The following is a 72,089-nucleotide window of genomic DNA, read 5'->3' on the forward strand; positions in this document are numbered from 1 at the left end:
TGGTTTCCTTTGTATGGATTTTATGCACTTTTCTGAGAAGAGGATGCATAGAGTTTATCATATTGTCATATGATACTGAAAAATTTAAGAACTCCTATTCTAAATATTATCTTGCTTGAAATGAGCATTTCTCTCTATTGGATTAAGCTTGACCCTCAGCAGGCTCCTTTATTTATAAATCAAACACTCCTGGGGAGAAACTTGCCCATCCCAACACACCAACACAAATACAGTGATCAGAAAATCCCTTTCAACTTGTCAAATGAATCCCTTTTATTTTATAGGTGAGAAAACAGAAGCCCAAAGTCTTAAAGTTATTTTGCCAAATATTGCAGATTTCAAATTTGGACCCCTCTCCTCTGATTTGAAATCCAATGGGTTTTTAAAATTATTATTAATTTATAATTGATAATTATTTTAATTTTTATGAGAACATTTCCTGATTGTTTCACTTGTGGGATCCATATAGATATTAATTTTCCTTCATAGTGCTTTGGCTGTAGATCTTGTGCCGTCCCTTCAGGTTACAAAATCAGAGGTGAGGACAGAGCAATGATAGGAAGATGGCCAAAGTCATCCTATGTTAAGGAGGTGCTCTGGAAGTTGCAGGATTAGTGCATCAGCGGGAACTAAGGGACTTTTCTACTTTTTCCTCATATCCAAAATACCTAGCGCACAGGGGAAAGTTAATAAAGAATTTTTTCTTGAATCAACTTATATCCCTGATCCGATGATGTTGTTGCCTATTATCTTAGAAGGTAGACGAAAATTTCATAGATTTGAGGGCCTGGGTGGGCTGGCTCCTACCTTTATAAGGGAAGGATAGTTTCTCCAGTCTTCCATGGCTTGACAGAAACAGTCATCAGTCACTTTCATCCAATCTCTCACAGAGGAACAGATCTCATCCAGGGTCTTTAGAGTACTGAACAAGGAATGCCCCGTGCCTTCTTCTCAGTTACTTATATTTCTAGGATAGGACTGTCCATACTTATCAAGAACATAACAGTTTCTGGTCCCACACCTCAGTATCTTTATCAGAGAATACCTCTATGGGGACTTTGTTGTCAAACGCTTGCTGCAGAACAGATGCCAATAATAGGTGCTCTTCCCTGTTGCTCACAGCTACCACTAACACGCATGCTGCCATGTGGATGACAGCAAAACCACTCTGGGCATCTGGAGGTCATTTCAAAATATTTTATACTGGCTACTTCTCTGCATGTTCCAGGTGCCAATTTGTGTGGCTGAGGCACTAAGAAAGAAGAAAGATGCTGGAGATCACAGAGAATGACTCCTCCAAATGACTGTTCATTTTGTGTAAGTCTATTTTCCTTCTTCCCAATCCTTCCAGCTGCTAGATTTTGCCTGTAGCCAGAGCTTATTAAATTTCAGACTACCTAGTGCTGTGTCTTTTCTATATTTAATGCCTCCAGCATATCCTAACTGCATAATCTAATGTGCCCTCTGTTCCGTAGCTGTCTTCTAACAATTGTGTTAATTTTGGGGGAGATAAATAAAGAGCAGACAGAAGCTGGAGAGGTCAGTTTCAGCAAATGAACTTTCAGTTTTTGGCATATGTCTGGAAGAGTCCACAAACTTCTAGAGATATCAACAAATGTGGGCTTCTAAATATTGAACCTTTCAAAAGCAATGTGGTCTTAGGATGTTTAATTCTGAGGAAAAGTCAATCAGGACAAGAATCCTCTGATGCAGATATTGGGATAAGTAAATTCTTCTTTGGCTTACTTCCAAACTCTGTCCATATCTTGGTCAAATGGACCAAGACTCTACAATATAATATGTCTTTGAGAAATCAAATGAATACATTATAATTTCCATTAATGATTAGACAGTTCCTTCAACATCTGTATTTCAAAAAGACACTGCAAACAGGAAATGAGTTCCATACAGAACTAAATAAAAGAGGGAAAGTAGTATGAATTGTTTTGGGAAAACTCCAAAATTCATTTAAATTCTCCCCTCCTACTATTCCTCCCAAACCCACCCCAATTGTTTAAAACAACATTATTATTTAATCCCTCTTTGATAACCTAGAGCGGAGGATCATCTCAATAAAACAGGTTTTTAACCTTTTTAAAACAAGTTATAGAATGTTACAAAACATGAGTGTGTTACAGTGAGGAGGTATAAATAATGGCATAAAAGCCATCTGACAACCAATTTCCTATATGATTTTGGGTAAAAGTCATTTGGTTTTTCAGTGCTCTGAAAGTGATGAATGTAAGTTGGAATGAAGTTTCTGGCATGAATTGTTAGAGGGATTTTCCTTGCCTGAGATTCTGTATACATAGCAAATAAAGATAGGAGCAAAGTAGTAGATGGGCAGGTCACATGATAAAAGTGTGGGCTAACCAACTGGTCCACTGTTTCATTGTTTTTGGGTTTTTTTTTTTTTTAAATATAAAAGAGAAAATGAGGCATACCTCCAGCAGACTGGGTAGAACTTTTGTGACAGACTTATGAAAGAGGTTGGAGAAGAGTTGGAAAAGGTTAGCATATGTAAATTGTTTATGACATTCTTGGAGACAATTCCCAAAAGGATGAAATCACGGATTCATTAAGATATTTGAATATAAACTATGTCTGGACAGGTAAGTCAACATTGCTTCTCCTTTTTTTTCCCTCTTCACTCCTGAACTCATCTTCTCTCCTTTCTCTGAAAATTCCCCTTACAATTTATTTCCTCAGGATTCAAGGCATATACACGTTTGGGCTAAAATCTCTCTATTCTGGATTTTAGGTAATAGGAAAGAAGGGATTTTTGGCTTTTTTCATTCCTTAGATTATGAAAAGAAAAATAATATGAGCAATATTTAAATTGGGAGAGTTCCCATCAGATAACTAGGACAACCTTACAAAGATGGGTCTGCAATTCATACAATGAATTTGAAATTTGTCAGTTATCCCAAAAATATAGTTAAAATAGACAGTATGGAGGCACTCTATCACAGGCTGAAATGTTGAGGATATTCCAAAAGGACCCTAAAACGTTCTCTTCCTTTAGACTCCTATGTCCTTCCATGGAAATACTATTAGCATCGTGCCACAGTTCTCTTTTAATGTCCTGACTCAATTTCCCTAATTATCCTATTCAGTTACTCTGCCTCAGGTTATAACCATTCCCTCTTAATATTAGGATAAAGGTCTTTTATCTTAGACCTTAGGCTAATGTCATTCTCTCTTAATGTTTGATGGGATAAAGGTCTTTATCCATTTTAGACATCATTAGAATATCAGGAGCCTCTCCAGTACCTCCCTCCATTATGCCTGCCTCCACTATGTCATCCTCATCCTAGGTTCCTCCCTCCATTAGGTTATCCCCATCCAGTACCTCCCCCTTACGTCATTGTTCTTGCTACCTCATAAAAGAATCTTCTGTAGGACATTCACTGCTGGATTCTTTTGAGACACTAATCTCATTCAGCCCTGGGACCCAACCATGGATCCATTTGGTCCCAGTAAATCTCTCCACTTAATAAATTCTGTATTAAGTACTCTCTAATCTCTATATTGCTTCATTTCTCCAGCATTACATGAGCAATTGTAGTTTTTAGAACACATTCTGACAAAAAGTTATTAATTTTCTTTAAGAAATATTTAAACCCAGCTAACTCACGCAAAGAACAAGGAAGAAAAAGAAATAAGGACTTCTTACAAAACACTTGGCCTCTGACCTGTTGATGGTAATTCCGCTTTAGCTCTTCCTACTTTCAACCAAGCTTAAGTATTTGAATCCAATATCTAATGTTTAAATAACAGCCAGGACCCTATTAGTCTTCAGGAACTTACTTAGAGCATCAAGAAAAATGATGCAGAAAATATATAGTAAGGTAAAAAATCATTCAAAGTTTTATTTTTAAATCTAAATTTAATATCTAACATAATATAATAAATACTAATTAAAATACTGATGACATAATTTGAAATATAGACCATTAAAGATATAAACAGAGACTGCAATTGTTATCTTTGCTTAAAGTCTTATTCTAAGCATGGAATACTGATTAAAAGTGAAATTTCTTAGAGAAAAAAAATTAACCTGTTGATATTATTAAAAATTAAATGGACTATTAAGCCATAAAAAATTTTACTAAACTAATAAAAGTCTACACAATGAAGGAACATCAGTTGCAGTTGGGTTTATTTTTGCTTACACAGCCCCCCCAAAAAAGGCTTTCAGCACAAAACAAAGCCCTCCTTATGTATCTTTATGTATAAGCTTCTATTTCCGTGTCTCCATTGTCTAGGGAAAATAAAACAAAACAAAACAAAAAGGGAACCAAAAGACAGGGGTTAAAAACCACAGAAATATATAGAAATATATAGAATATGCACAGTATGCATCTTCTCAAAAGGAAAATAAATATATGGGCATTTCAATATATTTTCCAAGTCCCATCCACTAACCAAATGAAGATTCTCAAGGTATTTAATTTAGGAAATGAGTAAAGATGATTATTATACTCCATTTCCCAAAAAATGTATTTTAGTGGATACCATGTGTATGTGTCTAAATAGTGGTTCTTACGCCAAACTATGATAGTATTAAAATATCAATATCACATGTATTTTTATTTTTATATTATTTACCTTTTCTGATATTCCAGTTTTGAGAAAGATCACCATAATTGTGCACCAGCTAATCAACCTTTGCAATTGAATGAAAATTGATTTCACTAATTACTCCTTATAACTAACAAGTATTCAAATTTATTCATAGCAACAAAACTAATATTCAACACATTCTTTAAGAATATTATATCATTCATTTTCCCATTATTGATATGGTAATAGTTTTCAAAGTGATCTACATAGAAAATTTATGTGGCCTACAGTAAATGAAAATATTTTGCCAAAATAATGAATTATCTACTTATACAAACGTAAATGATGATAAAGAACATTTAAAAATCAATGCAGAAGTATAAAGAAAATCTTTATTCACCTTAGAATCCAATGGCATTTCATAAATGACATAATTTAATATAAAACTTACTCCTCTCCAAGGTCCCCTTTGGCGGGAGTTGTAGAAGCTGTCGTCCCCTGCGTCCTACCACCGGAGTAGGCTTGTTTGGACAGAGCCAGTACGAGGATGAGAGCTAAAACATATATTGAAGAAAAACCATGTAACTTGAATACTCAAAACTAAATAAATGTAAGATTTTTAAATCAAATTGGTACATGATACCTTTATTAATGCTAATTTAAAGAGCTTTAGTTTTTGATAAAAAAGAGAAAACACTATCTAGAAGGGAAAAAATAAAATAATGACCAATATCTAAATACCCAAAGATGTTAATCTTGTTATGTGTTGATATGTACACATACATACACACTCTCTCGCAAACCAACTAGCACAACAAAGTTAAAGGACTTACTTTTACAAAATTAACCTTCACACACTAGATGAAAGCAGGAGAATTCTATAACTCAGAAATGTGGTCATAGTTTATTTTTCTTCCTACCTGATTCCAAATTTACAATAATTTTCTTTTTTTTTTTTTTTTTTTTAGTGGCTCATATGCAGGCTCATATGGAATAGTTTCATTTCTAAAATAATTCAGTAACTTAGAATAAACCAGTGAAAAATGTAGCAGAAAAGACAGTTAGTCCATAAAATTAATATCAGCATAAAAAGTTATTAAAAGTTTGATTTGATGTTATGATGATGACTATTCCATAAGCAATGTCTAATGGACACAAACAATTTCTCATTCTGTAGGAGAAGAAGATGATAGTTATGATGTGCTTCATGTGGGAAATTACCCAGGACTCCTGATAAATGAGAAATCACAAAACAAATGTAGTCAAACAGTTAATAAACCAATTACAATGGTAGCTGCGTACTGAATATAAATAGTGTGCTTACACTTTAGGGGTTAGTATCTAGTGATACTGGTGATCAGCCAAAGATGATAAGATATACCAATTAGCCACTGAGAAACTAAAATGGTGTGTTGGAAGGGCAAAAGGGAGGTTAGTCTCATTGAATTTGTCTTTCATCTCCATCTGGAGGGGCAGATCTTCCAGTCATTAGTGAAGGCATCAACCTCATGAGGTTTGTATCAGGACTCTCAGTGGATCTGGAGGGGAGGTGGTCCCCTCTAGGACAGGCTGTTGTGCTGTTGATCTGGATCTGTGATATGGCTATCTATTTGCTGCTTCACAATCCCTGTAATGTTAGTTAAAAAGCAGCTCAATTGACCTTTAGCTCTTCTCTTTTGGTTAAATCATGATGCATTAAAATGATTTGGAGAAAAGTCACTGTTAAAAGTTATAAAGCACATAAAGAAGGAGCTACCATTATTTTTCCAACATTTCTGAGCAAACTTTAGCTTCTGAAGAGCACATAATGATCCAAGTTCTGCCTTCGTCTGAGTATCAATAAATTTAATTGAAGGCACTAGAAGTTGCTTGGGCATAATAAAGGGCAATAACTGTTCTAGTATTCACTCCTGAGATCAGTTTTATGAATCATTAGCTACAATGTCAAAGAGTTCAGGAATAGCATATTCCTTTCCCTAGCATTTTCCAAAGGTGGGATAGGGAGGGAAAAAACAACAACTATATATGCATTATTCTCCAAGTTGATAAAGTAGTGCAATTAGTACAGCAAAAAAGTTATCAAAATCATTTGGAAAAGTCAGTAGATACCGATGAAATCTAAAAATTCTATGTAAGGAATCAAATCATGGTTATGAAAAATTAACATGGCTTTTCAGAGGACCTGACTAATTCTGAAAGTCACGTTTACGAATGAAGCCATGGCTTTATGATTTATACTAAACAGACAGACAGACAGACGGACAGACAGACAAAACTAGTCAATTTGTGTCAGGCAAACTTCATCATACACTACTATCACATAAAAATAGAGTAGTCTGATAAGATGATTATATGTTAATAATGTGCATATGATGAGGCCTGTTTAGTTACACATAAAAATAAATCCGGGTCTTAATCTTTGTCAAAAATAATATTAAGCTTAAGTGTTGCAGGCAATGTTACACCAATTCCACAGGTTTACAATAGTAATTATAGCAGTTTGGGGTTGAGAACAACATGTAGTAGAATCCCATTATAATATAGCTTGTTATTATATACACATAATTTGAAATTAAATAATTTCCCAAACAAAAATCTATTCACAATGAAATGCAAAACTAGTATTCTGAAAAAGTTCCGCTGTTAACAGTAAATTCTTTCAGTTAATAAATACAGTAATAAATACCATAAAAGCAAAATGAAAATGATAAAATAAAGTTCTCTAAAAGTAATGATATTTATAGAATATATTTTATATCATGAGAAATTGGATGATTGGTACTTTTTTCAGCATTCTATTTATGTTTGGTAATTGAATTGAGATTTAAGTGAACTTTTATTATGCTTTAAGCAAAAATTTGTCAAAAATGGATTTCAGTTTTTAACCTTTATTAATTTATAAAGCCAGTAGCATTTCCCTTCAGATCAACATAGTATTTAAAAGGAAGAGAGGAAATAATTAGTGTTAATATAGGACAATTACATGGCAACTTACACCCGTATCGTTATCGCCATCCAAACATTTCAGGGGATTGGTCTCATAAAGCTAATACTATAATGAGGTGGGTTTGGTTGGGGGAAGGAAATGATTTGGCAAATGATCCCTGAGGTGGGGGGGCAGAGTACTGCGGCATAACTGAACTGAATCAGGCAGAGTAAAGTGGTGAGACTGAGGAACAATCCATGAATAATTTAGCGAGAGGTGTTATCAGTGGTGGCTGTAAATAAAGATCATTAACACAAACTTTTAAAATAACCTTTTACAAAAGAAAAACAAATGCAGGCAGCTTCTCTATGCAGAATGTTAAGGTTTAAAGAAAGTTATATTTATGAAATACCACTTTAGAGAAAACATTATTTTAAAATGCAAACCACTCAATTAATTTATAATTTTAATTTGCATTAATTAATGGTGACATATTTCTGCCTTGTTTTATTCTTCCCTAATTCAGGTATTAAGACTATGTAAAGAGTAAAGGAATTAAGAGTAGGTGATGAGGAAACCACAGGATCCCTCTTTGCGGATGATAGGACGGCATACTTAGAGAACCCCAGAGATTCCACTAAAAAGCTATGAGAAATAATCCGCACCTTTAGCAAAGTTGCAGGATACAAAATAAACCCACATAAATCACCAGCATTCCTATATGTCACTAACAATCCCACAGTTAGAGTTACAGAGAGAAATTTCATTTAAAGTCATAGTGTGATGGGAATCTATCTGCCAGGGGAAAATCAGAAACTGTCTGAGCAAAACTACACAACACTTTCCACACAATAAAGTCCGATCTAACCAACTGGAAAATAGTGAGTGCTCTTGGATGGGGCGAGCAAATATGATAAAGATGACAACACTGCCTGAACTAATCTATTTATTTAGCGCTATGCCAATCAGACGCCAAAGAACTATTTTAATGACCTAGAAAAAATAACAGCAAAGTTCATAGGGAAAAACAAAAGGTCAAGAATTTCAAGGGAATAAATGAAAAAAAAAAAATCAAATGGAGGTGGCCTAGCTGTACCAGATGTAAAATTATATTATAAAGCCGCGGTCACCAAAACCACGTGGAATTGGCTAAGAAATAGACTAGTTGATCAGTGGAACAGGTTGGGTCCAAAGGACAAAATAGTCACTGACTTTAATAACCTAGTGTCTGACAAGCCCAAGGAGCCCAGCCTTAGGGATGAGAACTCAGTGTTCGACAAAAATTGCTGGGAAAGTTGGAAATTAACGTGGCAGAAACTAGGCACTGACCACACTTAACACCGAACACCAAGGGCGGGTCAACAAGGGTTCATGACCTGGGAATAAGGACTGAGATTATAATTAAATCAGAGGAACACGGGGTAGTTCGCCTCTCAGACCTGTGGAAGAGGAAGGAATTTGTCCAAAGAAGGACTAGAGATCATGATTGATCACAAAGTAGAAAATTTTGATTACATCAATTTGAAAAGGTTTTGTACAAACAAAACTAATGCATGAGATTAGAAGGGAAACAACAAACTGGGAAAACATGTCTCAAAGTCCGATTCTTTTTGTACAGCAAAACAGCTGTTTGGACATGTATGCACATACTGTGTTTAATTTATACTTTATTATATGTAACATGTATGGGTGGGGGGGGAGGGGAAAAGTTGAAAGAAGAGATTTTGCAATTATCAGAGCTGAAAAATTTCCCATGCACATATCTGGTGAATAAAAAGCCATGAAAAAGAAGTCAGCCCATTTCCCTGGAGGTCGCCCCTCAGGAGGAAGACTTTCCTCCCGCCTCCAGCCTCAGTTCTTTGCCAATCCTCTTCCCGCCCCCTTCCAGCTCCTCCCCCCAGGGACAACTTCAGGTAGTTAAAATCCAGGAATCCCGGATCTTCTGACCAATTCCAGACCCTTTGGAGCTCGTGGGCTCCTGCCCCGCCCATTCTGGCTGGCTTCTCCAACACGCCCTCTGATCACTGGCGCCCTTCTCGAACCCCCGACCAGAAGACCTGGGGTATATTCGGAAGCCCCTCAGGAGGCAAGAATCGTGCTATTTGTACAGGCCACGCTCCTCCACAGAAATGTGGCCAACGGGGTTCGCTGTGGGCGGCTGCAGGGTCTAACGCTCCTGCACCAAGGGGGCCGAGAGTCTCTGGCCGGTTTCACTGAGAGTGGGCTCCCCCATCTGAACCTGCGATGGTCCGATCCAAACTTTGTAACATTGTATGGGCTCAGGGCAACATGGGGGGAGGGGAGATGAGCCCAGCAGCCCACGAGCCGAGTAGAGTCAAAACCTCTCCGAATAATGCAGTCCAAGACTGCGCTAACTTGGGCTCTACTTGCCACCCTCCCCATTGCTGTCTCCACATACCTTTTCGGAGCTGTAAAAATCCCCTCAGGTCGTATTCCCGTCTAGAGGCGCACTCCCACGTACTGCAAGGGCTTCTGGGAAGCCCAGGTCTCCAGGGTAATTTCGGGAACCCCGCCCCTAGGCAGCAAAGGCTCCTGGGAACCACGCCCCCACTCTTTTGGGATGTGGGGGACCGCCCTCATCTTGGAAGCACCACTCAGTGTTTTGATGCAGATCACGTGCTGTCCCTTCAGGTTATAAAATCAGAAGTGAGGCCAGAGCAATGAGCCCAATTAAGGCTAGTGCACAGCAACGCTTTCCAGAAATCCATTCGTCATTCCTCACCTGTAACTTATTTCAGTGTGCCTTCTTTGTAATTCTGTTTACTTTGGTCTAGTTCACCCCAGGATTGTAAAGAACTCTCCTATGTTTTTGTCAAATTTTCATTGTTTACCTTTAAAACAATTGCAATTATGTTGCAATTATGCCCCAAAAGTTAGTGCAACTGCTTTGGCCGGAAGCCCAAACATGCAAAGTCGGCGTATGTGTATTTTTTCTCCACCTCATGCCCATTCCTTCTCATTCTCATGACTAATTTTCTGACTGACAGCAGCATAAAAAGTATGGATGTAGCTCCGAAGAAAGGGTTCCTTGAAGGACTGAGTAATCACCTCCGAGAATGCACCAATGCTTGTAATAGTGATTTAACCCAAACCAAAGATCTTGGCAGCTTTGAAGGGAAAAAAGAATTGTAAGAAGGGAGGTGAAAAAGACTAATTAGAAAGCTATTCGTACTCAATTGTCAGACCCTGTGATCTAAATGTAAGCCCCTACCATTGTATTCAACCATGTCTAGTGCCAGCTCCACCCGCTCTTCCATCCGCCAAGTCAGCATCAGGGATGGGGAAGTCAAAACGCCCGGTCCACTGGCGGTTCCAGTCTCTCTACCGTTATAGAAGCAATAGTACGAGCTTAGAGTTCCACAAATGTATCCCCTAACTTAGAACCCGGTGTCCCTCATGCGCCAAATTATTCTCCCTGATTTCTCAAGGACCGCAGGATACTGCCCATCAATGTTCCTCTACAACTTAACTACTGTGAACTAGGAAACTTCAGTGTACAAGCCTATGCTTCCTCAAAAATCCCAACGGTTTCCCCACTCACTAACTCCTCTGACTCACTCCTTCATTCTACTTCCGCCACACAGAGGGATACATAGTAACTTGACCAACAAGGACTCGGATTCCATGACTAAAAATTCCAAGACTTCTCTGTCCAAATACCTCATTTTCTTATTTAATCTTTCTATGTCACGTTACTTCCAGTTCTATTCTTAGTTGAACTCTAATCCCTTAAATACTTTGTTTTCCCAGGCCATTCCCACTATTGACACCACCTTCTTCTTTCCCAGTCTTCAAGTAATTGGACAATCAGTTACTCTCAACATTTCTATTACTATAACTTAACTACACTTTTAAATCATTGTGTTTCCTTGTCGACTGACAGGCATAACCATATAAAACAATAATCACTATTTGATTCCTTCCATTCTCCTTATCTGCTGTAGAATGACTATGGAGGAAGTCATAAAATTGGGCTGTTTGTGCTTAATAACAACTTTTCTATAGTAATTACATAGTGTTTTACTATCTGCAGGATGCTTTGCAATAGCATCATATTTTAATCAAAATACAAATCACAGGAAGTCGGAGCTATTATTATTCCTATTTTACAGGTGAAATTGAAGTTTAGAAAGGTGAATTGACTTCCCAAGACCTATAAACCAATAAGTGCATAAAAGCTGAATTTGAACTTGCCTTCCTGTTCCAAGTCCAGCAGTCTAGATATTGTACCATCCATCTGCCTGAAATCAAGTTATTTAATCTAAATTACATCCTCAAAACAACAGAAGATGCTGGAACTCTATCTTTCCAGAAATCAGCAAGAGTCAGGATCACTAAACGTCTTTATTCTAGATCTTTACCTTCGCCTCCAACGCCCGGTCACGAGTGCAAGACTTTGCTTATGTGCACCTGTGAAACTAGAATTGTTCTAGGATTGTGAAAAGTGCAATAGAGAATTGTGATAAACTAGAATTGTTCTAGGATTGTGACAAGTGCAATTGAGAATTGTGATAAGCTAGAATTGCTCTAGGATTGTGAAAAGTGCAATAGAGAATTGTGATAAACTAGAATTGCTCTAGGATTGTGAAAAGTGCAATTGAGAATTGTGATAAGCTAGAATTGTTCTAGGAGTGTGAAAAGTGCAACAGAAAATTGTAAGAAACTAGAATTGGTCTAGAACTGTGATGAATGTAACTAGAATTGTGACAACCTACCTCACTGAAATTTGTTAACTAGAATTGTGATGTTTTACCTTGTTGACTTCCCACCTCAGTGTTGACATCCTACCTCATTGGCATCCAACCTCTTTGGCTTATTATCTCGAGTATGACTTTGATGAATGGGTTGAACACTTGGGCCACTGTTGAGCCTGATTCTCATTGTCATACTTCTGTTTACTGATTTGCTGCTTTGTACCTCCTTGGGCATAACACTGTCATCTCATGGATCAAGTGAACTATAGCTGGTGCTAAAAGTTTAGCTTGATGAGATGTGCGGTTCCCGCAAAACAAGAGAAAGGGAATTGTAAGGGCCCTTTAAATGGGCGGACACAGTGCATCGGGAGATTGAGGCCCAGAAGTATTAGGACTGCCCTTGGGCGGGATCCTGGCCATATTGAGATAGCTTCGTAATGGGTGACTCTCTCGCTGATTGGCTGTGTGTGTGACCTCACAGGCCCTATATAAGCCCACTGCAGGCAGCAACCGCGCTCTTTAACCTCCTGCTGTTCACCCTGGCTCCTAGCCTGGGTGGCCAAGCCAAGATGGGTAGCCGAAAGAGGTAAGGATTTTGGTAGTGAACACATGGGTCTTCTGACCAGGTGTTCACTCGGGAACCAACAAGTCAGGGCATCAGTCAGGGCATTATGTGAGTAGGTATAATAAAGGCTTTTAAGATTACACGTGATTGTTCTTGAGTGCGCTACCGGTTACTAAGCTATAGATTCAAGAGATTGTGGCCAGAGACCTTAGAAGGCCTCAGAGGAGGCGAGCCGGGTAGAGCTCACACTGCAAAGGACAGTGGTCAAAGGTACTCTGGTGGGTCTAGGACAGACTAGTAATTGTAACTGCCAGGAGAGCACGTTACAAGAAGAGTTGTTCTATTTCTCCCTAATTGATTGTATATCTACTCACTAGAGTGACTACTTCATACTGGGGATCTACATAACGTACATCACTGAAGAAACAAAACAAAGCAAAACAAAACCTGAGGAGGAACAGCTAAATTGCCCAATGGATATAGCACTCGCCCTGGAGTAAAGAGGATCTGAATTCAAATCAGGCCTCAGTCACTTATCCCTAACTGTCTATACTCCCCCTGGAAAACAAAACAAAACAACAAAAAACAAACAAAAACCTCACCTCTGTTAACTTTATAAGTTATGAGACCATAAATCAAACTCTTCAGTTTTTATTTGCAAGAAACTATATATGACTATGTAGTTGCTGACAAGCAACTGACTAGTGGTACTGATAAAGAGAACTTCTACAATTGGAGTTGTGTACTAGATTCACACTTGTGTGTTTTATGTTTTCTCTACTTTTAAATTATGAGAGATAATAGTACTTCTGTATTCTGCATTGGTCAGAACCCATCTAGAATAGCATATTCTATTCTAGAAACTAACAAAGTATCATTTATGGGAACAAAAGGTATGGAAACCACATTATTTAATTGAATTCAATTATACAACTATCACATTTTATTTAGATCTAAGGATACATATCTTTTCTAATAGATTTAAAATATTCAGCCAATGTGTGGATTTGTTTTGCTCACCCATGGGTTACAAGAACTTTTTTGAGGGTTGCGAACATTCTTGCCTAGAAGGGGATGACTTATTGGGCAGCTAGTACAGTAGATAAAGAACTTGGCCTGGAATCAGGAAGACTTCCTGAGTTCAAATTCAACCTAAGACACCCACTGGCTAATTCTGGGCAAGCCATTTATCCTGTTTGCCTCAGTTTCCTCATCTATAAAATGAGCTGAAGAAGGAAATGGCAAACCACTGCAATTTCTTTACCAAGAAACTCCAAATGGGATCAAAGAGTCAGACAGAACTGAAATAAATGAACAACAACGGATGATTTAGAGGGGAGATTCAGAAGGATAGTCATAATGAACCAAAAGAAATTAATGTTAATAGGCAGGATAATGCTGATATTACTAAAATTATATACTGGTTTTTAAAGGACATGTTATAGAAATCATGATTTCACATTTCTTTATTCTTTAAGAGAAAACTCACATGTACTAATATTTATGTTCAAAAGAAAAAAGAGAGATTAACTAAAGGATTCTTAAAGTACCATTCCAGGTCTAAATTCTGTAATTCTCCCTGTTTCACCATTGCTATCAGTATCACCACCAGCAGAAGCAAGAACATCTAAATTAGACACCCTTCAGAAAAGAGCCAAGAGATAAAGCCCTTCACAACTTTATAGTATTCTTGAGGGATGACTCCAACATAGCAAGAAAAAAAAAAAAAAAGAAAAAAAAAAAAAGAAAAAGCAATTGCCAAAGAAATACTATATTACAGCAGCCCCAGGGCCTGTTATTTGTGCTGCAAAAACCTATGTAAAACACAATTTAGGACAGAATTTTCAAAGCCCCAACTCTAGTACCTGCAAAATTTGAGAAAAAGAGTTTCAGAGATGCTGGGGTGCTTCTAACTATGCAAGAACTGACTAGAATGGCTTTGCTTTAACACAAGGACCCAATTAGCATTTGTTCTTCCTACTGAACCTCATCACTTCTTCCCTGTAAAGGAAATTCATATAAAAATAATGATGTCATTTACATATTATTTTATCTATTTCAAAGCTCTTCCACATCTATGATCTTTCATGGGGGAGTCAATGAGGAAGGGGCAAGGGGGAAGTATAGATAGAAATTTTGTCCTCACCGGTGAGGACTTTGTTCCATCACTGATGAAATTTCACTATACAAAACATAAAAGTCTTCACTGAGAATTTACAAGGTTAATTCTTTGAAAATGTATGTACTCTTATTTAAACATAAAGAGTGATTGTATAAGCAAATTAGAAGGACAAAGGATAGTCTACCACTCAGATCTGTGGAGAAGGAAGGAATTTGTGGCCAAAGAACTAGAGTACATTATAGAATGCAAAATGGGTTTTGATATCAAATTATAAAGTTTTGTGTACAAAGGAAACCAATGCAGACAATATTAGAAGGGAAGCAATAAACAGGAAAAAAAAATTACATCCAAGGGTTCTCATAAATAGAGAATTGACTCAAATTTATAAGAATTCAAACCATTCTTCAATTGCAACTATGCTCAAAAAGTTATCAAACTGTGCATACCCTTTGACCCAGCAGTGTTTCTACTGGGCTTACATACCAAAGAAATCTTAAAGGAGGGAAAGGGACCCACATATACAAAAATGTTTGTGGCAGCCCTCTTTGTAGTGGCAAGAAACTGGAAACTGAGTAGATGCCCATCAAATGGAGAATGGCTGAATAAGTTATGGTATATGAATATTATGGAATATTATTGTTTTCTAAGAAACAATCAGGAGGATGATTTCAGAGAGACCTGCAAAGACTTACATGAACTGATGCTGAGTGAAATGAGCAGAACCAGGACATCATTAGATAAGACAACAGCAATATTATACAATGATCAATTCTGATGGATGTGCCTGAAGAGTCAGTGAGATCCAATAATCTTGTGATTATTGTGAGTTATTGGATTGTAAGAGCCATCTTAACCCAGAGGAAGCACTGTGGGAACTGAGTGTGGTTCACAACATAGCATTTTCACCTTTTTATTGTTTGCTTGCATTTTGTTTTCTCATTTTTTCCCTTTTTGATCTGATTTTACTCTTGTGCTACAAAATAAATGTGGAAAATATGTACAGAAGAAATGCACATGTTTAACATACACTGGATTACTTGCCATCTGTGGCAGGGATGGGGAAACAGAGGGACAAAAATATTTGGAATACAAGGTTTGCAAGGGTGAATGTTGGAAATTATCTATGCATTTTTTTAAAATAAAAGCTTTAATCAACATTTTATATATATATATATATATATATATATATATATATATATATATATATATTATACCGTTAGTCTTTAAAAGGAAGGCAAGAGAGCAAGAACAAATCCAGGAGGGAAGAAAATCAGAGATGAAAAGGCCAGAGGAAGGAGGTTAAAAAAAAAAAAAGCCCTCCAGGAGTCTAGAGGAAAGTTTGCTTCACCACTAGCCCCTTTAGGGAACTACAAGCATCAGGGATGCACTTAGCCCCAGATGAGGAGGGAACCAGGTGACCTACAAGATTGAAGCAGAGGAAGGTCTGAAGCACCAAAGAGTTTTTGGCCCAAACTGAGAGCTGCAGGAATACTAAATAGTAACAAGCTCTCAAAAAAAGATTTCTGATTCAGGTGATATCCATCAGATGTCTTCTATTTGGTGCCCTAAGAACCAGATTTCTAACTTAAGCATAAGGATCTCAGACATTTTTATTCATGTCATTCAATCAAATTCACTTGTTTGCTTAATCTAACCTTAGACTCTTTCATGATTATCTTAGCAGGGACCCTGACCGAGGCTTTCAACAACAGCCTGACCTTCACTCAGCTCTCTAACCTTACCTCCCATAGCTCCCTACCCTCAGCGTACAGCCCAAAGTTGAAAACAAATTTTTGTAGGACCCGATATGTGGACTTATTAGTAATTATTGCTTTGAAAGGATAACATAAGTTACTATACCATTTCTTTCCACTTCAAACTTGCTCCATGGCAAGAAAGAAAAGGAGCTAACTAATAAGGAATCAAAACTTGATGGCCAAAGAACAGGGTAAAAGGAAACACTGTCTGCCTGTCTCTGGGGAATCTGTCCAAAATGGAAATATTATCCTTGGAAATATTACATCACTTGGTTTATCTGACAGTGGGACAGTATGGTGTATAGAACCATGTAGTATGAACATGTGTCATGTCACACAAGCTTACCTCGTTCCAGAAAAGGGGATTGAAAATGATGCAGAGAACAGCAGCCAGAAAGCTGAAATCTGTGACATCGAGGTAGCCAAAAAGTCAGCTCATAAGAGAAAGTTCTGCCTGGAAGGAACACAATTGCATTAGTGGAGCAGCCTCACTGATTAAGGAAATAAGCTCAAATCTCAGGACTCCAAGCTAGGCAAAGAGTTGTCTCCAGCCCATCATGCTCAGAAGCATCCTCACATAAACTATTCTAATCCAACCAAATCCAACACCTGCCATGTGCAATCTTTCCTGGGTCTTTACTTGTGTCATTTACTTACCCTGAAATAACCTCTCCCTTGTGCCTTAAGTTTTACTAATTCTTCAGGGATCTGCTCAACTTACTCTTCCAATAAGGCTTTCCTGAATTTCTCTAGTTCCTGCCATATAATAATAATAATAGCAACAATAATAGCTAACATTCACATAGTACTTACTAGGTGCTGGGGATTGTGCAAAACACTTTCCAGTTATTATCTCATTTGATCTTCACAACAACACTAGATTAGAGGCAGTTATCAACCCTTTTTACAGCTAAGGGAATTGAAGCAAAAAGAGATTAAGTATTTAAGCCTGGATTTGAATTCAGTTCTTCCTGACCCTGGTCCCTGGGGTCTATTTCCTGTACCACTTAGTTCTCTACAAGTCTATAATCTCTTTCTGGGCAAGGATAATGTCTTCATTTCTACAGTTACACGATACCCAAAGTAGAATCATATTAACAAGCTCCTTAACCAAGAATGATGGCTCACACCTGTAATTCCTGCTATCACCGAGGCTGAGGCTGATAGCTGCTTCAGGGCAGTAGCTCTGAGGTGTAACAGAACTGAGCAGATTCAATAACCACATTAAAGTCCAGCACCAATATAGCAAACCTGTGGGACCAGAGAGGCCACCAGGTTACCTAAAGAGAGGGAAACCAAGTCAGGCCAGAAAAAGAATTTTATTTCCTATGGTGAACACAAGCCCCTCCCCTAATCCTCACTAATTGGATATTACAGAAGTCTCCACCCCTCATTTCAAAGCCAGTCCCTGCCCCTAAAGAGCTTACATTCTAGAAGGAGGAAGACAACTATTGAAGGCTACAAAAAAAAAATATTCTTTCCAAATCTCAGGTTACCAACCCAGATTACAAAACCCAGTTCCTGCCCCCAAGGAGCTTACATTCTTACAATCTTGGAGGAAGAAAACCCCCATCCTTGATTATTCTTTGATGTCCTTGTGAGTTTCAATTTTCTAAATAAGTTTAATTTCTTCAGTTTAATTTTGATAATTATGGAAATTAAATGCTCATCCATTTCTTAAATGATGAAGAAAAGGAGACTCTAATCTAAACAAAACAAAACCTCATTTTTACTGCTTCTAGAAATACTAAAAAATGGCATTTCTCTAGTCTTCAAAGGAAAAAAAAGCTCTTTCCAGACACCCTTTCTAAAAGGTAGAGAAATGAGAACAAAAAGGCCCTTCTTAAAGAAATAGATTGATTAAGAATGGAACCTGCAATTTGAAAGAAAATACCTCATTCCCAGTTTCATTTAATCTCCAAAAATACCCACCTAGGGAGGTGTCCTTTATTCCTTTCAAATGAAAGTTCCTTCTATTATTCAGGAGAGATTATCTACAAGAGTCTCCTAGATTGGGGTTGGGAGGGGCAAAGCTATGGGATAGTGACTTTATTATTCACCTAGACTAGAATGTTATCTATCAACTGCATTTTTTACATATTGTGATTTTCTACTTCGTGATTACTATAATGTTACCTAAAACTGTCTAGGAGCAGAGAAACACATCATAAGGCATGCAGAAACTATTTTAGTTTGTAAATCTCTCTCCCAAGCCAGAAATGGCTTAGGTATTTTTTTTTAATTTTTATTTTATTTTATAATTATATCATTTTTGACAGTACATATGCATGGGTAATTTTTTACAACATTATCCCTTGCACTTACTTCTATTCAGATTTTTTCCCTTCCTCCCCCAACCCCCTCCCCCAGATGGCAAGCAGTCTTATATATGTTAAATATATTACAGTATATTCTAGATACAATATATGTGTGTAGAACCGAATTTTTTGTTGCACAGGAAGAATTGGATTCAGAAGGTAAAAATAACAGTTTACATTCATTTCCCAGTGTTCCTTTTCTGGATGTAGCTGGTTCTGTCCATCATTAATCAATTGGAATTGGATTAGCTCTTCTCTATGTTGAAGAAATCCACTTCCATCAGCATACATCCTCGTACAGTATCACTGTTGAAGTGTACAGTGATCTTCTGGTTCTGCTCGTTTCACTCAGAATCAGTTGATGTAAGTCTCTCCAAACCTCTCTGTATTTCTCCTGTTGGTCATTTCTTACAGAGCAGTAATATTCCATAACATTCATATACCATAGTTTACCCAACCATTCTCCAATTGATGGACATCCATTCATCTTCCAGCTTCTAGCCACTATGAAAAGGGCTGCCACAAACATTTTGGCACATACAGGTCCCTTTCCCTTCTTTAGTAGTTCCTTGGGGTATAAGCCCAGTAGTAGTATGGCTGGGTCAAAGGGTATGCACATTTTGATAACTTTTTGGGCATAATTCCAGATGGCTCTAATGGCTTAGGTATTAATGTTCAATTGAATGAAGTTATTTCTGGCAAACTTGAGAATTAGCGTTCTGTCTTTGATACCATGTACAAAGCATACAATATAAACTTAGTGAATGTCTTGTGGGCATAGCCCCTTTAAGATTCCTTATCTGATCTACCTTTGACCCAGCCCCCCACCGGATCTGAGCTGGCTTGGATAAAGCCCGCCAAAAATCTGGCTTTCCAGGAATTAACCTGAGCTCTGCCCATTACTTATTCAAGCAGGTAAAAACAGCAAAGCTAGAATCATCTTTGGTCAGAGATTTGAAAGATGCCAGCCAAGATGCTTGCATCAGAGATTCTCTGTCCCCGCCGCTTCCGGCGTATATCTTCCTCTCTCTAATGCCTTTTACTCACCAGACCTTAACCTTACTTCCAAACCTGGCAATAAACATCTTTTTACCCATCTAGGTTTTTGGCCTGTAAATTCATTTACAGGGGACTCTCGCCGCCACTAGACCTGATTTAACTTTGTATCCTTGTGCCGAATCCTAAGGGGGTTGCAGGGGAGCTCCATGGGACTCCCTGTACCCTGAATCCTGCCACTAGATCTCACTTAATCCTGTTGAGGTATACACCTCATGATTTGGTTCATGTTACTTCATCATTTTGAGGTTCCCTATTACCTCATCAAATGGACTGAGAAAGTATTATTGACGACTACAACAATGAAAACAGACCAAAAACAGAAAGCTGAACACTGTATTAATTATGATGACCAACCTTATTCTTAGAGAAAAGCTAACTAATGGCAGTTCTCTTCTTCTTTAAAGAAATGAGGAACTATAGATATGGAATATTAATTGAATACACTGTCAGATTTGGCTGTTGTGTTGGATTTGTGTTGATTTTGTTGAATTGCTTTTTTCCCCCTCTTTCAATTTTAACTTGTGTTTACAAAGGATGCTCACAAAGTAGGGGAGAGGGAAATGAAAGTGCCATAAAAAAATAAGGTTATTAATAAAAATAACATGTTTTTAAAAAAGAGTGTGAATGAATGAAAATGTGGAACTATATGAATGAATGCTAAACTCTTTTTGTCCCTCAGTAGGCAAGAGACACTTGGTACACATTTCTGGATTTGAGTAAGGAAGGGAAGGAATAAAGTGTGCTTTCTTAGGACAAGGCAGCTCAGCATGGTACTGCTGGAGCCCCTGAAACTTTTCTATTTTGGCAAACATTAAAATGCAAGTTATAGAACTTTACCTTTCAATATTTCCTTAATCTTTCTCAGGTCACCACACTATAGGAAAGCCATATGGACAAAATGCATGGCCACTCAGATGCCAAAAATGCCTTTCTCCCTCCCCTGCCCAGCAACCCCCCCACCCCCACCCCTGGGTTTCATAGTCCTTTCAAAGCATTGTTTTCCTTGTCATCAGGGAGATGACACCAGGACTTGCAAGTGAATTGGATTTAAGTGAGGGAGGCCTTCCCAAGATTACTTTCCTCAACTTCCCCTTCAGAACTATCAGGGTTCATTGACCACATGTAGATCAAGATGACTGGAGATGGCCCAAGATAAAATAGGAGACCTTGACCTTTTTTAAGCTAAGGTCTTCTACAGGTCTCAGTTTGACTGAGTCCACACCCATTCAGTGATTAAGTCTGGGTAGCTATTGAAGCACCTAGTCCAAAAAAAAAAAAAAAAGTAAATAAATAAGAAAAGGAATGAATGAATCTGGGAAGGGGGCACCCTCAGGGTTTCTGAAGCAGAAATGACCCAAACAAAGACCAAATGACATACAGGTGGCCAATTAGAATCAGACTGGTTTGGGTTTAAGGCCTAGTCTTTAAGAAAGAAATCTATCCAGTAAACCCCAAGATATCTTGGGAGGGTTCAGAGGTACAAAAGAGGAAACAGGGCTTCAAGTGATTACAGGATTAAATCACCACAAGAGGAAAATCTCAGAAGTAACAAAGATTTGGAACCACCCTAAAAATCAGGGCATGGTTGGAATTTTTAAACTTTTCATTATCACTCAAGGGGAAGAAGTTTAAAAAAAAATGTGGAATTAAACCTCTAAAAGCCACCTCTATCAGTGTGAAGAAAGTGCAGAATGATTGACTGTGCTGTAAATTTACTTTATATTCTCCAAACAAATGATGACTCTCCTATGGGAGATGGGTAGCTACTTATATTACAGGGTAGAAGGAAAATAAGGAACAGTTGGCTGGAAAGAGAGAGAGGGTGAGGTTTTATTCCGCATCTGCCAATGTGTATTCCTGAATAAGGCTCTTCATCACTCTGGGCCTTGAATTCCTTGAAGAGTTTGGTTTAGATTGATCTATCATCTATAATCCTAGGTGATCACTAAGAACCAATATGGGTTCTTCGAGACAAAGTCATGGGTAATAACATCATAGCAAAGAATCTTAGACAACATTTAGTTCACTCTTTCCATGTTACAGAAGAGAAAACTGAGGTTTGGAAAAGTTACCACCTTGCCCAAGGTCACAACATTGACAAAACTTATTTCAGTTAAATTTCAGTTACAGAGGGAAAAACTTGGAAGGTCGGCGAAATGTCATAGACAGAATAGGTCTGTATTACTGCAAGGAAGTGAGATTAGCCTAGTTCTGCTCAGTCCCTGCAGAATCAGGAACAAGGGGGGAAAACTACAAAGAGAAAATTTTAGTCTCAATGTCAGGACAATTGTGAGAGTTGCCCCAGGAAGAATTGGATCTCCTCTGGCTGGGAGTCTTTGAGCAGAATTGCTGGGCCAAACGTTTAGGAAGCTATAGAGAACCCATTCCATCATCTGGTGAATGAGATGGACTTTGTGCTCTCTGCTAATGTCAAAAGTCAGATTAGGTGATGGAGGCATGGCACTTGGGAAGGAAACTCTTGTGTGGTCTCAAGAGTTTTCAACAGATGTCAAGAAGATCATTGACAAGGAAGCACATGTCCAGAGGAGGTCAAGCAAGAGAAGAAGGGCTTTGAGGCCATGAGACAGGAAGACTGATTGAAGGGCCTGGGAATAGTAAGTTTGGAGAAAAGAAGAGTCAGGGGGACACAAAAGCTGTCTTTTAGTTTTTGAAGGGCTGTCATGTGGTGGAAGGATTAGGCTTTCATCCCTAGAGGGCAAAATCAGGAGCACTGGAGGGGAGGCTGTGAGTTACAAGACAAATTTAGGCTTACAAGCCTTCCTGGCTCAAAGCAAGCTGCTTCAAGAGGTGGTAGCTTCTTCCCCTTTGGAGAAAATCAAGTGGCATCTGGCAATCATGTGTCATATATGTTCCAATGGGGATTCCTTCATGTCTGAGTTGGGATGAAAGAACCTATATCCAACTCACAAATTTTAAAATCCCCTGCCACATTCCCAGGATAAAGATGTCAGATTCAGACATTTTTGTCCTCCCTTCCTTCTACCCAAATCCAGCAAATTTGGATGACTTGTTGACTTTTGGGAAATTCTTTTCCTTACCCCATATCCCAGCCTGGCTCTAAGCTGCTGTTCATGCTGTTCTAATCAGTGCTGACTGAAGCTTTTTAGCACAGGGAGGGCAAAGTGGGCTTGAAAAACCAAGGCTTCCCCCAAACCCCGAGACAAATAAGCATGTGATTTGAGGTTCCCTCTCCCTAGTCTTCCCTCCAGTACTATAGTCATGGATGGTTGTTAGACTGTGGCCTGACAATTGGGGGATGGTCCTACTGTGGATTCCTGAGGACCACTTCATCAAGTGACAAATACTTTCCCCAGTCTATGTACTTCTGTGTTTGGGCTAGCTACTAAAGGCACAAAGACCCCAAAGGAACAATTCCTCCCCTCGAAGAACCTGCATTCTAAAGGGTAAAATGGCATGTGCACACAGAATATACAAGATATTAGAACAGGGACAAACTGTGATTTCATTGGCATGATCCCCAAGTAGAATGGCTAAATGGCAAAGATTAATGTAAAGTGCTTTGCAAAGCTTAAAGTGTTACAGGGTTGCATACCAATGATTCTGGTTTTTCGGCCTTGAAAAACATTACCTCCATTTGTGCACAAAGTCTCTTCTTCACTCTGCTGCCAAACCCTCAGAATATCCTTTCAACCTTTTACTTGCAGGCTGTTCCTCTCGTTCCCTCCGGGATGCTGGCTCCAAAAGGGGAAGATAAACTCTCACTGGCTTTAGGCTAGCATGTGGTCCCTCTGTTTTTTATTCTTTTTACAAAGACGATAGCACTAACCTTACAGGCCAGTGATAATATATAAAACACATCAGTCATGGGGGATTTGGACCAAATACTTTAAAAGTTAATCTACAGATGAGCATCCTAGCTGAAGCTGTCAATGCATTAAATCTTATTAGTTCTGATCCTCCAGAATGTGTGACCAATTAGATGGGGCTGCACAGACTCTCTCAGATGGAAGGGACCTTGGGCCAAGTTATCTTTCCAAATCTGAATAAGAATCTGCACTGTGACAAGCACATGGCCCTCCTGGATTTCCTTGTAGACCCCCTACGATTGCCACCAAGTTTGCTATTCCACTTTTGGGTATTTGTAACCAGTAGGAATATCATACTTTAAAGCTAGAACTGCCGCTTGCTAATTACTTTCCATTATACCAGGTTCTGTTATCTGGGCCAAGAAGACCAAGACTAATACAACCCCCTCCCAAGAGAGCCCTTCACCACTATCATCATGGAGTCCCAAAGTCTTCTTTTCTCTTCCCTGGCCATAGTTTTGAGCATTGACTATATTAATGAAAGCACAGTCGATGCATTAACATTTGTTCTTTTATTAAACATTTTGGAAGCAGCCTAAAATTAAACTGATTTTTATTCCTTTACCATGCCTTGAATAATGATCACCAGGATCCTATGGCAGCTGACTACAAAGGTGCCTAACCTATGACAAGTCTGTCTGGAAGAATGGAAGAAAGCTTGGATAGTGTCGTCCAAGGTGTCAAGGTTGCTGAAAGGAAGCCTCTTAAAGAGAAGGGGCTCATGTACTCCTCTGGGCTTCTAGTTACATATGTTATTTGACTTCCTAACCTTCTTAACTGTACTTATGAATGGGGCCTTGATCATATGGTCAATATTTTGCTAGTTGTTCTATAACATGACATTTACTTTGGCAGTAATAAAACTTTAAAAACATTTTATAATAGCCATTCAACTTCCCTGATATTCAGACTAGTCTCTGCCCCCTCTCTAAGCAAAGTTAGTTCAAATTAGTGACATTTTATTATGCTATTAGGCATTCAAAAATGTTAAGGTCAGTGTCAAGTTTCCCAAAGTAAGGCACATGCTCTGAATGGATAGCTGTGTCCTATCGAAACACTGGTGTCACAGGAAATGAATGAATGTTCCCTGAGGCTTTGGTGAGGAGAAACATCACAAATGGGAAGAGTGGGAGTCCAGCCAGCCTTCTTGGGTTCTGAGTTGGAATATTTTCATGGGAAGGGTTATTTATGATCATTTTGAGCAGGGATGTGGAAACTTTTTTTCTTTCAAGGGCCATTTGGATATTTAAAACATCAATCACAAGCATACACAATTATCAAGGTGAACTCTATAAGGTAAAGAGTGATAGAAAGAAAACAAAATGGCAGTTTAGATGCTTCCAGTGAACTGATTGGGGTCTCTTGCTCTTCTCAGCTTCTAATTGCCTCTTGAACTAACTCTAGTGATATTATCCAGATATTTAACTAATGCACATGAAGAGAGGAATAACATAGAAGCTAAGAACCTTGGGAATATTTACATTAAGGACTCTGCTTATAGTCATTCATCAACCAATCAATCAACATTAAGCACCTACTATGTGTCAGGCACCTGCTAAGTGCTCAGGATAAATAAGAGGCCCTCAAGGATTTTATAATCTAATGGGGGAGACAACATAAAACAAATTATACAAAGTGAGCTCTAAACAGGAAAATGAGGAAATAGTTAACTGAGAGCAGCATTCAAATTAAAGGGTGGAAAAAGCTTCCTGGAGAAGGGGGGGCGTTTAAGGAAGCCATGTAGGTCAATAGTTGGGGGAAGCAATCTCTATGGCAATTTACCCAAGGATTACTTCTGTGAATGCTAAAGCCTCCTACCTTCTGAGCATCTTCAGCTACTGATGACAAGGAAAAGAAAGTTCTTACCACTTAAGAGCATGGTCCTGTCAAATGATTCAAGAGTGGATATGAGAAATGACATTAAAGAAATGCCATAATCACCTGCTTTGCCGAGGCACCCTAAGGACCATGGTACTTTTCCAACCAGCTGGCACTTAAAAACCGCTGTAGGACTTGGCTCATTTAAATAGAATAGCTCATCTTTATATAGCACTGTGAGATTTACAAAGCTCTTTACAATTTTAGTGATGAACAGCAATATTTTCTCAGTAATTCTAGCCTTCCAGAAACAGCCTTTATTCCATATCCCTAATGAGCATTCAAAAAATAGGAGTTGTTTCCTTCACAGGAAACTCCATCTTCCATCCCCATACCTTTGCCTTGACTATGTATCCATATCAAGAGAGTGCGCTCTACTCTCCTTTGATTTTTTAGAATTCCCAGCTTTCCACTGATCTCAGCTTCGTTTCATCTCCTACAAGAAGCCTTTTCATGTCTGCCAGCTCCCTAGATTTCCTCCTCATGCCCAGCAAATAGAATTTTACATATTTTATAGCAGCACAAATATAAGTATGCTGTTTCCCCTAATAAGGGAAAGGAGGTAAGCAACTTGAGGGCTTCACATCTGACAAGTCATTAAGAAGATACCCACTGAGCTCCTGACATGATGTTTTTATTATTGTGAAGATAATTCTGAAATTGGCCTTTCCCTCAAGGTATATACAAGTTACATGAAGATAATCTTACATAATATGGCTGTGGAAACATGAACTTTTATTGCTGAAGGTAAAACAAGCAATGTTTCTTTTAAAATATTCTTAAGATTAGATTAATTTCATCCTTCATTCTTGTCTAGTCAGTCTTACTGAGATAGATTTGATTATAGCTGTTAGCACAGCCACAGAGGCAGAGCTGATGAACTGCACTAGCTGCAATCAGTTAATACCAGCCTGTCTTCTTCTCTGGGGCTTTTATAGGAAATAAATATAAAGAGAGAGCTATAACTTTCTATGGATCATGCTCCCTAAACTTGTTTCAAGACTATAATTTTAGAGGTGACCATGTTGGAATCATTTTCATCATCATCATCAAATATTTATATAATGTTTTGTTTGTAGAGCAGCTATATATGCTATTTCACATGGTCTACAAAAATAACTCTTCAATCAATAGATACTATTTTTATGCCCATTTATACAGATAGGGAAACTGAAACTCTTAAAGAAGATAAATAACTTGTTCAATATCACAAACTAAATGTCTGAGGTGGAATTTAAATTGAATCTTTCTGATCTGACATCAAGGTGGAAGAAGAAAGAATGAGAAATACGTCTCTGTATGTGCATTCACATGTACATATTCACCTGTGCCTTAGTATGTGTGTCGGTGTGTTTCTCTTTTTATTGATCAGTCAAGTTTTTAGACAGTCTGAGTTCTGGGCTCTGTTGTTATTCACGAGTTCTTTGTCACAGGGGAAAGCAAAGGACTGGGTAGCCATAACTTCACCACCAGGACAGTAGCAGCCACATTTTGGGCACCACTTTCCTGATTTCCCTCATAGAAAGGGTAAGGGTGATCTCAGCTCTTCACCACAAACTGCAAAATCTGGAGATGAGTCACAGTCTTAATTTAGGGAAGTCTGCGGGAAATGTTGGGGAGATAATTCTAGGAGTCAAGGAATCTCAGAAGAGAGTGCGGGGAGTGTGGGAGAGAAGAGAGGAAGGGAGAGAGAGAAAAAAAGATAGAGAAATGAATAGATAGAGACACAGAGAGAACGAGATAAGAGAGACAGAAAAAGACAAAGAGAGGGACAGAGAGACAAAGAAAGAGACAGAAAACAGAGACAAAGAGAGAGAAAGGACAGATATAGAGTCACAAGCAGTCAGAGAAAGAGAGAAAGAGAGGAAGAGAGATGGAGAGACAGAAATACAAAAAGAAAGAGACACAGAGACAGAGAGAGACAGAGAGAGACAGAGAATACCTACCTTTGGATGAAAAGCCCTGAGCTGAGGACCACAAGGAGGACGAGGTACCCCATCTGTCTTCGCTGCTCCTTCTTACACCATTAGCGCTCCAGCAGGGGGACCCACTTAAGTGTGGGACTGGCAATGGTGTATGGCCCTGCTCTGGTTGGCCAATATTCCACCGGGCCATTCACATACACCATTGCAGAGAGATGGAAAGTTTATTACTGAGGCTTGGGAAGCTGTTCAGGGAGCCATTCCACAGAACTGAAATAAAAATGTGGAGAAACTGTGTTAGCCTGCATCCTGCAGGGGCTCTATTGTATTCCTTCTGCCTGGTTCAGCCTCTCACACACAATCAGATGCAAGGGAAGGTCCCGGGAGCAGAGACAAGCTGGGCCACTTTTCTCAACAGCATGAAATCTTCAGTGGGAGAACACTGGGCGGACATATCATTTAATGCGGTTAGGAAGAGGATGCCTGGTCAGAACCAACAGTGGCTCTGCGTCAAAGGCGCTAGAGACAGTGTGGTACAGGAGGCAGTTAGAGGACTGTAACCTCATGAGCTAAAAGGTATGAGCAAATTCCTTGCACACTGAGCCTCAGTTTCCCGACGTGTAAAATGGGAGGCTGGACTGCACAGTCATTAAGACTCCCTTTGACTCCAAATCTTATAAACATAACTTCATTAATTTATGATTTCATAGATTTAAGACTGAAAGAATTTTACAGTGTTCCAGTCCAAACCTCCTTAAGGGACTTAGCCAAAGTGGCAGAGTTGAGATTCAAACTCAGATCTCTTAATAAAAATATTTCACTAAAATGGAATTTTCAAGTGGCTAGTCTCTCGAATGGCAATTGAGCTTCCTCATTTCCAACTCAATGCTTGTCCAACTACATCGCTGTGACTTTCTTCTCCATTGTCACCATCATGGACTCATTTTTATCACAATTCTGTGAATAAGTAATCCAACAAGATCCTCTTCCATTGGGGAGGGGATCATTGCCCATTACAGTTGGAACCCAGAATGCTTACTATGGTTTTCCTCATTTGCTTCATCTTACATGTGAGCAAATGCCTCAACCAATATATGCTAGGTCCAGCTTGTATTTAGTAATTGTTCTTTTGTGTATTTAAAATGACTCAAAGTACACCCACTTTAGGGAAAATTGAGACTAATGAAGCTCAATTACATTAAATAGCTACCAACATGTAATAGAGATGTTTTCTATTACAGAATCGTCTGAGAAGGCCACCAGAAATAATTCAGGCTGAGCCAATCCCATTTCTCGATTCCTGTACTTGCTTTTTTTTTTTACCCACAGAATTAGGAATGTTGCTACTCAGACTATTGTTGGGCCAGGGTAGCCATATAACTTTTTTGTTTACATGTGGAATCTATCAAAATGTCTACGTTATTGGGTAGTGATGAATAAGGGGGATTTAAGACAACAAAAATGGAATGTAGTGGGGATTCAGCAAGAACAGCTCCTTGTGTATCTCTAGGATGAAGGATGGGGTGGGGCAGAGTCTGGAGGGACGTCACGCCAAGAGCCTGCCCAATGTCCTCTGGGCAGCCTGTCCAGGTGTTTCAAAGGAGAAATTACCCTTGCTGAATGAGATGCTCCTTAGCCTCCTGAGAATATTTTAATTAATCTCATCAAATGGATAATGATCTTAAAGGAGGAAACAATCTTAGCAGGCCAAGTCCTTTATTGTACAAGTATGAAATAGACATAGAAATGAAGTGAGCCTCTCAAAATCACATGGGTAACAAGCAGCAGCATTGAGATTCAAATTGGCCTTGCCCTCCAGATCCATTGCTCTCTCCAAGGTACCGTACTGCCAGTCCAAGGATTTTTGTTCTACTGTAGACTATTGTGTGGTTGGGAAAGCCTTTTGGTGACATACCAAAGGGAATGACTATAGAGGGAATGACTACAGAGGGAATACAGCCCTCTGCTTCAGCACCCCTCCTAGGAGAGATGTTTTCAGTTCTTTCCCCAGCTGAGCTGTACTCCACATTCCACCATACTTTGCAGTCTCTCAGATCTCCTTCCATGATTCTCTGGTGTCTATCTTATCTTATGTGTGTATACATACATATATAATGCACACAAGCATATATTCATGCACATCTAGGTATATCTATTTTATATAGTTATAGATATATATTGGCATATGTATATATACATGTAGTCTTATGTATATATATATATATATATACATATGTATTATATGCATGGGTATACATATGTATATGTATGTATGTACTTTTGTGGGTATGAATATGTGTGTGTGTGTCTATATATATATATATATACTGATTTGTCCACATGGTGTCTCCCCCATTTAGACTGAGGTTCTTGAGGACAGATACTGTGCTTTGCTTTTAGAACCCTGTTGTTTAGCATACTGCCTGACACCCAATAGACATTTAGTAAATATCTACTGACTGATGGGCTAGAGAGAGACTTGATCTAGGAGTCCAGTCCCCCCACCAGTACAATATTTTCCCTCAAGAAATTTGTTTTTAGGGATCTTTCATTCTTTGTATTTTATCCTTGCGGCTAGGCTGAGTGTGAGGCCTAGAGAAAGGACTCAGCAAATGCTTCTCTCTTTCTCTGTCTCTCTCTCTCTCTCACACACACACACACACAAAGTTGTGATTTCCCCCACAAAAATTCCTCAGGGGCAAAGACTATTTATTTAATTTACTATTTCTTTAATTTATTTTATATATTTTGCCTTTGTTGTCAATTAGTTTTCTGAACTTTTATTTTCTTATTTATTTATTAGCATTAAGGTTTGCTTTTTGAGAAGGGTTCTTTAATGTTTGCAGAATACTATGCATACATAGAAATATATAGGCACATACTCATGCAGAATATATATATATACATATTCACATATGCAGGATTCATATACATACATATGTATATAAGAGTATGTAAACATAATGATTGTATGGGGTATCTCAATATACATACACATGGATATGTACACATATCTATGTAAATCCATGAAATGAACCCTGTGAGGTAGGTGCTATTATACTAATTGTATTGTTATTATTAATAACTAAACATTTATGTAGCATTTAAGGTTTCCAAATCACTTAAATTATGACATTTTGTCCTCCTAACATTCCTGGAAAATACGTGCTATTCTTTTTGTCCCTTTTATATACCTTTTCAAAAAAATTGAGGCAAAGAGAGAGTAATCAACATGTCCAGGGTGACACAGTTAGATTCAAACTCAAACCTGCCCTCAATAGGTTTTCATTCTAAGGTGGTGTTGCAAGTCAGTAGGAAAAATGAGAAAAAGCAATCCTTCTGCCTTTCATGGAACACATTCTCACTGCTCCTCTTCTCTTCAAGATGGGATGTGCCATTGCCTATAAACTGGGCACAAACTGGGGCTGTCCATAGTTAGGAAGTTAGATGATATGGTCGCTATAGCACTGGTCAACAAGATCAGATTTCAAATTATGTCTCAGGGAGGATTTGAGTTGTGTGATTTTGGATAAATGACTTTCTCAGTCTTAGTTCCATCTGAAAAATGGGGACGATATATTACCTACTTAATTGTTGGGTGCACAAAATGAGAACCTGTTTATAAGGCCCTGTATAAACCTTAAAATATTATATAAAGGGTAGCTCTTTATTATTATCATTATATTGTCATTGCTTTGATGAAAATGCAAACATAAACAACAAGACAAAAGACAATTGTTGCCAAATTATAGTGATGGCCAAAGAAGAGACTTGTGGAACAGCTTCCCTCTCCCCACCTTGTTTTCTTCTATAGGTGTAGGAAGTGGGAGCAGAGCCCATCATAACTGCTCCGAATTATTTGATGTTAGTTTTATGTGCTTCCTTTTATTGCATTCTGTTCTCCACCCCCACTTCTTAATTCTTTGTTTTTAGGAGGAATGGAAGGAAGGAGGAGGAATACTCTGGGAAATGTAGGTGATGCGAGAACATAAGCTATTAATAACATTTTTTAAAAGGGTGGGTAGAAATGGTACAGGCAATCAAGTGAGAAGGGAGGGCCTTCCCGGCAGAGAGAACAGTATGCAAGTTGTCTTGTAGGCTGGAGAAAACAATTTGTGAGTTAGTTCGGGGGTCAGGGAACTGTCCATTATGCCTGAACTGTGGTCTACATAGAAGGAAGTTATAGAAGTGAGCTAGGAAAGTTAGCATGGAAGGGAATGACAAAGGTCTTTGAATATCAAGCTAAGCACCCAAAGCCTTCCTCTGGAGGCATAAAGAGGCCCTGAGGGCTATTGGAGAAAAGTGGAATATGCTCACCCACATGTATGCAGTCAGAGAAATCTGAAGAGTTCTTAGAAGCCATCTAGGGTAATCCTTTCATTTCAGCGATGAGGAAAGAGAGGCTAAGGGATTGGCCCAGTCTCACCTGTGTCTAAGGTGGGATTTCAACAGTACATGCTCAGTCACTTATTAATCACCTGCTGTGTGCCCAGCAGAAGCTAAGAACCAGGAAAACTAAGATAAAGAATGCTGGGATAAAGCCAGGATGGAAATCACGGTAAGAAAGATGGGGAACCATGCAGTCCAATGGCTTCATTTATACAGATGAGGAAACTGAGACCCAGAGCGAGAAAGGACTTGTGCAAGCTCACCTGGTGATACAGGGGCTCAGCTGCAGCCTCCCGCTTCTTGATTGGTGTGTAGAATCTCGTCACTGGATAGGAGACCTTCCCCATCATCTCTCGCTGCTCCCTCATTTTCCACTAGAAAGTCCCCAACTGATAAAATAATTTTCCAGGGCCTTGAAATAACATGAGGGTGAATATGAGCCCTGCCCTAAGATATCAAGACAATTTGAATAGGAAATGGGATTTCAAATGCACTTTCTATTCTGGGAAGCCCTAGGATCCAGCAAGTAGCAGCATACCAGACGGCTTACAATGAAGTCCCATTAATCTCAAGGAGATATTCAGGCTAAACAATCCTGATGGTAGGTTACACATATCAAAATTCTATTAATCTGAGGAAGAAGAAACCTTTTCATCAAAATGGAGGATTAATAGAGAGGAAGGATTATTGGCCATGAGGGCAAAGGGAGAACTGTCAAGGACTGCAAGTGTTTCCTGTTGGAGTGAGCACAGGACAGAGTGCATGCAGAGGAGTCCTGCTCAGAAGAATAAGATGTGCTCTGGAGGGGACTCGGGGATAGTGGAGGGATGAGGACAGGAGGGGGTCTTCTCTTCTCCAGATGTAGCAGGAGGGAGGGGATAGTTCCAAACAACTGGCTTTGCAAACAAACTTCCCATAGATGCTCCATCCCTGGGCTTGGAGGAGGGAGAGGGAATATAATTATGTGATAAATTATGAGGTCTGGACTCTCAGGTTTGAGAAGAACTCATGAGGAGGGAAATCGATGGTAGCAAGAATCAAAGCAGAATTCTGGGATTTAAGGGAAAAAATTGTCAAAGCTGAGCTCATGTTTTATGGAGGAGGTAATTCAAGCCCACAGCAAGGAAAGGATCAGCCTCACAGCCAAAGCTTGTTACTGGCGGGGGTCTGGACTCCTAGACCAAAGCTCTCTCCAGTCCATCAATCAAAAGACATTTATTAAATGCCTACTGTGTGCCGGGAAAGGTGTTAAATGATGGGGTTCTAAAGGCAAAAGTTTCTACCCTCAAGAACTTCACAGTTTAAATGGGGGAGATACCTTGCAGACAATCAAGTACACATACATATACATACAAATTATATATATAAACGTATATATATATACACACAAATATATATATATACAAGTACATATATGTACAAATACATATGTACATACACATATAATATACACATAAGTACATACATACACATATGTATATAATATATGTATATATTTTTATATATGTATGGCCACACTATATATACATATATACCAACACATATTTATAGCTATATACTTATACAAATACACATAGTATATGAACAAATGCATGTGTGTGTATATTATACATGTATGTTTAGACATATAAGAAAACTAATAGAGAGGAGTCAGGGAAGGAGGGCACTGGTAGTTGCTGGGGCAGGCAGGGAAGGCTTCCTGGAGTAGGTGGCATTCCAGCTAAGTCCTGAAGGAGAACAGATACTACAAGAGGCAGAATGAGAAGGGAGATCATCCCGGGCACGGGAGACAGCCAGAGCAAAGGCCTTGGAGGAAGGATGGACAAGAGTGAGTAAGAGAATAATGCCTGGAAAGTGAGGAAGCACTGGATGTAAAGAGGTTTCCAAGTCAGAGGGCTTGTAAAAAGATCTTTCAGCCTCTGTGGGTGGGTGGGGGGAGCCTATCGCCATTCCAAGCACATTATGTATCTAACCTCTACAATTCAAGTACGGCTGCAGATAATGATGATAATCATAAGGCCATTTCTGTCCCATTTTAAGGCTTCCACAGTGCTTCCCTCCAAATGACCCTAGGAGGGAGAATGAAAGGTTTGTTCTTTTTTTTTTTTTTAACACTTATCTGTGACTTCATCTCCAAAAATGCAAGCCAGTCCTTTTGCAGGTGTTTTTCAGAGTTACCTGGGGCATCAGAGGTCACATCAATAGAAGGGAATATCTAACACTCATATTCACAGTCCATTTCTGGGAGGAGAAAGTGTGACCTGGAGAAACTGAGGACTTCTGCAGAAAGAGATGATGCAAAAGAGGGAACGTTCTCTTCTTCAGTTGTGGAAATGAAGAACGGGACTTTCTCTTGTGTAGATGGAGAGTGAGTTCCTTTCAGCCTAGATAGACACCACTTCCTGAAGACTTGTGGGATTTACCCAGCTGTCCCCATCTGAACCACTCAGCTAAAGGTATTCTATGCCTCCCCAATTATTCTTTTAGCTGCATCTGGATTTTATAGATTATATCTGTCATTGCACACAGTATACTTCAGAGTTATAATTTTAAAGAGTTACGTTTGAATCCCAGTTCTCTCACCTCTTCTGTCACAAAAAGCATTTAACACCTTTCGGTCTCAGTCTGTAAAATGGGGCATTTAGAACTAGATTGTGCTCAAGTCTCTTGTGGTTCAAGAGGAAAAGCTCTTATGAACCAGATCCAAACCGTATCCTCCTACCAGCATATAAGCATGGCCAGCATTGGGCAGGAGGTCTGGATAATAGTAGGCACTTGTCAAAGGTTTGCTGAGTTCAAGGCACTTGTTTTTTCTCCCACCCTCCTATGGGTCAAGAGTAGGTCTCGGCAGGATTGCTTCCCTATCCATCGGGCCCCCGGTCCAGCAGGTCAGCCTTCCTCATGGTGGTTTGCTGCTGTTTGACTGAACTCAGGGAGGTCAGTGTGATAAGCTGTTTATTCTGACATGGGCACACTGAGAGTTCGAAGCCAGGATGGTCCTTCTTGCCCAAGAGGACTTTGGAAGTGTCCTGCAGGCCCCTGACAAAGGATGTTTAGGGGCAGATGGTCACCCTAAAAGGAGATGGGAAAAGGGAGAACCAGGAGGGACTTGGGATGGGATCAGGAGCTTAGGAGGGAAGAATAAACAAACGTAAGCAGCTTCTAGAAGTTTGGAAAATGCACTTTCCAGGCTTTCTTCCTACTGGAACTCATGAACAAATATTCCAACAAACTTGCTGAAGGAAAGACAAAGCCCCCTAGACTCGATGGGCAGAGAAGCAGACAGTAAGGTGAAGAGTGCTACCTGATATGGCAGGGGCTCTACCTTGATTTATTACCAAATAAGCATAATGTTTATTGAATTTAAATCAGTAACAGACAAGATAAAAATATTTATTTAAAACAGTTTTTCCATAAAAGCAAATTTCAAAATTTCAAAAATGCTTATTATTTTAAACTCTTTATATATATATAGTTCTTATTGAGGCATATAGACATTCCCAGATTACCATTCTGGAATAGGAATACTGTAGCTTCAAACGACATAGAATTCAAGACAATGGGACCACATAACTCTTTTCTAAACTCCTGTTGCTGAGGGAGGTTCTAGCAGACCAGCAGGTGGATGTTGTGAAGATCCCAAGGGATCCTCTAGATAATGGGAGAGACTGAAGTGAATCTTTGCACTCAAGCAGCCATAGACTCAGACCACTTAGAATAATAAAAATCTGTTTAAGTGGATAGGTGGAGTTTTGCGCTTTGATGGGCAAAAAGAGAAAATTTATATTCATAAACTAGGAGCCTTCCATATGGCTACTTCTTGGAACTGGAGAATATTATTACGGTTTGAAGAAATCTACACAAGTGACTATTTCAGTTACACAGATTCCTATTCCAGAATGTTAATCTGGGAGTGTCTATGTGTCTAAATAAGCACTATACATATATTTCTATCATATTGATCCCACTTCAGGAAAAAGTGCTGGCATTTCCCCAACTTTGTCCAACTTACTAGTGAAGCATTTAATAAGTCTGTATCATACGGCACGATGCCCTTGGTAGCTCCATTGGGAATATAAAAGGGAATACACACACACACACACACACACATATATATGTGTGTGTGTGTGTGTATTCCCCTATATATATATACATACATACACAGATATGTATATACACATATATATGTGTATATATGTGTGTGTATATATATATATATATATATATATATATATATATATATGTATATCTCTCTATCTCATCTATCTCCCTCCATCTCATCCATCTATCCATCTGTCCCTCAATCCACCCATTCACCTATCTCATCCATCCATCTATCTATCTATTTATATATCTATCTTTCTATCTATCTATCTATCTACAGACAACTTCTTTCAAAGGGTTTACATTCCACTAGGAGAGGAAACACACAGAAATTGGTCTACACAATACACACGCAGAATACATGTTAGATGATATCAGAGGGCAAGTTGCTCTGAGCTGCAAGCACTAGGAAAAGACTCCTACTCTAGCTACCGAATAATTGAAATACTGGACTGTCTTGTCTCATGAAATCAGAGTTTATTCAGTCCAACCAGCCCCAGGCTGTGTTGATAGTCTCTGGCTTATTCAATTAACTTCAGAACTTTCCATAAACTCTGGCAGATTGCACTAAGGTAGAAAAGCTTTAATCAATTAACAAACATCTAAGCATCGACATGTGCCAGGCTCTCTGCTCAACACTGGGAATAGAATGACAATAAATGAAGCAGCCCCTAACTGTGAGGAGTTTCCGTTCTAGTGAGCAGTGCTAGACTGCATGGCTGCCTTAACTGTCTGCTGGATGACAGTGGGATGATTGTTTTTTGGCCATGGGACTTCAGAAGACATTCTGGAAAGGGAACTGGGATCGATGTACTTGTACCATGCACACCTCCACATGCCCCATGCTGCATTGACACTGGCCTCCATACTCTTCCCTCAAAAGATAATCCATCTCCTGAGGCCCTGATCTTACTGGTTTTCTCTCATATCTGGAACACTTTCCCTCCTTGTCCCTATTTCTTTGCTTCCTTCCAGTCTCAGCTAAAATTGTACCTTCCACAAAAAGCCTTTCCCAATTCTCCTCTATGAGAGCGTCTACTTGCTCTCTGAGATTGTCACCCCTCAATCTTGCCTACATCTTGCTCTGACATAGTGGTTTGCACGTGATCTCTCCCATTTGGATTGTGAGCATTTTGAGTGCAGGAGTTATTTTTTCATTCTTTCTTTGCATCCCTAACTTAGCATAGTGGTTGCTACATAGAAGGCACTTAACCAATGCTTTCTGGCTTGATTCAATGAAGTCTGTATTTGTAGACCAAAGGCTAAATGGATAAAATTATAGGTACTCAAAGGAGTGAGAGAGAATGATCACTAGAAAGGCACTAGGCTGGACTACATTGGAAGACTTCATGGGGGAAGCCCAAGCTGGCAGATTCTTTCAACACTAATCTTCTGCTGATCACAGTATATCTTACAGACTTACAATTTTCAGTGACCTAAAGGACTATGACAAGAGGTTCAGTGACTGACTATAAGATATGATCACAACATGTTACCATCAAGATATGTGTATCAAGTGATTAAGAGTCATAACTGAAGCTATATATGATGGAAAATGGTAAAGGAGAGTAGCTTGAGATAGTGTTCTCTGTCTATCGCTGTCAGTCTCTATTTCTTTCTCTTTTTGTCTTTTTTCCTCCCTCTTCCTCTCTCCCTCCCCCTCTCTCCTTCAGCATTTCTCTTCCATCTCTGTTTCCATGCTCCTTGCCCTCCATTCTTCTCCTTCTCTCTCTTTATCTCCTATTTCTTTCCCTCTTCCCATGCCTCCTACTTCTCCCTCTCTGTATCTTTCTGTCTCTCTCCTTCTCTTTCTTCCTCTATCTCCTCTCTTCTTTCCCTCCATCTGTGTATCTCAATCCACTCTGTCTCTCTCCTTCTCTTTTTCCCCCATCCTTCTACCTGTCTTTCTTTTATCTCTTCTCTTTCCCTCTATTATCTCTTTCCCTCTATTCTCCCCTGTAAGGGTTAAAAAGCCTCCAAAAGCAAAGAATGCAGTTCAAAGCAGGTGGGAAGACCTGAGGGATGAGAGGTTCCTGAGGCACAGGCGAGTCCTACGTGGAGGTGGGGCATAGCCCCAAGAGGTGGTGTATGATTCCAGGTATCATGCCTCCCTCCTTCTTCTTGGGGCAATCCCATTATGCCAGGTTCCTTGAGGACCTTCTTCCTCCTTCCTCCAGATCTTTGGGGGGGGGGTATAAATATGTGCTATCTAAGAATAAAATTCTCTTTCTACTTCTTGGTGGTCTGTCTCTATGGGATCTGGGTTGGTGCCTGAAGACGGGCAAGTGTGACCTAGTTGTGCCGTTGACAGACGGGCATTAAGAGTAGCTCTAAGGAGAGCTACCAGGTTAGAGTAGTCTATAGGGGTGTCACAAGTGGCACTGAACAGGGACATTTTTGGCTAGGACCTCATCTTGCAGCAGGCCTACAGGTGGGAAGAGAGACAGAACTCTGCTCTAAAGTGAGTAGAAAGTTAGGAAAATGGGACAGGTTATTGTGACGGTCCCAGACCAGAAGATAGCATGGAAAGAAGCTTCTAGAATAGTAAAGCAAGTAGAATTAGAAATGGATTTTAAAAAGTGGGAGGTAGTAGGTAGGCAGATGTCTTCCTATGATAAGGAAACTCCGGTATGGCATCAAGTGATTGGGGGCACTTTAAGAGGTGCAAGCCACAATCCATTAAAAGTAGATAATGAAGTAGAAAGGGAGAGTCATAAAACAAATGAGAGTTGTAAAACAAATGAGGGTAGTAAACCGGCACTCAAACCACTCACAGGGACTAGCCGTGCCCATAAAATGGAGCTGGTGGAAGTTCCTGTGGAAAAGAATCAGGAAATAAACAGGAAAATGAAGGCGGTGGATGTGACATGAAAGAAGGAAGAGGTAGTAAGGAAGAAGCAGGAAGTGGATGTGACAAAACAGGAGGGGGCAGGGATAAGATGAGTAATGAGAAAATAAACAGAGAGACATATGACCTTGAAGTAAAGGACGGTGATAAGACGAGAGAGGAGAAAGCAAACAGAGGGAAAGTCGCCTCCATCTCTGAGGCATGGCCTTCCCCCTCATCCCCCGCCCTCCCTGAGGAGATATGTCTCCCGTCCACTCCCTCTGCGCCCGCTTGTGAAGGCTTTGCAGATTCCCAGACAAGTTCAGGAGAAATAATACAGAAAGCTAGAAAATATAAAGGAAATGAGGAACGAAGGCAGTATGATGCAGCAGCATATGCAACTGTGTGTCTCAATGTGCCCAAAGAGCATTTAGCAAAATTCAAGCTTCTGGAAAGCAGAAGCCCTCAATGCCTAGGATTAAACAGGGCCCAGATGAAACTTTTCCTTATTTTGTGGCCCACCTACAGGTGGCTGTTGAGAGGTCTGTGGGTAGAGGAGAAGCCCCCAGCCTCCTTATGCAGAAATTGGCAATGAAGAATGCTAATACTAACTGCCAGAGGCCCATGCCTACTATAGATGGGGAGGCTGGCCTGGAAGAGATGATAAAGAGATGTGAGAATGTTAGCTCCAGTGCCTTTCAAATGGATGCCCTCTCAGCTGCTGTATCTAAAGAGATTGCAGCATAAGACCTGCCCTGGCAGTTTGCAGGCAAACGGGGGATATTCCAACCCCTGATGGTTGTAAGTTTCACATACAATATATGGGGCAGGGACATATTGAAGGCTTGTGGAGCCTCAATCTATATACAACCTCCACAGGATTTTTAATTGGGGTCATTGGGTGTTTGGTGTTGTTTCATATCACACCCACAGCATTAACATGGAAATCGAACACCCAGGTTTGGGTATCTCAATGGCCTTTCTCAGTTTATAAAACCCGAACCTTATGTGAAATTATAAAACAACAGTTGGAGGCTGGACATATAGGATTAATGTCCAGCCCATGGAATAGCCTTGTATTTATTAAAAAGAGAAAATCTGGAAAATTCATAATGCTAGTGGACCTTAGGGCCGTTAATGCTACTATTGAACCTAAGGGAGCCCTACAGACTGGCATGCCATCTCCTAATCTAGTACCCACTGGCTGCCTAGTTACAGTAATAGACATACAAGATAGTTTCTTCTCCATCCCTCTGGACCCAGAGGATAAGAAAAGATTTGCTTTTACCATTGCCTCTATAAACAATGTAGGACCTGATTTGCACTACCAATGGAAAGTTCTCCCCCAGGGGATTTGTTGTAGCCCCATTTTGTGTCAGGTGTACATAGTGTAAGTGCTAGAGACAATTTGGAAGGCATGGCTTCCTGCCATGCTACTGCCTTATATGGATGATATACTGTTATCAATGAGCAGTGAGAAAGATCTGTCTGCCCTGCTTAAAAAGACCATGAGCATTCTCGATCCACATGGACTGGTGGTAGCCCCAGGAAAGATCCTACATAACTATCCCATCATTTACCCGGGACTCCACATGGGGACTTCTGTAATTATTAATCAGATACCTAACTTACAATTAGACAAGGTGAATACTCTGAACCTATTTCAGAAACTAGTTCAGAAATTCAATGGTTAAGGGCTCATGTCCTTATTCCTATTTCTTTGATGCAGCCTTTATGTGACATCTTGAAAGGATGTAAGAGATATCCATAGCCCATTAACATCATATCAGACAGCTTATATGCTGTCTAAGTGCTCAGAGGCATTGAGGACATAGTCCTACAGAACTCAGAATTCTTCCATTGTTAATCTTCTAGATGAATTGCAGTTGATTTTACAGAGTAGGAAACATCCCATTTATGCAGCATGTATATTCTCACCAATGCTGTGCAGTAGACATATTTGCTGGCAATGAGGTGGTGGACCGTGCTTTACAATGCTCCCTTCTCATGGTCACCACACCTCCTGAATGTGCCCATGATTTTCTCCACTTACCCACTAATTCTCTACATAGCCTTTATGGCTTCACCTGGGAACAAGCCCAACAGAGAGGGAAGCAGTGTGCTCAGTTTCTCCCTCCTCCACCCAGTAAAAGAGTTAATCCCAGGAGTTTATTCCCCAATGATTTGTGGCAAATGGATGTGACACATGTAGGCTGTGTGGCCATCCACATCTATATTGACACTTATTCTAGATTCCTTTGGGTCACAGTGGCTTGCTGTGAAAACACTCCTTCAGTCATTAAATATTTGTATAATTGTTTCTCCTCTACCAGAGTTCCTAATACCATAAAGACCAACAATGGGCCAGCTTATACCTCTAAGCAAATGGCCACCTTTCTCACCACATTCACTATTAAGCATTTTACAGGGATTCCCTATAATCCACAGGGTCAGGCTCTGGTGGAACAGGCCCATCATACTCTGAAGGCCACCCTTGTTAAACAGAAAAGGGGAGTACATAGACAGAACCCACGATGGTCCACACAGATGGACATGGATAAGACTTTATATACTTACAATTTTTTGTGCCTGTCTAGGGATATCAGCCTCTCTCCAGGAATGATAAATTTGGCACAATCTTATAGACAGGACAGAAGCTCCATAAAAACTGCGTTTCAAGTGCTAGAGAATATTCAAAAGGTCCTTTGGAAGGATGAGGAAGGACATTGGTGAGGTCCATCCTTAGTACTTTGGAGAGGGCCGAGATATTTATGTCTTGCAGATCCTGATGGGAAGGCCACTGGATTCTAGAAAGAAGGACAAGGAGAGTTACCCCTATTGAAACAGGGGCTGAAGAAGAAGAGGAGATGACCCAGGAGACGACCAAAACAGCACCATAGCAGAGAGATGACTACTCTTGCCAGACCAACTTAGTGATTGGATCTAACATACTTCCTTTCCCAACCCCTTCTATTGTATCCCATGGGCTATATGAAGCCATTTTTGTATTGTTACTTCTTTTGCTTTTGCTTACTTTGCTAGGATGCTTTATATGTATTCTTAAAAAATTATCTAGAGGTATTTATGGAAGAGCTTCTCATTTGTCAACATGAGAACACTCTGTCTTATTAATAAAAGAGGGGGATATGTAAGGGTTAAAAAGCCTCTAGAAGCAAAGAATACAGTTCAAGACATGTGGGAGGACCTGAGGGATGAGAGGTTCAGAGGCACAGAAGAGTCCTATGTGGAGGTGGGGCATACTCCAAGAAGCAATGTCTCATTCCAGGTAGCATGCCTCCCTCCTTAGTGCTCTCAAAGCCTAGCACACCTCCCTCCTTCTTCTCAGGCCAATCCCATTATGCCAGGTTCCTAGAGGATGCCCTCCTTCCCCCAGATCTTCAGGGGGATATAAATATGTGCTATCTAAGAATAAAATTCTCTTTCACTTCACCCCTTCCTCCTGGTGGTCTGTCTCTATGGGATCCGGGTAAGTGTGGCCTAGTTGTGCCTTCCACGGACGGGCATTAAGAGTAGCTCTAAGGGGAGCTACGAGATTAGAGTAGTCCACAGGAGTGTAACAACCCCTTTCTTCACATCCGTCCCCTTCTCTCTCTCTCTACCTGTCTCTCTCCCTCCCTCTCCTCTTTCCTTCCATGTCTCTTTTCTCTCATATCTCTTTCCCTCCTCTCCCCATCCCCACACAAACACAAAGATCAAAAGACTTCAGAGTATTGTACAGTTCCTCTAAGATGGATTGATTAACAGTCATGGATATAATCAGAAAAGGTATTGGTGGATGGTGATAAGTAGTAGTGAAGGAAGTCCTTACTATAATAAGACCAGAAGTTCCTTGCATAATTTAAGCAAGAATAGGGAGGGAAAGAACTTGATTTTATAAACTCTTCTATTCCTCTATTAATTATTCCATGTTTCTTAACTTTATTTTTCCAACCAGTCTGTGAAGTCTCTAAGGTCAGAGATTATACTTATATTTCCCTTCCCCTTATACTTCTTAATATCCAGGCCTGGAGCTGGGCATGGTTGGAGAATCATTCAATCATGGGACACTTCAGAGCCTTCAGAGAGAAGCTCAGACTGAATGTAAAAACTGTGTGTGTGTGTGTGTGTGTGTGTGTGTGTGCCTTACTCAGTAAGATAGAAAATGCAGAATTTGGTAAGTGCCACTTTTTCTCCTAATGATCAACTACAAGTCCTGCTGCCTGTAATGATTTTAGGGAGAGTTGGTCAGTCTCAGGAACTCTCTCTGCAGCAGTCTCCCATGGTTCTGTTCTCTCTGATTTGAAGGAATTCTCACCATTTCCATGTCACCAGGAGCCTTGATTCTAGGGATCATTACCAGGCAACATTAGAGAGTAAGAGAATACTGTAGTTAAGGTGAACTTTGGAGATTGTGTAGTCATGCAGTCCTACATCACAGAAAGGATTGTGGCCCAGAAAAGCTCTCAAGGTACATAAGGATTTCTTAGCATAGCTCTGTCTAGAACCTACTATATCCAGAGTCCTGATCAAGGTCTGTAAGAACTGATTTCACCTATAGTTTAAAGTAATTTGCAAATACAAGAAGCCTTCAATCCTCAGCATGAGAGGGGCTCTTAGCAGTTAAGGAAGTTGCAGGGTTCTGAGATGAACATGTTCATTGTTTTGAAATACCGAATCATAGAATCTCAGAGCCAGAAGAGACACGAGAGGGCACAGATTCCTCCCTGAATGAGAATGACTTCTCTCTACAAGATTCCACATAGTGGTTGAACCAGCATCTAATTCCAATGAAAGGCAAACAATCCTATGCAAGAAAATTCATACTACCTTGGACAGCTCTGATTATTACCAAGTTGTACTTATATGGGTAGATGTGCCTGTGTTTTATAACTCATCTAAATCTACCTGGATGGCTTCTTTCCAATGATCCCACTTATGCTCTGCAGGGCCAAGGAGAACAAGGTTAATCCCTCTTAAACATGAAAGTCCTTCAAATACTTGACGGCCACTCCCTCATTTCTCTTAAGCCTTCTCCTTGCATCCATTCTCATTTTTATTCAATATCCCACTCTAAAAGGAATTCTCCCATGTTCATCAATGGAGCAGATGTGTTCTCTAAAATTCTACTCATTGGAGAATTCAGACCATCTGAAAAATTTGCCACTCCTAAATATTGAAATGGGTTGCTAGATGGCACAGGGGATAGAGTGTTAGGCCTAGAGTCAAAAAGTCTCATCTTCCTGACTTCAAATATAACCTCACTTAATTTGTTTGCTTTGAAAGTTTTCCATCTGTAAAATGACCTAAAGAAGGAAATGGAAAATTACTCCAAATATTTTTTGACAAAAAATCCCAAATGGTGTCAAGCAGACTTGGACATGACTTTTATGACTGTACAACAATAAAACATTGAAAATTTCTTTAATAAGGAGGGCATAGTGTCCAGGATTATGAAAGTGATCATTATGCTGAACTATGATTGCCAGGATTTATTGGGTTCAGTTATGAGTGCCAAATAGAAGATAAGTCAATGATGATGGAGAAGGCCTTTGATGTCATGCTTTGTGAGGCTGATTATCTAGGACTGGCTATAGGAAAGAATGGTCAGAAGAATATATTAGAATACAGAAGGGGAATAGGAAGGATGTCCAAGCCATTGTGTCTGAGTGCTTCATTTCACAGATGAAAAAGAGAGAAATCTGTCAACCGGCTGCAAAGCTTACAGACCATATGAAACAACTGTTTCCTAAATAAAAAAGTGAGATATTTTGGTGTTATATACAATTATTTTTTTTCCTGTTATTTATGTAAGGAAATGTTCTTAACTGTGGATATTTGTCAAGTTCATATAATATTTAAAATAATGAAAAACACATTCCTGGAGATTCTTTGAGGTATAATGCTAATATTATGACACTAATTTTGCAGATGAAAAAGTTGGGGTCCAGTGTTGCTAAGCAATTGGATATTATTATTTTTTTAACTTTCTGCTTGGTTCTAGAGAACAGACATTTTGTTAAGAGGTAAAATTGGTGATAAATATCAGGAATAGCTTCCTAAAAATCTGAGGTCTCCTAAAATGAAATGGGATTGCTCAGAAAAAAGCGTGTTCCCTCTCACTGAAGGCCAAAGGCCAAATGGCTATTTGCTGGGAATATTGTGGAAGGGATTTCTGCCTAACAATGGACTAAATCAAATGATCTCTGGTCTTTTCAGGTCTGAGATTTCATGACTTTTCTAAGGTCACATGAAAATGACAGTAGTGGCCCTAAACACAGGTGCCAGAGTAATTTTTCCATGACATTACTCTCTGTATATAGTATAGCCATAAGATTAGAACTTCACTTCTAGCAGAAAAGCTATGGGAGTGAAAAAGAGAAGAATGTTAATCATGGTATCATCAAGAAAGAAAGACAGGGCTTGAGAACCCAAATGGGCCTGGGATGTGAAAGAGAGGGAGGGAGAGGAAAAAAGGGACAGAAGAAGAGACAGAGCAGAAAAGAATAAAAGAGACTAAAGGAGGGAAGGATATTGGGAGGGAAAAGGAAGGGTCATAGAGAAAAAAAAACCATCCCTCCTTTCAGGGAGGAGTGAAGGGAAAGAGAGAAAAGGAAAGATAACATTTAGAGGGGAGGATGAAATGAATTGCATTGGGCCCAGTATTCAAAACTCTTCACTATCCACATCCTAGCAACCATTCAAATCTTCGTATTTCTCAATTTTTATTTGCTCTCCAATTTAGTCTGACAAGACTAGATGTTTTCTGGAAAAGGCATTTCCACTCTCCCCATTGTCTGTACTTTTGCAATACTTTGTCCCAAGTCTGGAGTTTGCACTTCTGCCTCATAAAATCCTTGCACACCTCAGATAGTGCTGTCTATGCAAGATATTCCTTAATTTAGTAATTAGTATTCTCCTTTTTTTGGTACATATTTTGTATTTCTCCATTCATGGGTATGTGATATGTTGCTGGTAAAATGTAAGCACCTTAAGTTGAAGGGCTGTTTTATCTCTATCTCCATGTGGTCATAGAAAGAGAACTCTCTTGAAAAACAGGATGTTCTGCCTTAGTTCAAACCCCCCCAGATATTTACGGGGTGAATGACTTTACTTCTCTAAGAGAAAATATTTTGAGTCTCTAAGTCAGTGGTCCTCAAACTTTTTAAATAGGGGCCCAGTTCACTGTCCCTCAGACTGTTGGAGGACCAGACTATAGTAAAAACAAAAACTCACACTCTATCTCCGCCCCTCAGCCCATTTGCCATAACCCGTCGGGCCGCAAAAATGTCCTCAGTGGGCCGCATCTGGCCCGTGGGTTGTGGTTTGAGAACCCCTGCTCTAAGTTGTACAAAATATGTTATGTTGCATTGGTAGATTGGATTCCCTTACCTGGGAACTCCTTATACCAAGAAAATTACAAGAGAAGTTCTTGCCCCTATCCTATACTCATGGCTTAGGAGAGCATCTTGATTATAATTAGATATTTAAGTAATGTCAGTTGAATTGAACTTTCTTGACATGGGTTTCACTTCCCTGGTCCTCAGTTCTCTTCCTGGCCATAGAGTGAGTCTCCTAGGCAATGGCTTCCCAGGTAATCAATAATCAAATAGTAGAAAACAGTTCTACATCATGCTTTCTAATTACATGTTGGTAATGATGGGATAAGGGTAAAAGGTCTTCATTGAAATTTCAGCCAAACCTCAACTTTTCCTCCAAGTATGGACCCAACAACTGTTCTCAATCAAGCCATGCGTCATCTGCACTAATGGGGAGGAATGCTGAGTTCAGGCATAGGTAAGTAAACTCTATTAAGAGAGTTGTATCCCTGGGCGAGGCTCCAGACTTAGTAAACTTTATTAGCTAAGCAGTGAGCTCTGTGTCAGAGTAATTACACCTTTTATCCACTGTGGGCTCTCTCTTAGCATCTTCAGGCACCTTAATTTCCCACTTTAGCTAATTTAGAAGTAAAACCACAGAGGTTTAGAAAGGTTAGTTCCCAAAGAACCGACCCATGAATGTTTAGCTCAGCTTCAGTCACTAGAAGTACATCCTGGAGAAAAAGGAATTCATTAAGCAATAATTATGGAGTGATGGATCATTGATAGTATATATACAGTTTGCTGCGAAAAAATAATCTCCTCTGAAAATCTAAGGGGCATCTTCTCACTTGTTTATGAGCTTCCCCTTGAACAATAATAATAAACTCATAAGTTTGAATGTGGAGGAGCCTATAATTAGTTATTCTTTCAACTCTTTGGGGAACTGAGGAAACCACTGATTGTAACCCCTTCATAAACCCCTCAGAAGTTGCTCCACTTTATAAAAACTTAGATTTTAACCAATATGGAGCACCCTGTTTATGTTTTTCTGATGCAGTTATCCTTGAAGTTTGCCATGGGAAACTGAACCTAAGGGGTAGGTAATTTTTTGAGCTCTGGAAAGATCATGAGACTCTTAGCTCTCTTAACTACTATCTATAGAAGGGGGAGATGGAACTAGATAATTCCCAAAGTCCTTTCACAAGGACCTTGTGATTTTTTATCTAGAAAGACTTCAGAGCATGGCTCAGAGATGAAGGTCATATATGTCAACCAAAGGACATTTTAAGGTGGGTTCAGGAAGAATGATCACCAGTTTGCTTGAATATTTTGCCAAGTATGAACAACTTGTTAAATATTTATTGTTTTCAAAGAACCAATACAAGCATAAGAATGAAACAATCCCTACTCCAAAGGATCTTATATACTAAAAACAATGTGTGAATTTAAATAAGTATGAATGTACGTATATATGTATGTGTGTGTCCATGGTGTATGTGTTGTTTTTGAGTGTTTTGAATCATGTCTGACTCTTTGTGACACAATTTGGGGGTTTTCTTGGCTAAGCTATTGGAATGATTTGTCATTTCATTCTCTAGCTCATTTACAGATGAGGAATTGAGGCAAAATTAAGTAATTTGCCCAAGATCACACAGTTAGAAAGTATATGAAGCCAGACTTGAACTCAGGAAAATTAGTCTTCTTGATTGCGGTCTCAGCACTCTAACCCCTGTACTGCTCGGTGCCCCATGTGTATGTACACATAGCTAAATAACAAGTGCAATGAAAATAAATGTATATAGGTAGAAAAGGGTTAAATATAAAGTAGTTTGTGAAGCAGGACACTACTAATGGAAGGGATCAAAAGAGTTTAATTTAAAAACAGAATTTGTAATTTGAAAGAGGACTAGAGGGAGAAGGGAGGAGAGAGGAAAGAGAAATGAGGAGGGGGAGGTAAGGAGAGAGAGAAAGAAACAGTGCAGAGAGAAAGAATACACGCACACACAGCCAGAGAGACAGAGACAGAAGAGCCCCTTCTACCTTGGGCAATATCAATCTTCAAATCCCTCTGGCCCACAATTTAGGAATCATTTGAGGTTCCTCACTCTTCTTTAACTCTAACTCACCCCAAATATTCAATCTGCTACCAAGTCCTCCAGATTTTGCCTCTGTAATATTCCTTGATTATATCTACCTCTCTCCTCTGACTCTTACTCTGGTTCAGGTACTCATCACCTTACAAATGACCGGTTACAATAATCTCCTTCAATTGTGTTTCTATTCCAATTCCTTTTCCATTCAATTAGTCAAATGATTTTCCTAAAGGACAGGTTGAATTATGTTGCTTCCCTCCTCAATAAATTTCAGTGGCTCCCTGTTGTCTCCAGAAGCAAATAGAAAATGCTCTATTTGGCATTAAAAATCCCTCAAAACCTAGCCCCTTCCTAACTTTTCAATCTTCTGATAGTTTAGTTTTGGTCAGTAAGTTTGATACATACAGTTTGAAATGTCCAAAAAAAGCATCTGGTAATACAGAACTGAGACTCAAAAGACAGACTGTGACTGGAGAGACAGCTTTGTGAGCAACTGATGAAGTCATAAAGAGGAACAGTAGAGAAACAGAAGAGGATGCCAGGGCCGGCCATTGGTAACACACTCTTAGGAGGTGTGACAAGAAAGATAACATTGCTATTTCCAAATTATGTTGCCTGTATTTCAACCACATTCTTCATTACCTTCCCTCATTAACATCCTGGGATTTGCCTTTTGGATCCTAAGCTCTGGATAGGTGAGTTTTATGCTTATTTCAGTCAATCCAGGAACTTTCAAATTAAGTTTCAATATGTCTATTCTCTCCTCCTCCCTAATTCATTTTCTGAATCTTCTTTGTTTTTTGTTTTGTTTTGTTTTGTTTTGTTTGCCTTATTAGAAGATAATCTCCTTGAGGGCAAGGGTTTTCTTGCTTATATTTGTATTCTTGGAAATTAGCAGTGTATTTAGCATACGGTAAGCATTAAATTATTTCTTTTCATTCATTCATTCATTCATTCATTTTTTCCATTCCTCTTTACTTTTTGTTCTTCCTTTCTCATTTCCCTCATTTTTTCTTCTCTTCTTCCCTCTCTTCCTCTCCTCATTCTCTCCTTCCTTCCTTCCCTCCTTCCTTCTCTACTTCCTCCTTCCTGGTAAAACAGCAAAGAAGACCAACATAGAGCAACCAACAGAAACTAACAAGAGGAGAATCAAGAGAGAATAATGTTTTAAAAATAAAAGAGAGAGTACTCAGGACAAGGGAATAATCAACATTATCAAATGCTATCAAATGCAGTAGTGAGGTCAAGAGAGACTCAGAGAAAATTAACCACAGAAATTTTTATGAATATAGGTTGAACTCTGAAGGAAGAGTATCAGTCAATATGAAGGGGAGTTAGACAGAAATTAATAAACCTCTAATTCCAGGATTGACACATTTTTGGTTTAGTCATTTTCTTTGTTCTCCTAACTTTGAGCTGCCTGAGGGTAGGGCCCATATTATACTCTGTACATATGCCAGATGCCTATTAGTACATCTCTTGAAGGAAAAAAAAAAACCAAACAATTCTATTTTTTTTTTTCCTTTGAGTAGTAGCTGGGATTAGCATTAAAGGGTATGGCTATTTGGTGTACTACAAAGTGGGATTTGAAAACACAATCTTCTTAGAGATGATCAAATCTCTGTTTCTTGTTGGGACTCTTTTGGCCTTAAGCTATCAAAGGAATTCCCTTTATCAACCACACAGTATTGAACATTCAGGCTAATAGCCGGCCCTTTGTAGCGGAATTCTTACTAAATGGGGAAAAAAAAATTTAGTTCTTCTAGAGAAATTTTAGAGAAAAAATGATGTAGGACAAGAGTCCACCAATTCTTTTTACTGTGTCATCACTGAAAAGTTTTCAAACAAATTGAGATATTCAGACTGTCAAAATTGTTTGTTCTTACCAAGTTATTGTAAATTGCTCTGGCTCATTCTTCTACATCAACTCATTCAAGCCTTGCCAGGCTTTTCTGAATCCACGCCATTCCTTAATACTTATGATATAATTCCGTTAATGTATGTACAATCTTTTGTTCATTCACTCCCCAATTGTTGGGCACTTTCCTATATTTATTTTCTTTGCTGCAACAAAATTTTTCATGATGATTTTTTTGCACATATGTGTCCTTTACATTGTTTGTCACTTTGAAGTCTGTGGCAGGACTTCAAGAATTGCTTTGATTAGAATTATTTTTTTTTATTATTAGAGACTTGGAGAAGTTTTGGGAAGATTATGGCTAATTTATTTTTCTTCTGAGAAATGATTGTTCATATCTTTTAACCATTGGACACCTGAGGAATGATTCCCTTTTTTGTATTTTATACATCTTGCATATTGAAATTTTATTTGTGAAATTTGAAGCAGATATTTTTTCTGCATCAGAATCCATTTCTAAGGCGGTCTTGCTATTACCTTATAATCCCCCAGACTTGACACTCTACTCCCAATAATACTGAAATGATTAAAATTTTTATAACCTGAAATTGGACTTACATGAGTCAGTGATCATGTCAGGATTGTCCAAACAAGAAAATTGATCTGTTTAAAAAGTACATTCTTTTCTTGGGACAATCTAACTTTCAAATAGTCAGAAAGGTAATGAGAGACCCAGAATCTCTGCAAAACATTCTCAGAAGCCATTTAAAGATGAGACAAAGTACATTGATAAGATCAAGTGATCCAAAGATATGACATGGACCAGTGGAATTACTCTCAATAAAAGTACCCTAAAATCCTTGATTTTATATATCTTAATGATTTTATACTTACCTATAGGCACATGTTTTATAGACACACATATTTATATGTAAACATATATCCATACATTAACAAGTACAGAAATATATGTATATACACATGTATACATTCTCCACAGATAAACAATAATAACTCCTATTACTCTAGTGCTTTAGGTTTTACAAAGTGTTTTAGGAGGAAGAGATGTAAAGATTGTTGCATTAGGAGAATATAAATCCCTTATGCTCAGGAACTTATTTGTTTCAAATCTAAATCCTAAGGAGATCCAATAAAACTGCTGAATTAAGACTTAATCCCATTTTATAGACTACAAATCAGAGATCTGGAAAGATTAACTGATTTGCCTAGAGACACATAAATGTTCAAGTTCAAACCAAGATGATAACAGGTTCAGAGATCAGACCATTCATCATTTAAAAGGAAGGAAAGGAGGAGAAGACAAAAGAAAGACATGGTAAACAGAATGAGGGAATAGAAGAAAGAAAAAGCAAAGGAAAAAGAAAAGTACTTATGATTTAATTTTGTTTTGCTTTATTTTTATTTATTAGAACTTCTAATCTATTTTAGGATATAATCCAAAGAGTTGGGATGTGTCTAATTCTAAATGGGAGGCTATAGAACCTTCAGCAAATTGTGAAAATTATATGGCCAACAAACCTTAAAATATATAACTGCTTGGCTCCGGAAAAAAAATATTGGGAAAAATTGCCATGGAAATTGCTATAAAAAGTACCATTTCCATTCTATTATGAAAGTAAAAATTCTTGGTACTGGGTCCAGCCACATTTTGTGTCTAATTTAAGAAGAAACACAGCTAATTGGTCAAACTCTATCAAGGAATGGTGTACAAATCAGTGTGTTTGGCTCCCACAAGTTTTGAGAACTTTAAAACTATAATGAGCAGGAGAAATTCTGCATTAAGTTTTATTTGTACAAAAGTTTTAATTTGATGTAATCAAAATCTTCTATTTTGTGATCAATAATGATCGCTAGTTCTCCTTTGGTCACAAATTCCTTCCTCCTCCACAAGTTTGAGAAGTAGACTATCCTATGTTCCTCTAATCTATTTATGATCTCATTCTTTATGCCTAAATCATGGACCCATTTTGGTCATATCTTGATATATGGTGTTAAGTGTAGGCAGGAGGAAGTATGGATTTAAATTTAAAAACTTACTTGACATGGAGAGGTTTTGGAAGACAAGTCAATTCAATAACCCATTCCTGTTTTCATCACCCATGACTTTCTTCCTGGGCTTTCCCATTAGCCTGAAATTGGGATGTAGAAGTTCTCTAGACCCTCAGAGCTGCCTGTGGTCCAGAATATGACCATGAGAGGTGAGGGAATGCTTAGGATAAGTTAATATATGGGTCACAATTCTTTCAGTTCATCTTTCTCCCTCTGGTATATCATAAGTGATTTATATCATGAGTCATTTTTTTTGTAAAAACAAATTTATGTTTCCCACCTAAAAGGAGGGGAGAGTGTTTCATTTAAAAAAATGAATTAAGTAGCATTATGTGAATTTTGAATATATACACACACTCATGTGATTACATGTTTTAATATATATATTAAAACATGTAATCACATATATGTGTGTGTGTTTAGCATTAATATGAAACATGTACTTTCTATATGAAGTGAGAGTGTAATGATGGCCCTAACACCTTTTTGTCAAAGGTACTAAGAAGGCAGAAAATAGACTCAGGAATCTGAGGAATGGATATTGAGAACTGGCCTTTTGGCCTTGTGAAAGGAAAGAAAGGAATGTCAACTAGGTCATCATAGATTTTTGGTTTTTTGAAATTTTCCCTACTACTGATGTTCAATTTAAAACTCACATGAGCAACTGTCCCACTGGGTCCTTCCTGGATGAGAATCAAGTATGGGACAGAATACAACCAAAACTCATGAGAAGCCAACTTGCCTTGGTCGTCTTTATCCATCCTCCAGTCTAGGTGCAGGTCCTGCCTGATCTATTGATTGACAAGTCGCAGTCTTCTCCTTTTAAATAAGGAAACATGTCACACCACAGTTTGTTTTTTATGATTCATGCAGTGGAAGAGAAAACAAAGGTGTTGACCAATAAGCTTTTCCATGTTGATTAGTGGCTAATTTATTTTGTTTCACACCTATTTTCCAAGCAAAACAACAAAGGGATGTGGTGTCAAGATGGTGGAGAGTGAACAGATCTTTGTCTGAACTCTTCCTGACTTCCCTCAGAATCAAAAGCAGATTTGTCTCTGAGCTTTGAAGTGACAAAACCCACAAATATTTGGAGTGTAACAAACTTCCAACAGAAAATATTTTGTAAGAATTGCAGGAAATGTTTGTTTTCATCATGCAGGGGGCAGAGGAAGCCCAGCATAGATACAGCACAGGACAATCCAAGGCAGAATGGCTTCCACACATCAGGGAAATCTCCTTGATGTCACTTAACCAAAATATAGCAGCATTGGCTTTTCTGTCCTGGTTCAGAAGCCAATGGATCAGCAGACCAGTTGGGAGATCTCCAGTGCAATTCTAAAAGGCAAGTAGTGAGTCCCTGAACCCCAGAATAATAATCGGGGCTTGGCCACAGCAATGCCCACGCAAGCACAAGAAGGAATCCTGCAGCACCAGCCTCAGGGCAGTGTGAAGCCACGTTCACCTTTAGAAGAGGCTTGAAACAATCTCCCATTTGCCCTAAGAGCATATCTTAACTTTTTAAAATGAGGAAAATAACAAAAAGATCATAGATAGCTTTTATGGAAATAGGGAAGAACAGATTTCAAACCCTGAGGACACTAAAAGCAAAATGTCACCAGATGAAGACACAAAGGGTAATAAAAGTTGCTCTCCAACTCAAAAGGCTGTATTGGAAGAATTCAAAAAGGTTCTTAAAGAGAAATAGAAGAAAAATGGGAAAAGTATATGAGAGATTTGGAAAAGAAAACAGAAACTTCGAAGAGAATCACTTCTTTAAAAATAGATTTAGTAAAAAATGAAAAAAAAAAACAAATCCTTAAAAATAGATTTGGCAAAATGGAAAAAGGAAACAACCACCTAAAAAAGAAAAATGATGAAATGGAAGGGAAATAAAATCATTTAAAAGTTCAATTGACCAAATGTAAAAGAAGGAAAAAAAGATAAGTGAAGAAAATAATTCACTAAAAATTAGAATTGAACGCAGGGAAACGAATGACTTTATGAGACATCAAGAATCTGTCAAAAAAGAAAAAAAAAAAAAAACCCACAAAATAGAAGAAAATGTAAAATGCCTCATCAGAAGAACAACTGACCAGGAAAATACATCCATGAGAAACAATCTAATAATTATTGGATTGCCTGAAAACTACAATGAAGAAAAGAACCTAGATAACATCTTTTGAGAAAACATCAAGGAAAACTGCCCTGATGTCCTAGCATCAGAGGATAAAATAGTCATTGAAAGAATCCACCCACCACCTCCTGAAAGAGTACCCCAAATGAAAACTCAAGGAATATTGTCATTACATTTCAAAATTATGAAATCAAGGAGAAAATACTGCAAACAGCCAGAAAGAAACAGTTCAAATTTGAGGAGCCACAATTAGGATTGCTCAGGATCTAGCAGTTTTTACTTAGAGGGCCAAAGGACCTAGAATATGATATTTCAGAGGGCTATTGATCTTGGACTGCGGGAGTGCGTGCAAGTGAGCAAGATAACGTGCAGAACTCAGTAATTGAGCGCGCAGAAGAAAGAGAGATAGCGAACAAAACTCAGCATTTGAGTGTGTGGAAGCCAGAGGGAGCGCATAAAAGCAAGCCAGATAGCATGCAAATCTCAGTGTTTCAGTGCGCAAAAGCAAGTGAGAGTGCGCAAGGGTGTGAAATAGTGAACGGAACTCAGCATTTGAGGGCGCAAAAGCGAGCGGGAGCGCGTGGAAGCCAGCAAGATAGGGTGCGAACCTCAGCATTTGAGCACACAGAAGCGAGCAGGAACGTGCAGAAGTGTGCGAGATAGCGTGTGGAACTCAGCATTTGAGCACACAGAACACTGTGGGAGCATGTGGAAGCAAACAAAATAGCATGCAAAACTCAGCGAGTGAGAGTGCGGAAGTGAGCGGGAGCTCACGGAAGCATGGGAGATAGCATGTGAAACAGCGTTTGAGCGCGTGGAAACAAGCAGGAGCATGTGGAAGCATGGGAGATAGCATGCAAAACAGCGTTTGAGCGCGCGGAATTGAGCAAGAGTGCATGGAAGTGAGCAAGATCGCGCACGGAACTCAGTATTTGAGCGTGTGGAAGTGAGAGACATAGCGAACAAAACTCAGCATTTGAGCACACGGAAGCGAGCGGGAGCATGTAAAAGCAAGCGAGATAGCATGCAAAACTCAGTGTTTTAGGGCGCAGAAGCGAGTGGGAGTGTGTGGAAGCATGCGAGACAACCCGCGAAACTCAGCATTTGAGTGCGCGGAAGCAAGTGGGAGCACGTGGAGGCATGGGAGATAGCGTGCGAAACAGTGTTTAAGCGTGCAGAATACTGTGGGAGTGTGCCAATGCAAGAGAAATAGAGTGCAAAACTCAGCAAGTGAGAGTACGGAAGCAAGCGGGAGCGCGCGAAAGCATGAGAGAAAGGGCGTGAAACTCAGCGTTTCAGCATGTGGAATCAAACAGAAGTGAGTGAGATCATGCATGCAACTCAGTATTTGAGCACGCAGAAGTGAGAGACGTAACAAAAAAAACCGAGCGTTTAAGCGCACAGAATACTGCGGATGCACGTGGAAGCATGCCAGACAGCACGCGAAACTCAGCATTTGAACGTGCAGAACACTGCGGGAGTGTACAGAAGCATGCGAGACAGTGTGGAAGTGAGCAAGATAGCGTGCAGAACTCAGTATTTGAGCGAGCAGAAGCAAGAGACATAGCGAACAAAACTCAGCGTTTGAGCACTCGGAAGCGAGCGGGAGTGCGCGAAACAGCGTTTCAGCACGCAGAAGCGAGTGGGAACGCGTGGAGGCATGCAAGATAGCGCGCAAAACAGCATTTGAGCACAAGAAATACTGTGGGAGCATGCAGAAGCAAGCAGAAATAGCACACGAAACTCAGCGAGGGAGAGTGCGGAAGTGAGCAGGAGCACGCGGAAGCATGGGAGATAGCGTGCAAAACTCAGTGTTTGTGTGTGCGGAATCGAGCGGGAGTGCACGGAAGTGAGCGAGTTAGTGCGCGAAACAGCATTTGAGGGCGTGGAAGCGAGTGGGAATGCTTGGAGGCTTGTGAAATAGCACGCAAAACTCACCGTTTGAGCACACAAAATACTGCGGAAGCAAGCAAAACAGCGTGCGAAACTCAGCTAGTGAGAATGTAGAAGCAAGTGGGAGCATGTGAAAGTGAGCGAGATAGAGCGCAAAACAGTATTTGAGCGCATGGAAGCAAGTGGGAACGCGTGGAGGAGTGCAAGATTGCACACGAAACAGCGTTTGAGCATGTGGAACACTGGGGGCTCACGGAAGTGTGTGAGACAGCACACAAAACAGCGTTTGAGCGCATGGAAGTGTACGAGATAGTATGGGAAACAGCATTTGAGCGAGCGGAAGCGAGAGATATAGGGAGCAAAAGTCTGTGTTAAAGTGAACAGGAGCGTGTAAAAGTAAGCGAGATAGCGCGCGAAACAGCATTTCAGCAAGCAGAAGCGAGTGGGAATGCGTGGAGGCATGCGAGATAGCACCCAAAACAACATTTGAGCACGCGAAATACTGTGGGAACATGCGGAAGCAAGTGAAATAGCGCGGGAAACTCAGCGAGTGAATGTGGAAGCAAGCGGGAGCACGCGGAAGCATGGGAGATAGCATGCGAAACTCAGCGTTTGAGCATGTGGAATCGAGCGGGAGTGCAAGGAAGTGAGCAAGATCGTGCACTACTCAGTATTTGAGCAGGCAGAAGCGAGAGATATAGCGAACAAAAATAAGCATTTGAGCACACGGAAGCGAGCGGCAGTGCGTAAAAGCCAGCAAGATAAGGCGCCAAACTCAGTGTTTGAGTGCGCGGAGGCAAGCAAGACAGCACGTGAAACTCGGCATTTGATGGCATGGAAAACAGTGGGAGTGCGTGGAAGTGAGTGCCATAGTGCGAGGAAATCAGTATTTGAGAGTGCAGAAGCGAGAGAGATAGCGAACAAAACTCAGCATTTGAACCTGAAGAAGCGAGCAGGAGCATGTAAAAGCGAGCAAGATAGCGCAAAACATAGCGTTTGAGTGCATGGAAGCGAGTGGGATCGTGCGGAAGAAAGCGAAACAGCGTGCAAAACTCAGTGAGAGTGCAGAAGCGAGCGGGAACACGCCATAGCGAGCGAGATAGCACACAAAACTCAGCATTTGAGCACACGGAAGCGAGCGGGACCATGCGGAAACGAGCGAGATAGCGCATGAAATTCAGTGAGTGAGCACTCAAAATACTGCGGGAGCTTGAGCAAGCAAGCAAAATAGTGCATGAAACTCAGTGAGTGACAGTGCGGAAGGGAGTGGGAGCATGTGGAAGTGAGCAAAATAGCGCGCGAAACTCAGCATTTGAGCACACGGAAGCGAGCAGGAGTGTGCGGAAGCGTGCGACAGCACGTGAAACTCAGCATTTGATCCTGCGGAAAACTGTGGGAGGGTGGGAGCATGCGAGACAGCATGCAAAACTCAGCATTTGAGTGTGTGGAAGCAAGCAAGAGTGTGGAGGTGTGTGAGATAGCGCGTGAAACAGTATTTGAGCACGTGGAATCAAGTGAGAGCGTGTGAGATAGCATGTGAAACTCAGTAAGTGAGCACGCAAAATATTGTGGGACCATGAGAAAGCAAGCGAAATAATGCATGAAACTCAGTGAGTGACAGTGCGGAAGTGAGCGGGAGCGTGCGGGAACTCAGTATTTGGGCGCCGCAGAAGCAAGACATAGCGAACAAAACTCAGCATTTGAGCGCACGGAAGCGAGCAGGAACATGCAGAAGCATGCGAGACAGCAAGCGAAATTCAGCGTTTGAGCACACAGAACACTGCAGGAGGGCAGGAGCATGCGAGACAGTGTGCAAAACTCAGTGTTTGAGTGCGTGGGAGCAAGAAAGAGCGCTTGGAGGTGTGAGAGACAGCGTGTGAAACAGCGTTTCAGCGTGCGGAATACTGCAAGAGCCTGCGGATGCAAGCGAAATAGCACGCGAAACTCAGCAAGTGAGAGTGCAAAAGTGAGCGAGATAGCGCGCGAAACTCAAGAGTTTGAGCACACAGAATAGAGTGGGAGCGTGCAGAAGTGTATGAGATAGTGTACGAAACTCAGCATTTGAGCTTGCAGAAGCATGTGGGAGAGTGCTGAAGCCAGTGAAATAAGAGTGCAAAACTCAGGAAGTGAGAGTGCAGAATACTGCGGGAATCTACGGATGCAAGCGAAATAGCATGAGAAACTCAGCTTATGAGAGTACGGAAGTGAGTGGGAAGGTGCAGAGGCGTGTGAGATAACGCGCAAAATTCAGTATTTGAGCGCATGGAAGCAAGAGACATAGAGAACAAAACTCAGCATTTGAGTGTGCGGAAGCGAGCGAGAGTGAGTAAAAGCAAGCGAGATAGCCCGCAAAACACAGTGGTTGAGCAGGCGGAAGCAAACGGGAGAACACGGAAGCGTGTGAGACAATGCGCAAAACTAAGCATTTGAGCACGCAAAATACTGCAAAAGCGTGCAGATGCAAGCAAAATACCGCATGAAACTCAGCAAGTGAGAGTGGGGAAGCGAGCAGGAGTGTGCGAAAGCGAGGAAGATAGCACACGAAACTCAGCATTTGAGCACGTGGAAGCGAACAGGAGTGTGTAAAAGCAAGCAAAATAGTGTGCAAAACTCAATGTTTAAGCACACGGAAGCAAAAGGGAATGTGCACAAGTGTGCGAGACAGTGCGCGAAACTCAGCGTTTGAGCATGTGAAATACTGCGGAAGCATGCGGAAGAAAGCGAAATAGTGTGTGAAACTCAGAGTGTGGAAGCAAGCTGGAGCGTGTGAAGGCATGCGAGACAGAGCGCGAAACTCAGCTTTTAAGCTTTTAAAACTGCAGGAGCGTGCGGAAGCATGTGAGACAGCGCACAAAACTCAGCATTTGAGCACGGAAGCAAGCGGGAGTCCGTAGAGGCGTGCGAGATAGCACACAAAACAGCGTTTGAGCACGCGGAATACTGCAGTAGCGTGCAGATGCAAGCGAAATAGCGCACGAAACTCAGCAAGTGAGTGCAGAAGTGAACGGGAGAGCATGAAAGCGAGCAAGATAGCGCACAAAACTCAGCGTTTAAGATCGAATGACAGTGCGTGAAAGTGAGCGAAATAGCACATGTAACTCAGTATTTGAGCGCGGGGAAGGTAAACACATAGTGAACAAAACAGCGTTTGAGCACTTGGAAGCGAGCGGGTGCGCGTAAAAGCAAGCGAAATAGTGCATGAAACAGCATTTGAGCGCACAGAAGCAAGCGGGAACGTGCGTAAGCATGTGAGAATGCACGAAACAGCGTTCGAGCTCGCAGAAAGCTGCAGGAGCACACGGAAGTGTGATAGACAAGTGTGCAAAACTCAGCATTTGGGCATGTGGAACGCTGCGGGAGGGCAGGAGTGCAAGACAGCAAGTGAAACTCAATGAGTGAGAGTGCGGGAGCGCATGAAAGTGCACAAGATAGCGTGTGAAACTCAGCGTTTGAGTGTACGGAAGCAAGTGGGAACATGCGGAGGCGTGTGAGATAGGGCGTGAAACAGCATTTTAGCGCAGAGGCGTGCGAGATAGCGTGCAAAATTCAGCGTTTGAGCGGGCGAAAGCAAGCAGGAATGTATGGAGGCATGCGAGGTAGTGCGTGAAACTTAGCATTTGAGCGTGCAGAAGTGAGCGGGAGCGTGCAGAAGCAAGCGAAATAGAGCGTGAAACTCAGCGAGTGAGAGTCCAGAAGCAAGCAGGAGCGGGTGAAATCAAGCGAGATAGTGCGCGAAACTAAACAGTTGAGCACATGGAAGCAAGCGAGAATGTGTGAAAGCATGTGAGATAGTGCGAGAAACAGCATTTGAGCATGCTGAAGCAAGCAGGATCGTGCAGAAGCATACGAGATATTGTGAAACTCAGCATTTGAGTGTGCAGAAGCGAGCGGGAGCCCATGGAAGCGTGTGAGATAGCATGCGAAACTCGGCGTTTGAGTGTGCGGAAGCCAGAGGGAGCGCATAAAAGCAAGCCAGATAGTGCGCGAAACAGCGTTTGAGTGCACAAAAGCAAGCTGGAGCACATGGAAGCGTGCGAGATAGTGCATGAAACTCAGCGTTTGAGCATGTGGAACACTGCGGGAGTGTGCGGAAGTGTGCGAGATACGCATGAAACTCAACATTTGAGCACGAAGAAAAAGCCAGTTGAACTTCTCTCAAAGCCTCTTCTACTTCTTTTGTAAGCTGGTATGGTGAACTTAAAAGCACTGTCTCCCCTTAAAATGTCATATAGTTTGCAGTTGATTGCTAGTTAAGCCTAACACTGGACGCATCCATTGGATATCTCCTATTAATTTTTGGAAATCATTTAAGTTGATCAACTTCTCTGTTCTTAAAGAATGCTTTTGTACTGTGATTGTCGAAGGATATACTTCATATTTTAAATACTGAAAAGGAGCATGTCTTGAATTTTTTCTGTAGCTATATGTAGTTTGTAGTACTTTAGTGTTTGCATGGTCTTTTGTAGACATGCTTCTAACATTTGTTCCTCAGGTGCACATCCCAAAATATTATCCATATAATGTTACAATATTACTTTTGGAAATGCTTTTCTTACTGGAGTAAGAGCAGCAGCAACATACATTTGGCACATAGTAGGGCTGTTTTTCATTCCCTGTGGCAAAACTGTCCATGCATATCTTTTATAAGGCTCAGCCAAATTAACACTAGGCACTGAAAAGACAAATCTTTTTATATCCTCCTTATCTAGAGGGATAAGATAGAAACAATCCTTAATATCTATAATGCAAAGAGGCCATTCTCTTGGCAACTGAGTAGGAGATGGAAGTCCAGGTTGAAGGGTTCCCATAGTTTCCATCTGTTCATTTACTCTTTTTAGATCAATTAACATCCTCCATTTTCCAGATTTCTTTTTCACCACAAACACTGGGGAATTCCAAGGACTTAGAGAAGTCCACAAGTGTCCTTAGTCAAGTTATTCTTGCACTATGTCTAATAAGGCCTGAATTTTATCACTTCTTAAGGGCCACTGTTCTACCCATACTGGTGAATCAGTCTTCCACTGAATAGGAACTGGTGAAAGTGCAGGTAGCCCTTCAACAGCAGCCCTGCCTAAAAGCCGAAGTGCCTATTTGTAATCCTATCTGCTATAAAATGTCTCTTCCCCACAGATTAATGGGGATTTTTTCAACCACAAAAGGAGTAAAAACTCCTGTTTCACCTTGAAATATCCATCTTAAAAGGTTAGCACTAACTTCTGCTGCTATTGATCCTTCTAAACCAGACATGTAGGTATCTGCCTTAATCTTTGGCCAGTGACTGGTCAATTGGCACCTCTAATAACTGTACGATCTGCACCCATGTCTACCAATCCTTCTAATGGTATTCCATTTATATAAATAGTAAGCTTATGTCGGTCAGCTATCACAGCTGCTGTCCAATATGTTCCTGGATTTTGTTCATTAGAGTCAGAATCTGGGCGACTATCACCAGGTTGTTTATTAGGGGTACGTAACAATAAGCCTGATGCTACTACTTCTCCTTGTTGATAATTGCACATTGTCTACCTGTGTTAGTGAGTGGGATATCAGCTACACATTCTCCAGTTTCCCACATCAGTGTATGGATGAACACTGTTTTGTAAGCACTATCAGAAGGTGAAATGGTCAAGCCTACTGTGCCTGGAGGCAAAGGATCCATAGGCTGAACAGGAACACATTTCACTTCTACAGGGAGTATCTCAGTAGTCTCTACTGCACACAACTCTATTTTTCCTAATTTCAATCCCTTTCTTCCATCTGATTGCCTTTTAGCTGATTGATCATGTCTTAATTTTCTCTAGATGTAACCTCGGCTGCCATCATGCCCCACTTGGGGGGCTGAAGCTGGGCCCCGGCTCTCATTTCCCTGGGTCAATCTACATGGAGGCTCAGTGGAGACCCTTGTGACATTTTGGACATGGAGTTTTAGGTCTTCTCACTCTATCTCCATATCTACACTGAGCTCTTAGATGTCCAATTTTTCTACATTGAAAACATCGCTGAGTTTCTCTAGAAGTCCCTTGCCAGGAGGGACCCTGTCTTTCCATGTTCATAATAGTCCAGGTGTAAAAAGTATTTGTTCCCACTGTGCACAGCATCTTAGATCTCCTCTAATTGTCCAATCCCCATATATTTTGCAAATCTCATTGGCATTTTCCTTAGCCAGATGTCTGGTCATTATTTCTGTAGCTGCATTTTCTCCAATAGTTCTTTTGACAGCAGTTTGCAAACATCCCACAAAATCCACAAAAGGTTCATTGGGACCTTACTCTATTTTAGTGAAAGCCTCTCCCCGATCTTTCTGTCTGGGGAGGGAACCCCAAGCTTTTATTGCAGCCTTGGCAATTTGCTCATACACTGTCATGGGGTAATTAATCTGTTCCGAAATTTTTCTTCACCAGCTAATTGCTCAAAAGTGAATTGTGTGTTAACTCTTATTTCCAAATTGCATCTGATTTGGATGTTACATAATTCATGAAACTCTACAAGACACAATAAGTTTTGTCCAGGTTCTAGACATGTTCTTGCTATGGATTTCCCATAATTCGGGGTTAGGACTTCATAAGGCAAACTATTTAGTAACATTTTAACATAAGCTGATGTAGTCCTATAAAGGGTACAACCTTTTTTCAAATCTTTAATTTTATTCAAATCTAAAGGTGTATATCTTCTCCTTTTTTGATCTACAGTGTCAATATGTTCAATTACAGGATATGCATGTATAAAATCACTTATATCCTGTCCTTCTCTCTTAGCTTTAACCAATGCTTTTTCTAATCTTGTCATAGGCTGCTTGACAGGTTATTCTGTTTGTATTTCTACCTCTTCCCCAACTTCTTCTTGCTCCACCCCTGAAGGGTTAATTGAGGGAGAAGATGGGAAATGCTCCTGTTGCTCAGAATTGTATTTAACTTCATTGTTATCTGATTCATCCTTTTCACCTAGTTTAGTTGACACCTCCCCATTTTGTCCCTTCTTCTTTTACTTTAAAATAACAATTTTTAAAGCCATTTGGATTAAATTGTAGGTATGAAGTGTATCTTTGGAAATTAAGTTTGGTTTGGAATTGTAGTGTTCACCTAATTGCTTTCCTACTAATTCCCATTCATCTGGATCCAGTTCTTTTTCCAGAGAAAAACAAAGACATATTACCTGCACAATTTTTAAAAGTTCGGTAATCTCCTCTGTAACGTGCTCTCCTGGCAGTTACAATTACTAGTCTGTCCTAGACCCACCAGAGTACCTTTGACCACTGTCCTTTGCAGTGTGAGCTCTACCCGGCTCGCCTCCTCTGAGGCCTTCTAAGGTCTCTGGCCACAATCTCTTGAATCTATAGCTTAGTAACCGGTAGCGCACTCAAGAACAACCACGTGTAATCTTAAAAGCCTTTATTATACCTACTCACATAATGCCTTAACTGATGCCCTGACTTGTTGGTTCCCTAGTGAACACCTGGTCAGAAGACCCATGTGTTCACTACCAAAACCCTTACCTCTTTCGGCTACCCATCTTGGCTTGGCCACCCAGGCTGGTGAGCCAGGGTGAACAGCAGGAGGTTAAAGAGAGCGGTTGCTGCCTGCAGTGGGCTTACATAGGGCCTGTGAGGTCACACACACAGCCAATCAGCGAGAGAGTCACCCATTACGAAACTATCTCAATATGGCCAGGATCCCGCCCAAGGGCAGTCCTAATACTTCTGGGCCTCAATCTCCCGATGCACTGTGTCCGCCCATTTAAAGGGCCCTTACAATTCCCTTTCTCTTGTTTTGCGGGAACCGCACATCTCATCAAGCTAAACTTTTAGCACCAGCTATAGTTCACTTGATCCATGAGATGACAGAGTGTTATGCCCAAGGAGGTACAAAGCAGCAAATCAGTAAACAGAAGTATGACAATGAGAACCAGGCTCAACAGTGGCCCAAGTGTTCAACCCATTCATCAAAGTCATACTCGAGATAATAAGCCAAAGAGGTTGGATGCCAATGAGGTAGGATGTCAACACTGAGGTGGGAAGTCAACAAGGTAAAACATCACAATTCTAGTTAACAAATATCAGTGAGGTAGGTTGTCACAATTCTAGTTACATTTATCACAGTTCTAGACCAATTCTAGTTTCTTACAATTTTCTGTTGCACTTTTCACACTCCTAGAACAATTCTAGCTTATCACAATTCTCAATTGCACTTGTCACAATTCTAGAACAATTCTAGCTTATCACAATTCTCAATTGCACTTGTCACAATCCTAGAACAATTCTAGTTTATCACAATTCTCAATTGCACTTTTTCACAATTCTAGATATTTAATATTCAGAATTAAGATTCTGAAAGATCCGGTAGAAACGCCACTTAAGAGGGAAGACAGAGAAGTAATATGGACCCAGGTAAATCTGGGATCAGACTCAAGGACACAGCTGAACATAATGCTTATATCAAGAGGTTAAAGAGCCAGATGGAAGATCTTTTAACAAAGATCACCACTGAAGAACAGCAGGAAGCTTGTAATCAAGCTCCACAAAGGCTATCCCCACACCCAGTAAATATAGCTCGGAGAGGAAGCAACCTAGAGCTAGTGCGTATGTATGACAGTATAGAGTACGAAATGCCACAGCAAGAGTTGCTGGAATTGCAGGTTAAACTACAGATGGAGATAGAGAAAGAAGAAAAAGCTAGGTTACTACAGATAGAACAGGAAGAGTTCAAACCAGTGGCTGAAACTAAGGAAGGAAATAAACGAACCCCGTGGACTAAAATTGTAGAAATTCTTCTTAGCATTTTGTTGGTTTACCTCCTGCATTGTTGTTTTAAGGAATTTATCCATTACTCTTCCATTGAGAAGAAGTTTAGTTCTTTTTATGTGCAAAGCTCAGGTTTGATTTGGAATCAGCCTTTGGGGGATTTTCCAATTCTTCCCTCTGCCTCACCTTCTTGGGCCAAGGGAGAAGGGGGAGGAGGAAAAGGAAGGGCGATAATACCATCAGCACTGCCCATTAATCCATTTAAAACTCCTGTGTCTTCATTTCAAAGGACAGGAGTAGGCTTTATGCCCCAAGGCAAAAAGGAATTGTGGGGTATTGAGTATAATCAGAAAAGTTTTAAAAATACAGTTCAGTTAATTTCTAAGAAACCTTACAGGGATAAGACCTTGCAGTTAGAGAGAGTGGAGTTTTATACTTATAAAACTGCTAGGATCGTCTTTGGAGAGTTGAAACTCCTCTTTTCTTACCTCGTGGATTTTCCACTTCCACAGGTGGGCTTGATTTCCCAACCCCCTACGGGTACTTATAAAACAGTGTTTATGTCTAGAATGGGTTGGAAAATTGCTGTTTTAATCACTAGAATAAATAGACAGTGTGTGATCTTTGACCCAGGAGGAAAATATCAGATTTATTGATTCACACTCCTGAAGTACAATTCGGTATCAGAAACTCAAACTTTGATTTTTAGGCAAAAGAATTCAGGGATATAGCCAGAGTGTTCTAGTAAAGTCATTACTGCACAGACTATCCCCAAGATCTCTTCTAAACAAGAGAAGGGAATTTTGGGATATGTGATTGCTTACAATTTTAAATTTTGATTTTACATTTTTAAACACTTTTGATTTTACATCTTCAAAGTATTTTGATTTTACATTTTAAAGTTATTTTGGTTTTATATTTTTAATCTATTTCGGTTTTACACTTTTAAATTATTTTGGTTTTACATTTTTAAATTCTTTGCATTTTACCTTAGCAATGCACTTCGGGCATACACAGAAAGTGCAGCTAAGTGACAGACTGACTTTTGTCTGACTTGTTAATCTTTTTGACAACAACTTTGTTTCCACTGTGATGTGGAAAGGCCTGGATGGCATTTGGAAAGGCCCAAGTTGGGCCCCAGGGACATTCCTTCCTAGGTGCAGATCCAGCAGCAGAGTTCATCCCCACCAGAGACATTTGTAACCTGGGGATCCAAGAGAAGGACCAGACAACAGTCCAGAGAGACCAGCCAGATGTCCGCAGCCCTTCAGACGCTGATGGCAGCGATGCCCCTCCTGACCGTGACACCAGAGACAGCAGACACGGTTCCAGTGTTGCAGCTGAGATGGACTGTTTTGGGTGATACGCAATATAAAGACTGTAAATGGACAATGGGCCTGCTTGCTTCTCCCGTGGCCACTTGCCATATGGTGGCCTGGGAAGAGGCTTTGCCCTATGCTTTCTATTGAAGGACTATGCTTTTAAATTAGTGGGTGAAAAACCAACGCACCCACCTGCCGTTGTTATTGAGACAATGTTACTGGACATGACTTTGCTTATGTGCACCTGTGAAACTAGAATTGTTCTAGAATTATGAAAAGTGCAATAGAGAATTGTGATAAGCTAGAATTGTTCTAGAATTGTGAAAAGTGCAATAGAGAATTGTGATAAGCTAGAATTGCTCTAGAATTGTGAAAAGTGTAATAGAGAATGGTGAGAAACTAGAATTGCTCTAGGAGTGTGAAAAGTGCAATTGAGAATTGTGATAAGCTAGAATTGTTCTAGGAGTGTGAAAAGTGCAACAGAAAATTGTAAGAAACTAGAATTGGTCTAGAACTGTGATAAATGTAACTAGAATTGTGACAACCTACCTACTGATATTTGTTAACTAGAATTGTGATGTTTTACCTTGTTGACTTCCCACCTCAGTGTTGACATCCTACCTCATTGGCATCCAACCTCTTTGGCTTATTATCTCGAGTATGACTTTGATGAATGGGTTGAACATTTGGGCCACTGTTGAGCCTGGTTCTTATTGTCATACTTCTGTTTACTGATCTGCTGCTTTGTACCTCCTTGGGCATAACACTGTCATCTCATGGATCAAGTGAACTATAGCTGGTGCTAAAAGTTTAGCTTGGTGAGATGTGCGGTTCCCGCAAAACAAGAGAAAGGGAATTGTAAGGGCCCTTTAAATGGGCGGACACAGTGCATCGGGAGATTGAGGCCCAGAAATAATTTCTGTGGATATTAGGACTGCCCTTGGGCGGGATCCTGGCCATATTGAGATAGCTTCGTAATGGGTGACTCTCTCGCTGATTGGCTGTGTGTGTGACCTCACAGGCCCTATGTAAGCCCACTGCAGGCAGCAACCGCCCTCTTTAACCTCGTGCTGTTCACCCTGGCTCCTAGCCTGGGTGGCCAAGCCAAGATGGGTAGCCGAAAGAGGTAAGGATTTTGGTAGTGAACACGTGGGTCTTCTGATCAGGTGTTCACCAGGGAACCAACAAGTCAGGGCATCAGTTAGGGCATTATGTGAGTAGGTATAATAAAGGCTTTTAAGATTACACGTGGTTGTTCTTGAGTGCACTACCGGTTATTAAGCTATAGATTCAAGAGATTGTGGCCAGAGACCTTAGAAGGCCTCAGAGGAGGCGAGCCGGGTAGAGCTCACACTGCAAAGGACAGTAGTCAAAGGTACTCTGGTGGGTCTAGGACAGACTAGTAATTGTAACTGCCAGGAGAGCACGTTACATCTCCTCCAAAATTATAATCAATCCTTGCCTTTTCATAACATTGATAATGCTCTCTAAACATTTTCCTTGAACAGAAACAGAAGGCATTTGCCCCATTTCACTGAAATTCTATTTTAGCTTTTTAACAAAGTTTAACAAAAATTTAACAAAGTTTCCTCATTACTCACTCTTCTGGGTCAGAAAGACTTTTCCAATGAGATCAGGATCTTGTCCGTCCTTGTTCGGGTTCTAAAATGTGAAGATCTGGGCTAGCTCCTCTGAAGGGCTCAGAAGAAGTCTTTGTCAGGATAAGTAAAAGTCCTTGCCCCACATTGTGGACGCCAAAACATAAAGTTCTCTTGTCTCCAGAAACTGCCAATCATTCTCTGGAAGGAGATCTGCTGTCTCAACTCAATCTCTCCACCAGATTCTTCTTCCTGTAGAGACCTGCCAACTATGACCTAGAGTAGACTCCCCTCCTCCTCCAGAGTGCTGTCCTCTTTTATCCTCCCAGAGAATGGGCTTGGGATAATGCAAGGGCTTGTGGGAAAATCACTTCTACCAATGAACTTGCTCCTTTTAAACATTAAGCTCCTCCCCAGAAGTTCAAAGGGGTAAAACTCCCCTTAAAGGCCTGAACTAGAGAATTGTTAAGTACGGAATTAGCATTTAGTAAGAACCTATCATCTCATTATCTATTTAGCACTTAGTAAGAACCTAACACCTACCCAAGAATGTTTGGCTTAGCTTAAGGAAATGGAAGTACATGGGGAGAAAAAGGAATTTATTAAGCAACAATTATGGAGTGACAGATCATTGATAGCATATATACAATTTGCTGGGAAAAAAATAACCTCCTCTGAAAATGCAAGGGGTATCTTCTCACTTATTTGTTTATGAGCTTCCTCTTGAACAATAAACTCATAAGTTTGAATGTGGAGGAGCCTATAATTAATTATTCTTTCAAATCTTTGGGGAACTGAGGAAACCAATGATTGTAATCCCTTCACAAAGCCTTCAGAAGTTGCTCCATTTTATAAAAACTTTTGATTTTAACCAATAGGTAGCACCCTGTTTTTTTCTGATGCAGTTATCCTTGATAACAGAGGTGATGAAGGTCATATATGTCAACCAAAGGACTTTTAAGGTGGGTTCAGGAAGAATGATCACCAGTTTGCTTGAATGTTTTGCCAAGTATGAAGAACTGTTTTCAAAGTACCAATACAAGTATAAGAATGAAACAATCCCTACTCCAAAGGATCTTAAAAACAATGCGTGAATTTAAATAAGTATGAATGTATGTATATATGTACGTGTGTCCATGATGTATGCGGTTTTTTTTAATCTTTTGAATGACATAATTTGGGGGTTTTCTTGGCTAAGCTATTGGAGTGATTTACCATTTCCTTCTCTAGCTCATTTACAGATGAGGAATTGAGGCAAAATTAAGTGATTTGCCCAAAATCACACAGTTAGGAAGTATGTGAAGCCAGACTTGAACTCAGGAAAATTAGTCTTCTTAATTGGGGGCTCAGCACTCTATCCCCTGTACTGCTCGGTGCCTCATGTTATATACACATAGCTAAATAACAAGTATAATGAAATCATTAAAGGGTTAAATATATAGTAGATTGTGAAGCAGGACACTACTAATGGAAGGGATCAAGAGTTTAATTTAAAAACAGAATTTGTAATTTGAAAGAGGACTAGAGGGACAAGGGGGAAGAGAGGAAAGAGAAATGAGGAGGGGGAGGTAAGGAGAGAGAGGAAGAAACAGTGCAGAGAGAAAGAATACATGAACACACAGCCAGAGAGACACAGAGAGACAGAGACAGAAGAGCCCCTTCTACCTTGGGCAATATCAACCTTCAAATCCCTCTGGCCCACAATCTAGGAATCATTCGAGGCTCCTCACTCTTGTTTAACTCTTAACTCACACCGAATATTCAATCTGCTACCAAGTCCTCCAGATTTTGCCTCTATAAAATTATCTACCACTCTCCTCTGACTCTTGACTCTGATTCAGGTATTCATCACTTACAAATGAACCGTTACAATAATCTGCTGGTGGTCATTCTGCTTCAATTGGTTTTATATTCCAATTCCTTTTCCATTCAATCAGTCAAATGAATTTTCCTAAAGGACAGGTTGAATTATGTTGCTTCCCTCCTTAATAAAATCCAGTGGCTCCCTATTGTCTCCAGAAGCAAATAGAAAATGCTCTACTTGGCATTAAAAATCCCTCAAAACCTAGCTCCTTCCTAGCTTTTCAATCTTCTGATAGTTTAGTTTTGGTCAGTAAGTTTGATACATACAGTTTGAAATGTCCAAAAAAAAGCATCTGATAATACAGAACTGAGACTCAAAAGACAGACTGTGACTGGAGACAGCTTTGGGAGCAATTGATGAAGTCACAAAGACAGACAGTACAGAAACAGAAGAGACTCCAAGAGAGGGTCATTGGTAATATACTCTTAGGAAGTGTGACAAGAAAGATAACATTGCTATTTCCAAATTATGTTGTCTGTATTTCAACTACATTGTTCATTACCTTCCTTCATTAACATCCTGGGCTTTACCTTTTGGATCCTAAACTATGGATAGGTGAGTTTTCTGCTTATTTCAATCTATCCAGGAACTTTCAAACTAAGTTTCAATGTGTCTGTTCTTTCCTCCTCCTTAATTCACTTTCTGAATCTTCCTTATTATAAGATAATCTCCTTGAGGGCAAGGGTTTTCTTGCTTATATTTGTATTCTTGGAAATTAGCACAGTGTAATACAGTAAGCACTAAATAATTTATTTTTCATTTATTCATTCATTCATTTTTTTTCCATTCCGCTTTTCTTTCTGTCCTTCCTTTCTCATTTCCCTCCTTTCTTCTCTTCCTCCCTCTCTTCCTCTCCTCATTCTCTTCTTCCTTCCTTTCCTTCCCTTCCCGGTGAAACAGCAAAGGAGACCAACACAGAGAGATCAACAGAAACTAGCAAGAGGAGAATCAAGAGAGAATAATGTTTTAAAAACAAAAGAGAGAAAGAGGTTACACAGGACAAGGGAATAATCAACATTATCAAATTCAGTAGTGAGGTCAAGAGAGACTCAGAGAAAATTAACCACAGAAACTTTTATGAATATAGGTTGAGCTCTGAAGGAAGAGTATCAGTCAATATGAAGGGGAGTTAGATAGAAATTAATGAAACTTCCCAGATTGACACATTTTTGGTTTAGTCATTTTCTTTGTTCTCCTAACTGTGAGCTGCCTGAGGACAGGGCCCATTCTATACTCTGTACATATGCCAGATGCCTCTCTTGAAGGAACAAAAGAACAATTCTATTTTTTTTTTCCTTTGAGTAGTAGCTGGGATTAGCATTAAGGGCTATGGATATTTGGTGGACTACAAAGTGGATCTGAAAACACAATCTTTTTTTTTATTATTTTATTTTATAACTTTTTTGAGAGTATATATGCATGAGTAATTTTTTACAACATTATCCCTTGCACTTACTTCTGTTCAGATTTTTTCGCTTCTTCCCCCAACCCCCTCCCCCAGATGGCAGGCAGTCTTATACATGTTAAATATATTACAATGAAAACACAATCTTCTTAGAGATGATCAAATCTCTTTCTTATTAGGACTCTTTTGGCCTTAAGCTATCAAAGGAATTCCCTTTACCAACCACCCAGTATAGAACATTCAGGCTGAAAGCTGGCCCTATGTAGTGGTGTCACTAAATGGGAAAAAATTATAGAGAAAAAATGATGTAGGACAAGTGTCCACCAATTATTTTTATTGTGTCATCTATGAAAAGTTTTCAAACAAATTGAGATATTCAGACTGTCTGGCTCACTATTCTACATACACTCATTCAAGCCTTACCAGGCTTTTCTGAATTCACCCCATTATTACTTATGATATATTATAATTCCATTAATGTATGTACAATCCTTTGTTCATTAACTCCCCAATTGTTGGGCACTCTCCTATAGTTATTTTCTTAGCTACAACAAAATGTTTCATGAAGATTTTTTTGCACTTGTGTCCTTTACATTGTTTGTCACTTTGAATTCTGTGACAGGACTTCAAGAATTGCTTTGATTAGAATTTTTATTACTATTAGAGACTTGGAGTATTTTTGGGAAGATTTTGGCTACTTTATTTTTCTTCTGAGAAATGATTGTTCATATCTTTTGACCATTGGCCACGTGAGGAATGATTCCCTTTTTTGTATTTTGTACATCTTGCATATTGAA

This window comes from Sminthopsis crassicaudata, chromosome 5 (genome assembly GCF_048593235.1).
Source record: "Sminthopsis crassicaudata isolate SCR6 chromosome 5, ASM4859323v1, whole genome shotgun sequence".
Taxonomy (NCBI): domain Eukaryota; kingdom Metazoa; phylum Chordata; class Mammalia; order Dasyuromorphia; family Dasyuridae; genus Sminthopsis; species Sminthopsis crassicaudata.